Raw genomic sequence first — 72,089 nt, 5'->3', positions numbered from 1 at the left:
AAGCACTAACCTCCGGCAGGAAAACGGTGTATCCGGATTCAAAAGTGCGTGAAGAACAAAGACCAAGAGAAGACAGTCACAGAGGACCGTTTAGTTGAGAACAATGTGTATTTTACCTTTTGACCAAACGGAAAGAGCTCAATGTTCCAAACAATACATTTTGCTTAAGAGATGAACCTTTCAAGAAACCATAAATAGCTGTATTTCCGAAGGTTGGATGATGTTTGACTGTTGTAACGATTGTCATTCCAAAAATAGAGAAATTGGCTAATTAAAAGAATTTTTTCGCATCTTTCTTTCATGTGCATATTATAGACAGCATAGCTTTTGTAAGTTTTTTTTCCTCCATCACTTTAAAGGAGAGCACAGGTGGGTATCATTCTTATGTTTCATGGTAAATCTATCCCTCAATTGATGAACAAACTGTAAATGTCTGTAGTGAAAACAAGAATATTAAGCAAAATACCATGGTTGCTCCCAGGGATATGAAAGGATGACATGAGCCCTTGAAAGTATGACAGTTGTTCTACGTTATCATAGGGGACAGGATTGGAACAATAGATCTTCTACTCAGGAGGTACTTTGCTGCTCAACCTTACAAACAGCTTGAGCAACTCAGTAAAAGAATAGGTTGCCTGAAGGAGGTGGGCTTTACACGTCCATGTGTTAAAGGAAGCCTGGCCTGTGGTAGCGAGGGCAGCTGCCCTGACGTCTGAGAAGGAATCCTTTAAGACGACTGCGTTAGGATGGGAGCTAACTGCACTAAGGTTCCTTCCAGCACCAGGACGATTTGATTGAATCCTCGCATATACAGGCATGAAGGGAAGTAGGTTTGGCTTGGAGGTGCCTGTCACCTAATGAAGGCCTCTTAAAATGCACAGGGCCACTTCGGAGAAGCCAGCAGGGCCTGTTGGTTCTCCCATCTGCATTCCTGTTTGGCCTGTAACAACACCCATGAGACCATTTTCTGAGCATCTTGCAGAGCCTGTTCAGGCTGTCATTAAACAGGAGACAAGGATACACAAGAAAGGAGGTTCATTGTACTTTGTTCTTATTCACAAATGGGTTCTTGCATAGAAAGTCACCCATGAATTCTCCCTAGAACCACCTTGATAGATTCTAGAAGAAAAGGGGGTAAATTATTTTAGATTTAGATTCTGAAGTTTTGAGGCAGCTTGACTCACACAGTCTGCTTGGAATTCTCAAGAGTTAACTTTCGGGGGTCACTCATAGAGGAAGTTTTTTACCTTTATATTCCTTTTCTTCCTCCTCCTTATAGAAAGTATATGTTGGTATGTTTCCAGGCTTGTCTAAGAAGCCTTTAGTTTATGTCTGATAACCTTGGTTCCTTTGCACAGTACGGAGAAACTCGAATTGAGTGATACCATCAGCCCAGTAAGATTAACTGACTAGATGTATGAACCCACAAGGATAGGCAAACTGTTTTCTGTTTCCCCAGCTTCTCTATTGCTCCCCTGATATCTCCTTGGTCCACGCCTGACACTTACGTGCAGGCCTTTGGGAGTTACCGTACCTGACCCTCACTGCTCCACACCACTTTTCTGGAGTAACTCCTAAGCGGAGATCTCTTGTCTGAAACTCGTTGAAACACCAAACGCTACTCTCTGATTTCAGACAGAATCTGCCCAATAAAAGCCCCACTCAAAACTCTTTTGCTCTTTGCATGGCCAGTGAACCACCTGAACCTGGGAGGAAGCACAGAAAGATTCACCTGCAGGTTTTATGGGGGGGGGAGGGGGACATGCCCTGCGGGCACTCGATTTCAACCTCCAGCCTCCAGAAGTGTCAGACAAGAAATAGGTGTTTTAAGCCACCTAGTTTGCTGCGCTCTGCTGTGGCCGCCCTCACAAACTGACGCGAGGAGCTCTGATTATAAACACTCTTCCTTACAGCTCGGGGCCAAGGTCAGTATTGGCATCACTGATTGGTTTACTGGCATCAGAATAAGGGAAAACATCAACTAAATGTGTTTTTCTTTCTTTCTCTTTATGACTAGTTAAGCTCAGGACACGTAGTGGTTACTAATTGGCAGCTGCACCTTATCAAGGGAAAGTCCCACCTCTGAGGTAGACAACACTTTATTCTTTTAATTTCAACGAGACAGTACTTTCGTGAGTGTGAATGACAAAAACTTGCCAAAGGGCTTTACACTCTCATCATTGATTGTTGCCCATTTATAAATGCGGTGCTCTGTGAATGTTTACATTTTATCCACAATGCTTCTAGCCTTCTGTTTGAAGGTGGAATATTTAGTGTCTGAAGAATCTTATATCCTAAAGTGGCATGTCTTGCTCCTGTCGGTGAGTGGATAATTTAGATCTCTCTGGTGGGACATCCTACAGTAAAAATACTTTAGAGAGTTCCCAGATTTTCTACTCCAGAAAAATAGATATTCTGGACTTTTACTTCTTTCTTAGGAGGCAGAGGGACAAATGTATAACTGATGAAAGGAAAACTACTCACAGTCTCCTTAGGGCTTAATCCAATTAGCTCGGGTAGGAGGTAAAGTCCTGGTGAATCCTTAAAAAGAGGGTCACATTTCTCCCTAAACATATTCAGGAGAGTTAGAATGAGCTACAGGGTCCCTGAGCAAAAGAACTTTAGTCCCAGGAATCTACAAATACATGTCTTCTTCCTGAACACATATATGAAAATATCTTACAATAAGAGATGACGGAAAGTTTGGTGTAACATGCTTGAGAGCTGAGCATATGAATGTATCAGTATTTCCTCTTTGAATAATGAGAAAAAAATATCCCATAAATGGTAAACAGAGGACTAAAACTTTACCTTTTCACATGCCCAGTTCCACAGAACATTTCATTTGTGAACTTCTACTTAAATTTCTGACCTGTTAATGGTGATTCTATATCTTTATACACACTTCAAAATACCCTGGACTTAATTTGAGATTCATGGCATACAGGATGCCACAGCATTTCTAACTTAGACAAACAGATATCAAAACTGTTGGACCTCTGCAGAAATTACCTATTTCTAATTGTTAAGGATTTCCAAAATCAAGAGCTAAAGCTTTCTTTATTTTATGTTTTAGTGGACAGTGTTTTTTGACTGTGCAGGATGTCAGTATGGGTGCATCTCCTTGCTGAAACTGAAATTATTGGCTGATTTACAAAAGTTAAGAAAATCTTGACTTGTGAAACATTTGAGAAACAAATGACTTAGAAGTAAGAAAGAAAAAGAAGTAATCCCACATAATGTATTAGTTTTGTTCCCAATTTCATGATTTACATTTATAGCCGCAATGTAGTTCATTCATACATTTGAAGCTGTCATCTGGGTACCAAGAGATTTATCTATCGAATTTGCTTCTTTCACTTACAGTTTAAAAATATTTACTTCTGATCTAATTTGTCTGTAATGTAAAGTCAGTTTAATCTGGTTTCTTTAAGATTTGATCCTCAAGGGGGGTTAATGGGAGACTCAGCCGACGAATAGAAAATAGGGAGGCTGGTAATCAGCAGAGTGAGACATGATGGCGGCTCATGAACTAAGTCGTCAGCACAACTACCCCAGTGCCTGACTGAGAAATGGAGCTCAGTGAATATCTGCTGACTGAGTAGAAATACTCTGCCAGACACACACACGCACACACACATTACATTTCCTAATATTGCTTATAACGCGGTGTTTCAATCAGATAAGAGAAGCCCAGAGCAGCCATGCTATAGATTCAGAATGGCACCTTCAGATACCTGAATGTTACAAATGAAATGCCCATACTTGTCTCAATAGCCACTTAGATGACCACAGAAGAACCGTCGCAGTTTATAAGGTCATCTGCACAGAAATGTGTTTTGCAAAGAAGGCCCCAGGTAATGCAAAGATGTTGTTTCATGGAGCTCCTAGTGATGAGTAACACAGAGCGGTGGCTGGAACTTGGGTTTATAAAGCATCTCAACAAAGAACAATAATTTTGTAGAAGTGTCAAGATAAAAGAAAATGAATTTGAGCTTCTAGGGGCAGCAAATCATGGAAAAGCAAATATATGGGGAAACTAATGATAGATAAGGACTAGTTTTAGCAAAATTTGTTACATAGAATCTTCAGGTGCTCCCTCTGGGCTGAGAAGGGTCTAGACTAGCCTCCAGTGACTAATCTCTGTTCCTCATGGTGGAGAGGGGAGAAGGGACACCTTTCCAAAGTTATGTCCCACTTTTAGGCAAGTAGTGAGAGGGCAGAGAGCTTTTCTTTTATCTATTTCTCAATTGTCCTCAGCTCAAAATCATCCTTACGCCGATGGGATGGGGCATAGTGTGGGTGACATGATCCGCTGCTCCTCAAGGTCATCGCAAGCCTCAGTGATGCAATGTGGAAAAATGTACTTCTTCATTTTTTAAGGTCTTTGCATGGAGAAAAAAGGACATTTTATTCTCTACATATTCAATTCATTTATTTTGGATTTAAGTGAAGAGAAAAATGTGTTTTTCTCAAACTTGGCCGCCAAAAATCATTTTTCAATACTGTTCACACTAAAGGTTCTGTGGGTTTTATTTTTCCTGCACACCTTAAGGACTGGCAAAGACAATAATAAAAGGGGGCCTCTCGGGATTAGCATGCGCACTACAGAATAGTACATGTTGCCATGTACGCTGAGGACAAAATAAGCTGCCAAAATTGAACACATCAGTTTTAACAACCCTGAAACTCGTTTTTGCCAAGTGTTTTAAGTACAGGAAATAACTTGAGCACCTCTGTATTTCTTTTTTATTTAAGACATGACTAAAGGTTGAGTCTTTCCAATCTGAGACAAATAGCCAATTAAAGCTGCACCCATCCTCTGACAATTTCTCTGTGAGATTATTGGGCACAATAACCCAGTTATTCTTCCATTTACTTAAAGTAATAGGTTGATGACAAGACCCCTTTGGGTTTTCAGTTATTTGCAGTGATCCAGATTCTATGGTCTGAATTAGAGGGTATGAGTGAGGGACCAGAAGACATATCAAAATGTTTAAGAAGATAACCTCAATGTGCAGTCTAGTTTCCAGTCTTTCATTCTCTGGAATATAAACCTTGTGCTTACATGTCATCCAACAGTATTCATTGAGTGTTTTCATCTAATTCACATTCACAATTTCAGTTACCCAGATATACTCAGGGGGCATGGGAATTGAGGATAAAAAACACTTCAAATAATCTATAATCATTTAAAAATACTAATTTTATCACTATGGAAATTTGTTCTGGGGAAAAATCAACAATATTTTTGCACATGTATATCATGTATATATATGTTATATATTTATGTTTGAACAACCCTTTTGACAGTTTTTATCCTGCCATAGAATGGAAAGTCGTGTGTTCAGTCTCTGTGTGTGACAAATGCCTTTCGTTTACAGTCTCTGACAACACCCTTAATTCCAGCCTTATTGGTCACAGATTTATCATCACTGACAGAAAAACAAGTCAAAGTCCAAGCAGACTGAGCCAATAACATCATTGTTCGCATAGGAACAGCAAGTCCTTTGAACTGTGCTCACTTATTTCTATTTGTCATGTGTCCGGGTTATATTGCCAATATAATCCCATATCTTATCAAGGATGGACAAAAGGGAGGTGATTTGCAAGTAGCTGTATATATGAAACGTATTTAGTGTAAATGGCTCCTAGAATTGTCAAAATAAGGAAATTAGAGAAGGATGCGTCCTTTGTTCTGGCAAAATCTTGCCTATCTCTCAGAACCCAGCTTAGAAGTCATTTCCTCTGGGAAGCTTAACTGAACAAACTACCCTCTATTTACCTCCATCTATAGAAAATGCATTATTTTTCTATTGTGCTACTTTTATCTATTTTTAATAAGATTCCTGTACTTATCCCCATCTATTATAATTTATTTATTTAGATGTCTGCTTGCCCTATTAATCAATGAGCTCAATAGGGGGATGATTTCTTATTTCTCCGGTCTCTCACCCAATTTGCTGTACACAGAAAGCAATCACAGAAATTACGTAGGTGCATCATGCTATGTGAAAGACGTAAGTCGGAAAAGGCTAAGTACTCTATGATCCCAAATACATGACCTTCTGGAAAAGGCAAAAATTTGAGGCAATCCAAGATCAATGGCTGCCAGGGGTTTGGGTAAAGGTTAGGAGGGATAAATGGGATTTTTAGGGCAGTAAGACTGTTCTGTATGATACTGTAATGGCAGATGTATGACATGCATTTGTCAAACCACAGAATTGTTCAGCACAAAGAAAGAGCCTAGTGTAAGCTATGGCCTTTAGTTACAATAATGTATCACTATCGGATCGTCAGCGGTGATAAATGTACCACACTAATGCAAGATAATAACAAGGGGAACCAGGAGGGGGGCCAGGGACTAGTTGGGAGAGAGGGGTGGGTGTTTGGGAACTCTATTTTCTGCTCAATTTTTCTGTACACCTAAAACTCATCTAAAAATTAAAGTCTATTCACTTCAGAATGTATTGAAAAATAAAATGTTTAGGGGTCATGATTTCGTTTCAAGTTACTGAGCAAGGTTAATTTTTTATGGAACTTTACAACTGCTATTACTGTTATTGAAAAACTCTAATGTCAGCATATCAAGATCAATTTGGCCAAGCTGTAGTTTGAATTTCTCAAATTCCTTCCATTTCTGACACACTGCCAATAATCATTTCTTGGCAAGACAGAGATCTCCTGAGGGAATCTTCCCTACATCTAAACATATTTTCTCACTGTCAGCAGCCATACCATCTCTCTGCTCAGGTTTCAAATGTACGCACACACAAATGAAGGGCTTCATGTTTAGTAGCAGTATTTATTTGAGGATTCTGTAGGGAATTTTTATAGCATTAATTTCCTACACTAATAGGCTAAATTCAAATAGTACATTTTAAAGACAAATCTATAAGGCCTTGTCTATTTTCTCTATCAAGATAAAGTTTTAAAATACTGCCCCAATATATACTTCCAAGTTTTATGATACTGAAATAATTCAATTGTTTAAAATGATAATTAATCTAGAATTGCTTATCTTTCCAAAAAATGCTTTTTAATGATAACACTGACTGCCAGGCCAAGTGTGAGGGACTGGGAATATAGTAAAGAATATTCCCATCACTGAAGGATTTACCCTTTCTTGAGTGAAAGGGATAAAGGAATAGATAATTATAATACAGTACAATGATCTCTGTAGTAATGGGTAAGTTTAAGGTTATCGGTGAGTAGAAACTATTCACAAACCTATTGCTTTTATTATTAGTCTGAAGATACTGCAGCATTAAAATGGACAGTCTAAGGAAAATGATTAGAAAAGGAAAGAAGAGATGAAGGAAGAGTAGGGGTGTCACCACGGCCTGTGACTTGGGAAAATGAGGACAACGTGCCACAGTTCACAGAGAGAGGGCCCGACCCCGGGGCGGGTGGCAGTGAGGCGGGGAAAGGATACACACAGATGAAACTGCAGGTGTGAGAACTGGGTTTTAGATTTGAGGCTACCTGCACTTAATAAAATTGATGCCACGATAATGAATGTGCATATTTGGGAGTCTGTTAAAGTGAAGAAAAGAGAAGGCACGAACGTTTAGAAATGGACATCAACAGGTTAAGAGAAGACAAGGGCCCTGAAAAGACTGAAAAATGAGAGGGTGCAAAGCGTAGAGAGCAAGGCCATAAGACCCAAGGCAGAAAAACGTTTTGGGAAGTGAGAGATAAAGAGGGTCTGGGGGGGAAGGAAGTCAATGGTGCTAAAGGCCACAGTGTGGCCATCCGTGGACGTTGTCACCACCGTGAGGCGGCTCTGCTCCCTTTCCCTGCCCCCGGAGCCTTGCTCAGCACCCACCATCCCCTCACTCATTCAAAACGTATTTGCTGAGGGCCTGTTATGTTCCAGGAAACGGCGTTCTTTGGAAAGAGCAAGTGAACCCTCTCGGGGCTTGGGATACGTCAAGACCAAAACCTGTACCCTTGCGGTGCATCCATCCCGAGAGGAGGGAAAACAGACAGTAAAGACGCGAAGGGGAAGCCAAATGTTAATGACTGAAGAATGAATGGGGGGGGAAATGATGAACCTGAGACAACAAATAATGTACCAATATCAAAATAAATTAGCTCAACATGACAGCAAGGGATTTCTTTTTTTTTTTTTTAATTCAACAGAAAAGAAAACTGAAAATGTTTACAGGCCATGGGATTGGATGCTAATAGAAAAAGGAGAAAGAAAAGACAGAGGAAAAGAAAGCCAGTAATGGGAAATTATATCCCTGTGAAGGAGGATAAGACTAGATTTCAAAGTACAAATGCAGAGATTACAATTGTGGTAAAGAAGTGACATAGCTTAGCGAGATGTGACAGCAAAGGGAATGAATGCAGAGTCCCAGGTATGTTGAGAGTAAGTTCTCTTTATAGTTTCAGGGAAAGTAAACGGTCTCCTCCTGCCAATGAAGGAAGACGCATGGAGACAGAGGTTAGCAGAGAGTCTGAATGCTTGAATTAGCTACAGGAGGCGTGCGAGAGAACAGCAAAGGGGCACTCTTATCGCTGTAGCCCATGAATAGGCAGAGCAGCCTAGCAACCTGAAGTTGAAAATTGAGAAGTTGAAACAATTTGTCAGTGTAGCTCCAATAGATGAACAATGGCACTAGAGTAATTGGAAAAAAAAACAAATAGTGAGCTGTGGGATCTAGAAAACATGAGAAATCGGCAAAAGGCGAGAGAGGCCTGATAGGCAACAAGTAGAGTATCCGAAACCTTGGAGTCTAAAGTTTAAAACCCTGAAAAGGATTATAAGAACACATTTTTGAATAGCGAATGCCAAAACTGGGAGAAGTTCAAAAATACAAACATCTGAATGTATATTCTTTGAAAAAAAGTTTTATAATAGAATATTTTGGACAAATATTGAATTAACGATCTTCTATCACATCTTAAATAATTTCCAACATTTCAGCAGTTTAAAAAAATTAATTCACTAAGAGATTCAGGTATGTGCAAAGAAAATGGATTTATTTGGACTTGTTGAACATAGAAAAGATTTAGGAGATTTTTAATTTATTAGTTTAGGTCAAGTTTTATCAAAAAAAGGCAGAAGATAGTTGAATATGGTGGTTGTTCAGACTCTCATTTGGTCAATTGTCAGGGCCAAGATGTAAAAGCAGAGCTGCAGAGGCAAAGTCAAATGGATGCAGCCGTGTGCTAGGGAGGGATGGCTTCATATTAGCCAGTAATTCTCAAGACAAAAAAAGGGAGTTGAAGAAAAGAGTCTGTTTTAGTCCACTTTAGAAAAAAAGACTTTTTATTTTAAAGCAGTTTTAGGTTCATAGCAGAGAGAGAGAGAGAGAGAGAGAGAGAGAGAGAGAGAGAAAGGTACAGAGATTCCCCATGTGACCTATGCCCCCCACAGGTAGGCTCCCTCACTGCCAACCAGAGCGTACCCGCCAGAGTGGTACATTCATTATAACTGATGAAAACCGACACTGACACACTGCAAAACAAGGCCATAGTTCATGTCTGGACTCACTCCTGGACTTCTACACCCTATGGGTTTGGACAAATTTGTAATGACATCTATCTGCCCTTATAGTACCATATACAGAATAGTTTCATTGCCCTCTAAAAGGCTTTGTGCTGAATTATTCATCTTTCTCTCCCCACAAACCCCTGGCAACCACTGATCTTTTTATTGTCTCTGTAGTTTTGCCTTTTCCAGAAGGTCCTTTAGTTGGAGTTACGCCCAAGGTAGCCTTTTCAGATTTACTGCTTTAACTTAATGACATGTATTTGAGGTTCTTGTATATCTCCATGGCTTGATAGCTTATTTCCTTTTATTGCTGAATAACATTCCACTGTCTGGACATACCACTGTTTGTCCATGTGCCTTTTGAAGGGCATCTTGATTGCTTCTAGGTTTTATAATTATGAATAAAGCTGCTATAAACATCTGTATGCAGGTTTTTATGTGAACATGTTTTCAGTTCCTTTGAGTAAATACCATGGAGCACAATTGCTGGATCCTATAGGAAGAGTAGTTTTGGGAGAAACCACCAAACTGGCTTCCAAAGTAGCTACACCATTTTGAATTCCCTGCAGCAATGAATGGAAGTTTGTGGCTTCACGTCCTCGCCAGTATCTGTTGATGTCAGTGTTCTGGATTTTGGCCGTTCTAATAGGCAGGCAGTGGAATCACATTGTTGTCTAATTTGCATTTCTAAAATTATAAATAATGAGGAGCAGTTTTTCATAATTTATTTGCTATCTCTGTATCTTCTTAGGTGAGGCGTCTATCAAGGTTGTTCACTTTCATATTGTTTAGTTTTAGGAGTTCTTTGTAAATTTTGGATAACAATTCCTTATCAAATGTGCCTTTTGCAAATATTTTCTTCCAGTCTGTGGCTTGCATTCTCATTTCACAGGGAGATAATTTTAATTTTACTGAAGGCCAGTTTACCAATTCTTTCTTTCATGGATCGTGCCTTTGCTGTTGGACCTGCAAAGTCATTGTCTAACCCAAAATTATTCAGATTTGTTCATGTGTTATCTTCCAGGAATTTTATGGTTTTGCTTTTTACATTGGGTTTGTGACCCATTTTGAGTTAATTTTTGTGAGGGATACTCTGAGGGTCTGGATTTGGTTTTTGCATTTGGTTGTCCAGTTGTCCCAGCATTGTTGTTGAAGCATTTTCTTTGCCCCATTGTATTGCTTTTGCCCCTTCATCAAACATCAGTTGAGTATAAGTATGTGGGTCTATTTCAGGGCCCTCTATTCTGTTTCACTGATCTGTTTATCTGTTCTTTCACTAATACAACTGTGCCTTGATTACCGCAGAATTATAGTAAGTTTAGTAGTTGGGTAATGTCAGTCCTCCAACTTTGTTCTTCTTCTTTGTGTTGAATATTCTATGTCTTTTGCATCTCCATATAAACTTTAGGCTCAGTTTGCTGATATCCACAAAATAACTTGTGGATTTTACATTGAATCTATAGATCAAGTTGGGAAGAACTGATGTCTTCGCAATAGTGAGCATTCCTACCCATCAACAAGGAATATCTTTCCATTTTTCAGTTCTTTCATTTCTTCCATCAGAATTTTGTAGTTTGTGTACATCTTTTATTTCATTTCAAATACTGAAGTATTTCACTTTTAGGGGTACTAACATAAATGGTACTGTGCTTTTAATTTCAAATTCCAGTCATTCATTGCTAATATATAGGAAAGTGACTTACCTTTTGTATATTAACCTTGTATACTGCAACCTTGCTGGAATGTTACTAATTCCAGGTTTTCCCATTGATCCTTTGGGATTTTCTACTAGGCAATCATCATTTGTGAATAAGACAGTTTTATATCTTCCTTCCCTATCAGTATTCCTTTCATTCCTTTTTTCTTGTTTTATTGCATTAGCTAGAAATTCCAGTGTAATGTTGAAAACGAATGGTGAAAGGGGACATCCTTGCCTTGTTTCTGATCATAGTGCAGAAGCTTCTAGTTTCTCACCATTCAGTATGATGTTAGCTATAGGTTTCTTGTAGATAGTCTTTATCAAAATGAAGAACTTTTCTATTTCTACTTCACTGAGTTTTAATCATAAATAGGTATTGGATTTTATCATATGCTTTTTCTGCATCTCTCCATATAATCATGTGATTTTTCTTCTTTAGCCTATTGATATAAGGATTATGTTAATTGATTTTCAAAAGTTGAATCAACTATGCATACTTGAGATAAATCTCACTTGGCCATGATACATAATAATTTTATACATTGTTAGGTTCAACTTGCCAATATTTTGAGGATTTTTGCATCTATGTTCATGAGTGATACTGGTCTGTAGTGATCGATTTTAGATTTTCCTACTTTTCTAATACATTCATTCAATGCTGTAAATGCTCCTCTAAGCTTTACTCTTGCCATTTCGCACAAATTTTGATAAGTTATATCTTTGTTTTCATTTAGTTCCATGTCTTTTTAACTTTCTCTTGAGACATCTTTTTTGACTCATGTGTAATTAAAAAAAAATATGTTGTTTAGTCTCCAAGTATTTGGGGATTTTCCAGTTATCTTTCTGTTACTGATTTCTAGTTTAATACCATTATGTCTGAGAGCAGGCATGGTATGATTTCTACTATTTTAAATTTGTTAAGGAGTGTTTTATGGCCTAGAACATTACCTATCTTGGTGAATGTTCTGTGTGAGCTTGAGAAGAATGTGAATTTTCCTTTTGCTGAATCAAGTAGGCTATAGATACCTATTATGTCTTGTTTACTAATGGTAAATTCAACTGTGTCTTTACCAATTTTGTGCCTGTTGGATTTGTCCATTTCTGACTGAGGGTTGCTGAAGTCTCTAACTATAGCAGTGGATTCATCTATTTCTGTTTTCAGTTCTATCGGTTTTTGTCACATATTGACTGATGCCCTGTTGTTAGGTGCATACACATTGAGTATTGTTATGTCTTCTTGGAGAATTGACTCTTTTATTGTTATGTAATGCCCCTGTTTATCCCTAGTAACTTTCCTTGCTTTGTAGTATGCATTGTCTGAAATGAATATACTTATTCTTCCTTTCTTTTGATTACTATTAGCTAGTATATTTTTCTCCATATTTTTTATCTTTATGTATCTTTATATTTAAAGTGGGTTTCTTGTAAACAACATATATTTGGGTCTTGCTTTTTGATCCACTCTAACATCTCTGTCTCTTAATTGATGGAGTTAGACCAACTACATCAACTAAAAATTGACATTTAAAGTGATTATTGGCACGGCTGAATTAGTATCTACCATATTTGTTAATATTTTCTCTTTGTGGCCTTTATTCCTTATTCCTATTTTTGTCTTCCACTCTTTTTCTGCCTTCTGTGGTTTTAACTGAACACTTTAGATGATTCTTCTCTCCTTCCTTAGCATATCAGTCACACTTCTTTTTTTTTCTTTGTGGTTGACCTAGAATTTGCAATATTTACAAGTAATCCAAGTCCACTTTCCAATAATACTATACCTCTTCACAGCTACAGGAGTTCCTTACAATAAAAATGTAATTCTGATTCCTCTCACATCCGCTGTATCATTGCTGTCATTCACTTCATTTATACATAAGCACACACAGCATAAATATACACATAAGCATGCATAACCAAATACGTTGTTGCTATGATTATTTCTGAACAAACTGTCATTTGTTACATACAGTTAGGAATAAGAAAAATGAAAGCTTTTATTTTCCATTCACTTATCACTTCTTCAATGCTTTCCTTTCTTTATGTAGATCTGAGTTTCTGAACTATAGCCTTTTTCTTCTCTGTAAGACCTGTTAACAGTTCTTGCAAGGGAGGTTTACAGGCATCAAAATCTTGAAATGTTTGTTTGTCTGAGAAAGTCCTTATTTTCCCCATCTTAATAACCTGACACTTCTCAATATTTCTTTCTCTCTGTGGTGATCTCCCATCCCCACTACCCCATACACATGTTTAAACCATCTAAAATCATCAGTCTCACTAAATATCCTGCACATCTTTCCACTTCTTTCTATCACCATTGCTACCAGTTCTGCTAGACAACTACAGTTGCTTTCTGACCGGTTTCCCTCATCCATTCTTGCCATTCACATCTGTTCTTGCACAGCAGCCAAAGGGATCACTTGAAACCTCAAGTCACAACCTTTCACTCTTTTGCTTTTCTGGCGACTTTGCAGAATGGAACCCCCATGTTAGTTGAGTGATAACCCACTGTAGTGATGAGGTTTCCTTACTCCTAGTAACAGTCTCCCCTTTTAAAATTATGAATGTGGATATTCAGGCTTGAAAATAAACTTGATTTTCAAAAGGAACAAAATTATGGTCATTGACTGAGGAAAGAGGCAGAAGTGAAATAAAAGCATCTATCTGTGGAGTCTCTGAATTGCAATTTGGAGAGCAGAGATTCAGATAACAAGTCAAACTGTGTTCCCCTGGGGAACAAAAGTCAGGGCCTTTTAAAAACAAAAGGCAATGCTTGTATACGTTGCTTACAAAGAATTTCGATAAGTATTGGTGGCAAAAAACTAATTTTGGCTAAACATAGTTGGTTGCTAAGGCTATCACTAAGCAAAAATCTATTACTGCAGCAAGCTACAGGTGTCAATGCCAAGCCCTTGGAACACTTAAACCCCCTTGACATAACTGTCTCCATTTTATTTCACCTTTCAGAAGGCCAATGATTATTATCTACTGAAACACTTGTTTTTTCAATGGGAATAAAGAAAATTTAAGACTATGACCAAGTCTAACTATTGTCCAAAAAAAGGGGGCTATGCAACACTCCTGATAACACAAACTGTAGGCCAATTTAAGAATTAATTAGAAATCAGCTTATGTAAGTTTTTCTCTACAAAGATTTCCATTTTAACATTGCACTTTAAAATAAAAGGGGGTACAGTTAAGCTGGATTTCTTTCGATGTGAAAGAACCACTCAAATGTTGAAAAGGTCTTCGCCTTTCTTCAGATGATTTGTTTCTTTGTTGAAGCAACACTAAGCAGGCATGAGTGCCAAGGCTTGGCGAGGTGAGGATGGCGGACTGCAGATGGGATTTTTTTGCAGTTAGAAGATTTAGATCCAAGATACAACATTTACTAATGGTAGGAACTTGAGGGATTTAGTTAAGCGGGGTGAGCCTCGGTTCCACATTAACATATCAATATGCATAATAGTAACTACTACAAACAATAGTTGCAAGTATTTAATAATATAATAGATGTAAAAACAGAAAGCCCTGCCTGTTAGGTTGCTTCTTTCTTAATTGATTTAGATTTAAAATTAATTACTTGGGAAATGAAGGAAACTAGGATATTCCCCCTGATTTTTCAGTTCCTTCATCATTCTTCCTATGTTTAATGTTATCTAAAGACAAGCACACCAGATATATAGAGCAATTTAATTGAAACATGTCCTTCCGTTTTACTGTCTTTGATAACTCTGCAATTTGGAGTCCCTATTAGGAGTCCTTTAAACGTTAAATTTGGAAACAAAAAGAAAAATAATTGCAAAAACATATACATTTTTATACATTCTTCAGATGACCTCAGAAGTGCTTAAGTGAAATTTAAAAATTGAAATGGCTTTCAGAAGTAAGCTCCTTGTGACACAGATAACTTTTACGAGCAAGAATGAAAGCAACTAATACGTATTGTGTGCTTAGTCAGACACCCTGCTGGCTGCCAGCTGCCTGACACGCATTCCCTCGCTTATTAATTGCCACACTCTTGTATGCATCATTTTTATCTTCCTTTTATACATGCGGAAGCTGAGGCTCAAAGGGTGAAATAACTCGCTTAAACGTACAAAGTAGCAGAGCCAGAATCTGAACCCAAGCTGGGTAGCTAACTTCACAGCTCTCAGATTTATCTACTAGGTTCCTATGAATCATTAATGAAGTCACCTTTTAGACAATGGGAAGGGGACCGTCATAATCAGCAGCCACTGAGTCGGCCGCACGTGCTGAGGGTGAGGAGCATTGTGTCCACTGCACAGAGGAGAGCCTGAGGGCTGGGCTCCCCGTCATGACTGCACTCCCAGGCCAGCTGGGGATGGCCGTTCTGGTTCCAGGGTCCCCTCCCTGGTCAGCACAGCTACTGGCTTGCTGCAACCAGACGCCCAGGGAGAAGCAGCCTTGGTGTGACTATTTTAAGAACATGGCTGGACTTTAATGACTTCTCCTGGGAAGAATGGGGTTTCCTTGATAATGCTTTGAGGTGGCCATACCCCGCGATAGTGGAGAACTCTACTCTGCACCTATAACCTCATTAGGTGTGTGTGGAGGAGACAAAGAGGCACCTTCTGAACAGATCGTTTCAGTAGAAAAATGCCAGCAGGCAGGATGGCACGGCCAGATGCATCCATCCAGAAGGCTCATCCCTGTGATCCCTGGGTCCTGATGGTTGTGCACCTGCTGGGCACTGTGAGGCATCGGTGGGGGGGGGGGACAATTCTGGCTCGGGACAGACCAGCACGAGAAGGAGTGGAGCAGGGATGCAGACAGGACCTCCTCTGAGGGGCTGTGTGTCCCCTGAGGGGGGCTGGAAGGACAGCTGGGGCAATGCCAGCCCTCTAGGGCCAGGCCGCTCCCCGCTGGAGGGACGCCACAGGGCAGCACCAGTGTGGGGAGGCCTTTCACAGCAGAGGAAGTCATCGCAGTGCAGAGAATTCGGGGAACCTTTCAGCTACAAACACACACTTGTTCGGGATCTGAATTCACAATGTGTCAAGGCCTTATGAGTGTGGAAAATTCTTTAGCCAAAGCTCCATGGTCATTCATCAGTCTGGAGCCGGGCCTCACTTGTGTGGTAAACGTGGGAAATCTTTTAGCCTCAGCTCCTTCCTGAATAATCACCAGAGTCCACACTGGAGCAAAAGACCTTGTGAGTGTGGACAGTGTGGGAGACCTTTTAGACAAAGCCCTGGTCTCATGCAGCCCTGGGGAGTTCACACTTGAGGAAAACTGTGTAAGTGAAGGGAATGAGGGGAATCCTGTACTGCAGAGCTGACGTCGTTCATTGCCAGACTCCACTCCTTGTTCAGCGTGAGCCTTTCTTTATGAGGTTGTATCACCTGAACTGAGCCCCAGGTATCTGAAAATACCCCGGAAGAGAGCCCTCATAAATTCTAAAAAGGTGGGTAGCTTTAATTAGTTACACTGTACCTTTAAACTGCCCAGGCCAAGCCACTGCCAAGCTCTGTCACCTCTGCCACCTAGCAGGTCTGCCCTGTGTGCCTTAGTCACCTGAGTGTAGTAAGAGAAGGCAGATGTTTCTTCTCTCTCTCTCACTCCTTGGAGAAAACCATGAGTAGTCCAAGCCCTTTGTAGGCCTCTCTCCTTCCTCCTGACCGGCTAGAGCATGGTCCACACCCAGCTTTGGCCAAGAAGACCCAGTCTGGATATTGCTGGAAGCTTGCAAAGAGTTTTACCTTCTTCCAGTTTTGATTTAAATTGCATTGGTGACAAAGACCATGCTAGAAAGACTACAGCCCTTTGGGTCCTATTCTGGGGCCTGGATGCTAAGATGTTTTGGAGGTCCAGAGGTGACCTTCAGGAAGGGACAGTTGTGACAACTTCCAGGGCTCTGGGAAGGAGGATGAACTGGGTCCCTTTGTCCCAGGGGACGGCGCCAAATGCCAGCACTACTGGGAGAGCTATTCCCAGGGGCTGCAGAGGAACCAGGCGCCTGCATGGCCAGCATCAATTTGCTAGTGTCACTTGTGGTAAGACAACAGGGGCTTGGCTGCAACCATAACGGTACAGGAACCCTGTGGGGGATCAGTAGGTCTGGAGGAGACTGCACCAGCCTAGAGGGAGCCTGCCTCTTCTGACAGAGCCTCCACAGATGTCCCAGTGGCAACGGCTGTAGGAGTTGAGTGTGGGCCCTTCTACCGGAGCTCATGTCGCTGTTAGAGCAAGTACGGGTTTGCTTGCTACTGTAGCCTCTGACATGTTCACCGCAAGGCGTTGCTGCGCAGTCAAGAAAGTGAGAATAGAGAAGTGAGGAATGGAGTAGTCCAGGGATGAGACCTTTATTCCCCAGCTAGAGTTTTTGTTCACTCAGATAGAAATGATCTTTACTGCCTGCCAATCTTGCCTGCCACTAAGGGAGGCCTGCTCTTCCTAAGACATGACGGGAGAGTTGGTCAAGACAATCTAAGGTTGCCAAACTTTCTGGTTTCTGAAAAAAAGGGAATTCAAACTTTTGTTGGAACATGTTTTTTTTAAGTTTTATTGAAGTATAACTCACATGCTATAAACTACACATATTTAAAGTGTACAATTGGATTCATTTTGATATGCATATAAACCTACCATCACAATTATGCTAATGAACACATCCATCAGCCCTTAATTGACCTTGTGTCCTGTTACAATCCTCCCTGCCTTCACTGATTTACTAGGCAACCACTGATTTACTTTCTTTGACAATAAATCAGTTTGAATTTCCTAGAATTTTATAACGATTGGAATTGTAAAGCGTTGGCTTTATTTTTGTATTCCAATTTTTGCCATGCATAATTAGCTACTGATTCATAAATGTAACTATTTTTATTGCTGAGTAGTGTTCTGCTGAATGGGTACACCATAATTTGTTTATCCATTCATCTGTTAATAGATGACATTGTTTATATTGTTAGCAAAGCCATGCATATATTGGCACTATTTTGTTGATGGCAGTGTAATTCAAATAATTAATATTTAGTTAATTATATTCTCTTTTCAGACCACATGAATTTAACAGAACAGAAAGACATTTGAAATACAATTTGTTTATACAAATACTAATAAAAAATTGTAAGTTTGTATGTACCAAAACATTTATAAAACTATAATTGATAAGAATAATAACCACAATAACGATAAAACATTATTTATAACATGGGGTAAGAAGGAAATCATTTTCTGGCATTATTCTGCAACTGATACCATTATACCTTAGCCCTGTTACATTTTAATGGTTACACTGTACTTACGTAGGAGTATGTCCTTGCTTGTGACCCAAAACATTATGGGATAATGGGGCGGTACCTTGACAAATTACTCTCAAATGATTCTGGGAAAATAAGTTCCTTGTACTATTTTTTTAGATATTTCTCCAATTTTGAGATGTTTCAAAATAAAAGCTAAGTTAAAAATCTTACCAAGTGAACTCACTCATAAGTCATATATGTAAGATAAATTCTAGCCGGATTAAGCAGGCAAAGAGAGGCAACAAAGGGCCAGGTAATTTATTTAAATACCCCCGGGTGAGGTTCTGTGGCCTTCTTGTCAGAGGCCAGAGAAGTCACACCCGGTCAGGGAGGTGGGGGCTTATAAGGGGTTAGGAGGGGAGGAGTGGGCAAGCTATCCTAGGGGGTGTGGAGGGGTATGATTGGCTAAAGGTGACATAATAGACAACTAGAAACTTCTTTCCTTCCAAGAGGGAGGAGGCTGACATCCGGGTCTTAGTTGGCACATCAGGATGGAATTCAGGGAGCGCTGTCCCCTTTCCATATACGGCATGGACTTTGGGGTTTGGTCTGTTCTCCCCCTATGGCATCTCTCTGTTCTGTTTGCATGTCCTTGTTTTTCCTTCCTCCAGCCTAACAATATATATATATAACATTATAGCTTACTGGCACAATTAACAAATTGCACCTCTATACTTAATTTTATTCATAACAGATTGAAGTATATTATTGAACTCTACATTTTGTCAATATGTTTCTGCTTTCAAAGAATGAGTAAATTCAGTGTTTCATAGGGTCACATGCTGTTTTACTAGATGTAAATATAACCATATGTTCATTTCAAATAGAAGTATCCTATCTATACTCTTCAAAGGCAAGTCTGGAATTAGTTATAATTAAAAAACAAAAATGGATATTCCATTTACTAAAAATCTTTATGTTTGCCATTTACTATATACATTTTACTTGGAATGTAAATTTTTAAAAGAAACAGTGAAAGAGAGAACTGTTAATAATGAATTCTGTGACATGTTACTATCAGCCAAAACATGTACCATTTCTAATGTGGTGCATTTTTTGAAAGTGAATGAAGTTCACAAAATGTTAACTTTAAAACGCAAGTCATTAAACCACACTTTCTCCTTCTACAACTTTCTCAAATCTAGAATTATTTTTCCTCCTTGTCTTTTCAGTCTGGAAAATATATCAAGTGAGTTTGGCATGAGAAATTCTCATGGAGTTCAGTCTGGCTCCTGCGGTAACTGTCTTGCTTCACTAAGAGCTCAAAAATAATTGGTTCAATATTCAAGCATAAAATTCTCCTGGAGCTGGATGTCAAAGTTGTCCCACTGCGACTTCTGGGATGTGTCTGTGCTAACTCCTTCCCTACCCCACCACCCACCACATCTGGACTTGTCCTTTGAAAACATGGCCATTTGTGCATTCCTGGTCCCCTGGTACCTGTCACATTCCCCTCCAAGTTTGCTCATAGCAGCTCTTCAATCACCAAAGAAAATACTTAGACATTGAAAAATGTCAATGTTTTGATTAATAATTAACTCCATTTAAAAGTAACCAGGTGATTCCTTTCAATCATCTAAACCTCTTGTGATCTTCAGACCATGTTTCCTTTGTTCTTTCTTGTTCCAAAAACGGTTCTCCAGGATAAAGAAGATCACAAACAAAACAGCATCATAGAAGCTACGGACACTGGAGTATTCACTACCATCAGCCACTGGAGCTCCTCTCCACCTTTACACAGATTTACATATTTATATTTTATATACATCCATATGTATTTGTTGTTTGTTTTGCTTTGCTGCACATATTTTAAAGAGCATTTTTTATTACCAAACCCATGATTTATAAATCTCAGTTCATTAGAAGTTCTGACCTTCATCAAACTCTGCAAACCTCATGCCTTTCTTTTCACACTCTTACCAGACTCCACGTAGCACCTCTTCCTTATTCCCTCTGTGCCCAGATGTCACGTCCCCAGAGGCGGCCCTTACCGGCTGGCTCTGAGGCTCCCTCCTCCTCCCCCACCCACGTCACTCCACCCTAACCCTGCTTTATTGTTTTTGTCTCACTTATCACTACCTGCAATAATTATGCTTCCTGTCTCCCTCGCCTGGAAGGGTGAGCTCCGTGAAGGCAGGAATAGTATTGTCATCCCAGTGCTTATTACTGATCCAAGCACATAGTAGATGTTAAACAACTATCTGTTGAATAGGGTGCCAATATTCAAAATATTAACTGGCACAGACACTGAAAGGTCAGAACGGATGCCAGATGTGAACAACTGGCATCTCCCCGAGAGTATACAGACTGAATATTAGCCTTGGTGAATGAATAAGTGGATCAAAGCTTATGACTCCTGTCCAGGAACTTACTACTGTTTCCTCTGTTGGCTTTTTTAGGACACTTCAAATTCATACCAAAACAGGGGTGCCTCTCAGGTGTCCAGCAGAGCTTTATTACTGCAAGCCTCACAACTCTTTCCAATAGTTCTTTACTTTGATCTTAAGTCATGGGATCTTTCTTATATTTTTCTCTGTATTTCCCATAATCTGGCTTTTGAAAGATGAATTCTACTTCCAGCATTTCTTTTGGCCAATGAATGAACTGAGATGCCATGTTTATTATTAAGTCTCAGTGTGCAAATCAGCCTTCTTTCTGGGTCGCAGCTCAACACAGTCATATTCCTTTTCACGTCAACTATCTCTAGAGACTTAAAACTCATAAAAAGTAAGCACGCCAAGTATTTTTCACATATTTTTCATGTCCCCATCACTACAGAGCCTTCACGTTGCACTGAGTGTTTCCACCTGCTCTGCTCACATCTGCAGGTAACATGCTGGTTAAAGACACCACCCAGTTCTTCATTTTTTAAAATCCCTGCCACCAGCCACAAGACTTTGACTATAAATGGGAACAGTAACCTTAAGTTAACATGAATTGAATATGCTTTATCCAGGCTGGATTCCAATATGTACTATATAAAACTAAGAATTTCTCATTCCTTTTTTTCTATCTTTCACAGCCCAAATAATTCCTCCTTTAGATTCTTGGAATTTCAATTGTGCTTTGCAAACCCCACCCCTGCCCTCAGATCTGTTCTTTTACCATGAGCAGTACCCTCACCCTGCCATTGTTCCAGTTCTGACTGCCTTCTCACTTGTTCACAGTAACAACTGAGATCGTGTTTACCTATTTATGGTTAAGTTTCAGTTTCATTTCATTCATTCATTCATTCACTCTCCATCACTCATGTGTTTTAATTCTTTTTCCAGTTGCTTTCATTTAAGAAATACCAGGAAGCCGTTCCAAGTATCTGGGTTTTCCTTTATCTAATTATTTTCCCCTTCCTCTTAACTTTTTGCTAAAATCCAGTCTCTTGATATGCATTCCAACTTTGCCAGGAACTCCTGGGGACCAACTAACATGTCATGATCTTCCTAGTGTTGTGTTAGATGCCTCCACTCCCGTCTTGTCACTTAACCTTCCTATTCACATTGTTATAAAAATTATTACCCTCATCTCAAATTTTATACCATTGACCAGAGAGAGATTCAATCACTTTCCTGGTTACACGGCTGGTAAGTGGTTAGCTGGGACCCACGTCTACTGCTCTTTCCATTTAGGAAAACTGTCCCCTTCCCATTTTTCTTCCTAAAAGCCAGTCCAGGAAAATCTTGGTACTCAGCACCAGCTAACATACAGGGACTCAATGCCCAGCATCTAATTTAAATGGTATCTGGCAGAACATTTGCTTCAGAGGGAGAAAGGAAAGAAACTGCCAATGCAAAATAGGGAATCTGTTTATTTTGCCTAAATTCACTCATAACATTGAGATCTAGAAGAAACTGAATTTGTGAACTTCCATTTCAGTTTATGTAAAGAAGATGAGAATACTAATAAAGAGACAAGAAACATAGGGGAAAGAGATATCCTTTCTTCTTCTTTCCTTTATTGAAGTCTGGACTGCCTCCCAAACCCGCATCACGTGAATTTACAAAGCATCTGGTCCTAAAGAAGTTTACAAATAGTGCAATTGCCTCCACAGGATGCTGCAAAAACTGAGTTTCTCTTCAAGAGAGTCATGGGAGGACATAGATCTTATCCAACTACCCAGCCAGGCCCCGGCCATTTCTGTCATGATTGTGAAGTGCCCGTCCTGGATGGTGCGTGTGCGCCAGGACGGAAGGACGTGACTCCCAAGGGAGAGGCTGAGACACCTGTTCGGGGAACCCCGGGCTGATGTTTCTCTCCCTTCCTTCGTTCCTCTCTCAGTCTTTGTCCCTGTATTTCTGTCCTCTTTCTCAGGCTTTCTCTGAGCCAGACCGTCACTCCTAATTCCACAAGATCCCCGGGTTACTCGCTTTGTTACTGTTAAAACCCAAAAGGCCTATCAGTAGGAACGTTTCTGTCATTAGCCGATTATTTACAAGCATGATGAAAGGTCTCACCTTGTAAGTTTAAAAGGTCAACAGCAATTAGGAAAACTAAATGCCAAAGCAGAGTGAAAGCAAGCCAGCATATTCACACAAAAGTGAAAGTCTTGAAAAGACAACTTCAGTGCCAGCATACAGTCGAAAATCCTCATAGTTTTCTAGATATGTCCAAATACACTTAAAAAAAAAACATAACAAATGACAACTTTTTTTAAAAGGGGACATCTGGGAAAATATACTTTGCCTGACTTTCCTGACTGTTTCTGGCCTTTGTGAGTAAAAGTGAAAGGATAAAAGGCTGCTTTAATCAAATATTACTCCAGAAGTTATAGCATGTTCCCTGATCAATGGGAGAACATTCGTGAAATGTACTCGATAATTTGTAAGTCACTTAACTTACAATGTTTAGGCCATATTGAAAAAGTCAGTACATAAATATAATATAGTTCCAAGCCGATGACAATAACTTAAGTATAATTTTTTTGGACCTACATGTTAACCTAGTTGTTAATCAGCTCAAGATTCATGTAGTTAGCAAACAGGAAGAGCCTGCATTTGCACATGCATCTGTCTAAGACAGCTGAGTGCCGGAGAGGGAATAAAGGTTTTGGAGCTACGTGATAGGCTGGAGCCCAGGTTTGCAGCTAAATTTGAGGGTGTGACCTTGGGACACATCTTGTCTTCCACGAGCCTCAGCTTCACCATCCGTAAAACAAAGGGAATGATATTTACAGTGCAGGATTAGAAACAGGATCAAATGAGGTAACACACAGAAAGAACAAGAACACAGTAGATATTCAAAAACAGCTCCTCTATTGTAGCTTGTGGAGGTTAAGCCAAGACAAGAATACTTGATCCCAGTATTCACTGGTTTATGTCAATAGGACTTCGGTTTCAAAAAAGAAAAGGCCTAGTTCTGTCCTGAGTTACATGACACCCTTTAAAAATTAGATAAGCTTATATCTATCAGGTGACTAATTGGCTTCTGTCTGAGCTGGGCCTGTGACTAAGTGCATATGGGGGTGTCTGCTCATACCTGGGCACAGGATGAAGGAAAATCAAGTTAAGACTGGCTTGTCTTAATAGGTCAGAACTGAGCCAGCAAAGACTAGGTTGTGTGTAAGAAAATATATATTTGATCAAGGAATCCTGGTCTGAATTCAAGTCTATTTTGAATTTAAAGAAATCACTATACTATTATGGCTAGAAGTCCTGTTCAACTACATTATCTCAAAATAAAAAGCTTAATAAAAAAAAAATGTAGTTCCATGTAGGAGTCAGCCATCTCTTGACTCAAAGCCACCATCTTCAGTTTTTGAGATAAGTGACTTTGGCCAAATTGCCTAATGAACTCAAACCTGTTTTCCTCATTGGTAAATAACCACAATAATAACTATGTTAATAGTAAATGCAATGATATAAGATAGTACTTAGTGATAATGACATTTCCATGCCATTTGCTATGTGCCAGTCACTGATGTAAGACCTGCCTTGAATTTTTTTATCGCAGTGTAGTTTTCACAACCATTTTACAAAACAGAAACTATAATCTATCCTGGTTTAACTGATGAGGAGCTGATATTTAGAGAAGGTAAGTAACTTGCAGCTAGTATGTGATGGGGCTGGATTCAGTCCCAGACCCACTGATCACAGCAGTTATGCTGTGAGCCTTGATGGAATGCCTGTCCCTGAATAAACATTCAATGGTCAATGCCTGCAACTTCATTGAGGGAAGAATCATCTCTTTCAATTTGACTTTTAATTTTTCATAATTTTATTTGTTTTTGTTTTATGAGAACTCTGTCCAAAACAACTAAATGAAATATAACCTAGAAGTAGGATTGTTTTCACGAAATTATATGTATGATGGTTTGTTTCTGATTTAGCTTAGTTTTAGCTAAGAATCATGTTTCTGATTACATGAATTACACTGATGATAGAATTATAAAGCTAATAATGTAAATGACAATAATAATGCTATAAACATAGAAGCTGAGAAATATATGTCAAAAACTACAGGGGAGTGGAGGATGTGTTTATTGGGTAAAGAACACATTTTTGGTTTTAGAATATACACTATACATAATGTCCTATATCTTTTTTTCAGACAAAATATACATTTAATATAAAGTATGATAAAATGTCAAAACATCCTTCTTCAAAAATGCTGTATCAATTTTTTTTCCAATCTTACTTTTGTGTCAAAAGATAGTCACAGTATGTGGGAAATCTTCCCATCCAGTTCAAACTTTTAATCTTCTCACGAACACGTATCTCATATTTATCTGTACTTTTCTTCATACAACATGTATGAGCATACACTTTGGGCAGCTCTGTGCTCCATGCTAGAGATTCCCAGAGAGAAAGGTGCAGCTCTCCTTGAAGACAGTCACTGTCCTGCAGAGTGTTCATGGCTGAGGTGGCAGACAAGGGAGAAGGTGGGACGGAGAAGCTCGCTCAGGAGAGCAGAGGCCTGAAGCCTGGAGGGTGGCATTGGTTTTAACTGGCACTGCTCCCTAGATGGCAAAGAGGAGCCATGAGACAGATCTGGGTCACGGAATGCTTCCCCTGCAATGCCTTTGAGTTTGGGATATTTTAAAGGATTTTGAAAATTAGAATGTCTAAACACAGTCAGGCCTATGTTTTAGAACTTTTACTGGGAGGAGTGTGGAAACCGGATTGGATTTAGGGATCTTGGAGCAAAGAAAAATTCAGGAAGCTACCTGCTGCATCTTTCAGGGGAGAAGGCATGAGGATCTGAACAAAGGCAGGGGCAGGGGAAGCTGGGAAGGAAGAGACGGAGAAATCCTAACTGTGCCCTGGGTCCCAGTCCTGCCTATGTACTAAAAAATCCTTTTCCTCACATTTCTCTCTTTCTCCCATGTATCAATTAATAAACCAAAAATAATTAGTTAGAACAACATTTATTGTGTTATTACTCTGTGGCAGGTGCTGTAACAGTGCTTCATATGCGTCACCTCGTTTCATTTTCATCCAGTTCTTCCAGGAACTACTACTTGATTAATGTGGAATCTGAGGCCCACAGAGTTGTGCCCAGGGTCACACTTCTGGCCGGCAGCAGACGTCAGCTCCAACCCGAATAGTCTAAACCCAAAGCTGCCCCTCTGCTGTCTCGCCCACCCGCCCCCAGACCGCTGCCTGTTCTGGTCTCTCGTTGCCTCCTGGCCTCTGAAGCTGAATCAGTCCTCCCATCCCTTCTTAGAACAAAAACTTAGTTGCTCTCTAATTTTTGCAACTACTGTCCTGTTTCTTTCTGTGTCATGATGTCTTGAGCTCCTGACCATCGATCTTCCCACCAGACATTTGCTCCTTAGACTTCAGCCACCTGGTTTCAGTGCCCTTTCCATGTGCTCACACTAATTATTGTCCTGAAAAATTCAAAGTATCTCCAGTCTTCCTTCCCTTGAGTCACCGGAGCACTTCGCGTTATTAACTCGTCTTTTCTTCTTGAAACCACTTCCCCCCCGATGGCTGCGACACATTTCTCTCCCATGTTCCCCTCATTCCACGGGTTTCCTCTCTTTCTTTGTTACTTCTTTCCTGGTAGAGAAACTGTCCCTTTTCTTCCAGTGCTCTGTGCGTACCTGCAGGGATTTTTGTTTCTCCTTTGGTCTCTGTCTTCTGCTGTTCTCTTTCAATATGATCTTTCAACTTAAATGCTTCATCTTATGATTTCATTATCAGAACATGAATATCTCTCACCCTGTCTTAATTCCTCAACATGTTTTCAAGACCCAATCTCAAATCAATTTTGTACACTTCTGCTTCAGTGGTTTACTGCAGGTGTTCTACAAAGCCCCCCAAACACGCCTTTTAATGCTGATCCAGTCACCCTCCCTGTGACCCCCTCAGTCAGCAGCAAAGACGTGCGCAGAGGATTCATTCTGCTGTGAGTGTCAGCCTTCTACCAGCTCCCCAGCTCCCCAACGGTTTAGATTTCTTTGCTCAAGAAAATAAGTGCCACACAGGTAGTAAGCTTAGGGAATTAAAACCGGAGCCTGCGGGCGGTGGGGGTGACGGGGGCGGACTCAGGGGAGTAGCTCCCACTGAATGCCTCTCAGCTGTGCCCAGGTTCCCGGGGGGACCCCTACCTCTGCCCCCGCGCTTAACCCCGGCCTCCGAGGCTGGTGTGATTGACGGGCAGGAGGCCCACGGAGGCGGCCTGGCTCTGCAAGTCCTGCGCAAGGAAACGACGACAGTTCTTGAGAACCGCTCGGAATGACACACAATTGACACTGATTTGAAACGTTAAGTGCCAGTAAAGGACCAGCCTGGAAGTGGTATGATTCGGGGTTTCCCTGCAGAGCGGGGTTCACGTCTCATCTCCAATATCTGTATGAGTTTGTCAAAAACACAGCTCGGTAAAACAAACAAACAAACAAAAACAATGGTGTTGATCACCCCTGCTCCCCAGCCGGGCCCCAAAAGTCACCAAATGGGAATTCAGGCAAACACTTGGATTGAGACAAAAGAGCCACATCCCACAGTTTTGCTTGCTTGTTTTTATTTTTATTTTTAGAGCGGGGCGCACGGGAGGGTCGGGCGTGGGGGAGCGAGGGGGAACCGAGCGCCTAGGCCTGGCCCCGCCTCCTGCCGTCGGGGCTGGGGGTCTGCAGGCCCTGCAGGGCGGTCCCCCCCCCACGAGCAGCCTCCCCGCGTGTGCAGGTCGGCAGGTGGCCCCGCGCGGCGCCCTCCGTGCGGCCAGGTGGCGGCGGCGGCCCTCCGCGCGGCCACGGCTCCCTCCCCGCCCACTGGCGGCGGCGCCCGGCGGGCCGCACGCGCGGGGCCATAAAAGCCGCGGCCGCACGGGGCGCGCGCCGCCCACCGCCAGCAGCGGCCGCCATGCACGTGAACGGCAAAGTGGCGCTGGTGACCGGCGCGGCGCAGGGCATCGGCCGAGCCTTTGCGGAGGTGCTGCTGCGCAACGGCGCCAAGGTAAGCGCGCCAGCCCGGGACCGTGCGCCCGCCCCCGGCTCTTCCCCTGCCGCAGGGCCCGGACACTCGGGCAGGCTGCGCCCCCGGCTCGCCCCCAGCTTGCAGGACTCGGGGACACGCGCAGGCTGCGCCCCCGGCTCTTCCCCAGCCGCAGGGCTCGGGGACAACGGCAGACTGCGCCCCCAGGCTCGCCCCAACCTGCAGGGCTCGGGGACACGCGCAGGCTGCGCCCTGGGCACACACCTTGCCCCTTGCAAAAGCTGCGGAGGCCGGCGGTGGCGGGCAGACCTCCAAAGCTGCGGGGAGAGAATCCGAACTTGGACCGCGCCGTGCCAGCCCAGGATAGCAGCGTGCTGCTGTGTATTTCCTGCGCGTCTGTCTGCCCGGTCCACTGCCTCGCATCTCGACTCCTGTCCCCTCGTCTGCAGGTAGCACTGGTGGACTGGAATCTGGAGGCAGGTGTACAGTGCAAGGCTGCCCTGGATGCGCAGTATGAGCCTCAGAAGACTCTCTTTATCCAGTGCGATGTGGCTGACCAGGAACAACTGAGAGGTAAGGGACATCAATCCATCAACGCGCTTTGGAAAGGCAACCAACCTGAAGGCAGCCTGGGCAGGAGAGCCGGCCACCTCTGGGAGGGCGGCTGGCTACCTTGAGGCTCCAAAAGACGGCTTGGTCTGTTGTTTCCTACTCTCATCCCAACAGCGGCAAGAACTAAAGGGGAAGCCAAGAGTGCTTGAGAAATCCTTTTATTTTAGTCATTTGGCAGCACAAAATGTAGTCAAAATTCCTTTGTGTAGCCAAAGACAGCAAAGGATTGAAGCTACTGATGGAACCTGGCAAGTTGGGGTGGGCTGTGGGACTGTGGAAAACAGCTTCCAGAAAGACCCCAAGTCCAGTGACAGTCCAGTGCGCAGTGCTTCTCTTTCAAGTGTGATAGGACGCAGGATGAAAGGCCGTCACCACAGACATGCTAGATGCCTTCCACCACATGTTCGGTCCGGTTTTCCCCCCTGTGAAAGGGGACTTTAAAAATAGCAATAGCTGTACTGCGGTGTTAGAACTGCAGGAGAGAAGTTTCTCTCAGATTTTCCTCAGTGCTTTCCTGTTTCCGTCTACCCACTTAAAATAGACCCATCTACCTGGAAACTAGCAAGGACAATATTGGTGTAGACAACTAACAGATTTGGGCGTATGTAAAGAGGCCCGGTAGATTTGCACGAAAAAGACTTTTTGTTCTGGGAAAAAAAAATGGAAAATAATATTTGTATTTCACAGTTTTCTTGAAAGACTGAATGAATAGTTAGGCACATCTTTAATCAAGGGACTGAAAAGTTTTCATAAAAGTTTCTCTAGTACTTCTGTTCTTAAAGGAACACGGAAGTGTGACTTTCTTTGAAAGTGTTGGGGTATTCTGTTAGAGTGAAAAATAGAGTGGTAGGTTAGACAGGAGGGTTCCCCTATAGTTAAAGGAAATTGTTTTAAAGGAAATTATGTCATCAAAACCTGAAACTGCAAATTAAGACCTACAACTTGGCTTGTAAGCATGGGTAGAAGAGATCTCGAAACAGTGCTGGCAGAACATATTTTGCCAGAGGATAAAGGTTTGTTGATTGTGCATGATATTTTGAATCAAGAATAAAGCCATGTCATAACATACATGCTGATGGAATAGGGAACAGAGTCTAGATCATCTGAAAACTAGTTCTGCCTGAATTTGCATACTTTAACATGTGACATTTAACCTTAATTGTTTTGCTTCCCAGTATTTAAAATCAGTGCCTTGGCTGTGAACACATTCCTTAAGGATAAGTGATTGGGAGGAGGGAACTCAGACACACACAGAGTGACCAGGAGGAGGCACGTTGGTCATGAGAAATCCTCGTGTTGTCTTGGACATCAGCATTTATTTGCATGTGGGGGAAATGTGGCTTTGGCTCTTGCAATTTCAGGATTTAATGCTGCCTACAGCTTTGGAAATGGTTTGGACATGTGCCCAAGGGAGACTTCATTGGTAGCATAAAAATACAGAGGTGAGAGATTCTGGGAGATAATCTGATATGACTCATCTTACAAATAAAATAATGTAACACGGAGGGTTTACATAAATTATAAAGAGTGCCACAGCATATAAATGTCAGCAAGACCTAGATCGTAAGCCACTTGAGCCCCAAACTCAGGGGTATGGCAGAAAGAAGGTCGCACGCTACTCATTGCTGAGGGCGGAATATGAGGACACGTGGAGACCGGAATGAGGAGGGAGAGGTGAAGCAGCAATTCTGCCTTATGTGAAGAAACATAACCGCTTCTTCACATATGTACATATTTAATCACCTAATTTCCTATAAGGTGGATGTGGAATTCTGAGAAATAGAACATACTTAGAATGGAATGCAAAAACAACAAAAAAAGTAGTATTCCTTACATGGTTTATACTAGAGAACATTCTCTTGAGTCAATTTGAGATCTTAAGCAGCTAAAAAATTCCACGAAAAAGTAAACAATTTTTCTTTTGTTGTTTTCCATTCCATTATGGTAAAGGGTACTGTAAAGGGTACATGTCAGAAAGTCTTTGCAATGTTTTTGACAATTAACTTGCATAGTAATTCATCTCTCTGGGAGCTGATTAATCCCTGCCCTCTTCATGATGACTGATGGTTGTTGATAATTCTGTAACTTTATTCCAATCAGAACTGATTTTGTGTGGATCTCCTGTTTTCTAGAAACTCATATGCTGACACCAAGAGTTGAGAACACAGAACACATTTCTGTCATTTGGAAAAACCACCGCCATTGTTACTATAATCTCAAGTAACAGAAGTAGAACCAGTGGTGAAAGGGAGACAGTTACAATCAAAAGAACTATGTCAAAGGCTGCTTTGAGAAATAAAATGCTTCTCATTCCAGAGTGCCAAAGCCTCATATGAACTGGCTCAGGGGGCTCTGCAAGGACAGGACATGTAGTTGGACAATGTAAATGAATGACTCTCAGGTCTCAGAATCTACACAAACTTTACCCAGGTTGAACATAATTTTTATACAGACTAGCAATACAAAGTAGCAACAATAGTGAGAAAGAGAAGAAAGTGAAATAGTAAATAGTGAAGTTACAGTAATCAAATAAAATCAGCCAAATGAGAAGACTTTTACTTAGTTGGATGTCAAAACTCCCTGCAATGATCATAATGAGTCTGAATACACAAGAAGACTTGTATTTAATCTAACTCTTTATGAAGATCATATGGCTTATTTACAAGGGATGTTTGTGATCATCTCAGCCACCAAGCTTCAATAACTTAGGGACAGAGATATGCTGGCTGCCCCAACTGACTTCCAAGAGTTCTTAATTCAGGGTCCTCAGTTCTCTAAAATTGATCCCATTAAGCTATTGCTTACAGAACTTTAATGTGCAAACGCATCCTCTTAAGATTCTGACTCAGTGGGTCTGTGGTGGCTGCTGCCTGCATTTCCTACGAGTTCCCAGGTAATGCTCACGGTGCTGGCTCACAAACCGCACTTAGAGAAGCCAAGTATCAAGTTACTGTCTAACAGTGTAATTTCCACTAGGAGGGTGGGTAAATAAAAATTTATTTCTGAACATAGGATATGATTTAAATGTATATATGGAAAATAAAAATGTATCTATAATGTCATGGTTTTTTTAAAATTAGATACTTTCAGAAAAGTTGTAGACTACTTTGGAAGATTGGACATTTTGGTCAATAATGCTGGAGTGAATAATGAGAAAAACTGGGAAAAAACTCTGCAGATTAATCTGGTAAGTGATGTAAGCCATGTTTATTGCCTAATATTATTTAATGCAATGAAGTTTTTAAAGGAAAAAAGGTTCTTATATTCATGAAAACAATACGATGACCTGCAGTATAAGAAAAAGGAAGTTACAGAAAGCTAGAAAAAATCAATTCCTTTTACAAATGGGAGGACAGTTGAGACTTTTAGTCATGAAAATAAATCTGTTTTAAAATATTGAAGGAAAATGCAAAAAAATAAAAACATAGTTTATTGCATAACCTAGGAGTTGACAAATTATGACCACTGGCCACACTACACTACCGCCTGTTTTTGTATGACCTGCAAGTGAAAAATAGGTTTTACCTTTTTTAGTGGTTGAAAAATGTAAAAAGAAGAATATGAAATACATGAATATAAGAAATTCAAATTTCAGTTTCTATAAAGTTTTATTGGAATGCAGCCACAGTCACCTATTTACATATTGTCTGTGGGTACTTTCATGCAAAGGTGGCAGAGTTGAATAATTGTAACAAAAATTACGAGCAATTGGCTATGATGGGTGGTGCCTAAAATATTTACTCTCTGACTCTTTACAAAGGAAAAATTGCCAATCCCTGGCTTAATATATTTATTAAAAAAAATCAGTTTAATTCCAGGAATACATAGAAAACAAGGTTAACATGACTGTGGGACTTGGCAATTATGAAGATTTTTATCCTCGAAGTCGGTGTGTGGCATGTTTGTAATTTCCATGATGCTGGATGATTAGTCACTTTTTACTTAGATTTCAAAAATGTAGAATTAGGAAATAAAACATATTTTTTATCCATTGTATCACAATGGTTATCCCATTTTATAAACACATGGGTTCAGTAAAACTCAAACCTTAGCTGAAGCAAAACATGAGAGCCAGGCTGTGCACAGGCTCCCCCTGTCTTGGTTAAGGCCCTTCTGACCCATCTTGCAGACCAGGCACGTGAAGGTACAGAGGGGCCACTCGTGTGTGAACAAGCACACAGGGACTGGCCCCTACCTCATGATTTCCTCCTATGAGATTATAAACTCCTTAAAAACAGGAACTGTGGTAGGTGTTTCTCTGTTGCTCTCCCAGTAATCGACACAGTATCTTGAAGATAGTGCTTAGGCAAATGTTTGACTTGAATGAACAGTCCCATGAGTAATTGAGCTGCAGTAGCTCGATGGGATTAATTCTCTGCCTCACAAAAGAGGTAAATCTGTAAGCACCGCTTTGAGAAGGGTACAGGGCTGCTCTTCAGACTTGACAGATGGGTTTTAGCAACTCTTTAACCAACAACCAGAAGTACTATTTTAAAGTACAAACACCCTCCTTCCAGTTCTTCTAAAAATTTTCTCAAGTATTCTCATTATATTTTAAAATTACTTTAGAACCTATTTGTCAAGTTTCCTTCAAAATGCTTCTGGGATGTGCATGTGTGTGTGTGTGTGTGCACTTAGAGACCTGAAAACTGCATTTCCTGAGTTGAGGCAATTTTATGATTTTTCTCCTACTTTAAGCTTGTAATGTAGTGAAATAAAATGAAATGCTTTTCCATTAATCATACTTAAGTCTTGAGGCTAAATCTTTATCATGGTGCAGCAACATTTAATACACCATTGAATTTGCTTAATGAATATGTAACTTAATTTTATATTTGTATCTGTAAGTTTGTTTTGTTAAAAAATGTCTATTTGGTTTGGATGTCAATTATTCTTTGCTTTTACCTTTTTGATCTGTCAGTTTTTGAACACAATGTAGTCAGATCTAAAATCACAAATGTCAGATTGCCTGTCTCCTTCAGTATTTTTGTCAGTTTGTACTCTGTATTCTAAACTTCTAATATTTGAAGCATAAATTGCTGGTGATTATAATTATATTGATCTTTGATTTTTTTTTAAGTTGTTCCCCCATTTGCAATCTGTGATGTTTTTGATCCATTCTGTATTTCCAGGTATAAAATTGGTACCCTATCTTTCTTCTGGTTCACCTTTGTCTATGTATGCATTTTTATATCACTTTATTTGGAAAATATAAGTAACCTTTTTTTGTTAAATTTGTCTCTTGCTGGCAGTCTCCTGTAAGATCTTTTAAATCACAGCTGGGAACATCCACTTTTATATTTGTGAATTTAAGCCATTTATATTTATTTTTGTGAGTCTATTAGGATTTATTTCTTCCACTTCAGTTTATATTTTATGTTTACTGAGTTTTCTTTTTGCTTTTATTCTTTTTCCATTATTTACTTTAATTCCATTGGATAGCTTTAGTTTTCTTCTACTGGTATAAAACTACAGTTTATTAGTCTTAGGTGATTACTTCTGACTTGCTTATGAACCATACTTCTTTACATCTTTTGGTTGCCAGAGTAAATGTGTGTGTGTGTGTGTGTGTGCGTGTGTGTGTGTGTGTGTGTGTGTACAACCAATTAGGAACTGCAGGAATTTTTAAGAGTATGTCCCTCTTGGAAAACCACATAAAGTGACAAGTTTTTTATTTTTAATCAACATGCTAGTGAAAAGGCACAAACCACCCAGCAACTTCCTTCCTTTAGCACTGTACTGATACCTTTAATAGTTTCATCAGTCATATCTACAGATATTTTACAGATAAAGGGCATTAAGATATAAAGTTCCTATATTCAGTGCATTCATAATAGACTCCATAATGTCTCTTCTTGGAGAAATCAGCTATTCCGAAACAGGATGCAGTGATTACAGTTAGCACAGAGAAACATGAGAAGGGACCACCACAAAGATGAATAGTCAGATTCTCTCTCGCTATCCAGCTGAGAGGGTGTGTTTGCTTTAAGGTAGCCTAGGTGAATAAACACCTGCTCCAGGCTGGAAAGCGCCTGCCTCGTCTGCAAACAGACAGTTCTGGAAGACCAGGAAACGTTGCCGACCCCTCTGGTCCCAGCTCACCCTCCTGGAGCCTTCCGCACTGAGGTCCAGCTGCCCTTTATTTTTCTTCAGACTCTGCTGACATAGGCCGCTCCTTAGTTTAATTCCAGAGATTGATGGCATTAATTTAATTTTACAAGGAGAAAACAAAGTATAACCTTTGTTACCCAAATATGACTTAAAAGAATGCTATTTCCTCTCCTACCTTACAACACCCACTGCAAGAGTAGATTAGAGTCTGACCGATCATTGGCCTTCCGACTTCATTATCTCTTAGTGTAATGCAAATATTTGTGTGTGGTGTATATAATACATTTTTTTAAAACTCTGATCTGGATGTAATTTACCTTCTTATACAATTCCACGTGTTTTATTTCGCATGTTTTTTTCATGTTCATGTCCATGACAGAGAATAGCTGCTTACTTAGAGGACCTCACAGGTTATCTCTCCTTCTTCTGAAACCTTACACAATATATTTATATCATTCTGGTAGGGGTTGCCAATTTTTAAACTTTATGAGCAGTATTTTTATACAGGTATTATTTATGCTAGCATACCATAAGCCCTTTCACGGCAGAAAACTACTGTTTGGGGTACAGATTAAGTGTTCACTATTTATTGGATAAATAAATTGTCCTTCTATGATATTCAGCATGCATGGATATTCATGTCCGTGTCTGAATACAATGTTTGGATGATTTCCTAATCCATCGGTGTTGCTCACCAGTACCACTTTTACTCCTTACCAGACTCACCTCTTATTCTTCACTCTGTAGAGCTCACCACTCTCTCCACACAAGAGGCACATTAAATCTCTTCCCAGTTTTGTTTTTCTTTTAGGCTGTTCTGTGCTTCCTCCTCTGTCTCAAGCCACCTCAGCAGCCTCATGTATAGCTGAGCTGCTCAGAGCTCACTAGGAATGTTCAGGAAAAAAAATGAGTCTTCACACAATTATCAAAGGTTACTCTGGCAATTGGGCTGAGGTAGACTTATTGGTAAGACTATTCTGTAATGTATTTGTTACTTTCTGAAGCTTTGATGAGCTTAAGTAATTCATTCCCACTCAGGTGGGACTTACAATTTAATTTGGATACATAACTAACATGTATTGAATCCTTTAGTATATTCAGATAAAAATTAAACAAAATAGGGGGCTATTGCTGAGGTTTTTTTCCTCCAAAGTACAAGAATGGACTAAAGATTTGCACTGGAAAGGGTATGCATTTAGAACTAGTCAAAAGTAGATTTTAGTCCTGAGTCTAGAATTCATGAACTTTTGTTTCATTCTCTGATCATGAATTTCCCAGTTTGTGAAAGGATGAAGTCAGTGTCCTTACCCGTAAAGGTGGTTAAGCTTAAATAAACCATAATTGGTATAAGGGATCCATCACAGAGCTACTGCATAGTATTCACTCAAGAAATTGCACTTCTCCTTGAGTATAAAAACCTACATTTTCTTCATTCTCACGGCCTCATTTGTATATGAGGTGGGTTCCTCTTCGCTTCTCTGTCTCTATTTAATAAAGAGCTGAAACAATAGATAGAAACATCATTGTCAAATGTACTCCCATTTCTTGGGCCCCAAGGATGTTGATTATAAGTTAAATTAGCAACTACTTTCTGTTATTGCTACTCTATAATATCTAATGATCCAGTTGAACTATTGTAGTTAGGCAAAGTTTGCTAAATTATAAGTAGCTTCTGCAAGGAGGAAAACAATACTATTTACAGCCTAACAAGCAAAAATGGAAAAAAGATTGAACACAGAAAAAAAAATGATGAAAAAGAATTTGAGAAAAACATGCTCATCTCTATTAGCGTTCCTTGAATATTGGGCTGGAGAAAGAAAAGAAACCTGACAGGTGAGGTTCATGATTTAGATGACATATATGTATTTTTTAAATTACAGTGTAACACAAAAACCCTAAATAAACGAAAAGGAAGCCCAGAGCAGAGGGAGATGAGATAAGGGAAATGACACATTAGGAAATTTTAGCAGCAAATACACATACACACATGCATGATATAAGTCATAGGAACATACATACATGTGTGTGTTACAGGAGGACCTGGTGTAATAAGAAGAGTTAAGCAGATAAACTATTTATCCTTTTATCTTCATTACTGGAGAATTATTCCCACTATAGGGAAATTTATGAGAGTTAAGTTACAGCATGCTTTAATTAGTGAAAAAAGTAATTTAAGATTCGGTATACAACATAATTACAATTTTTGTATTTCATTTAAACATTGTCCCTTCATAACCAAAAATATTGAGTAAGCATGTGTTAATTAGATAACTTTGTCAATAATTGAACTTTTATTTACTTTCACTATGTGAAATTAGATACAGGTTTTTTGTTTTTGAGAGTCAAATACAAAATTTTAACTACCTTTACAAAGTGGACTGAAATAATACTATAGATTCCAGCTATTTTGTGTTTGTAGTTACATGTCTGTAATTTTCATTTCCTTTTTCTCTAGATGCTTGATATTATAATGACCAAATCTATAAGGTATATATAAACATTGCTGAAGGACAAAAATGTATATTTAGAATATTAACAGGACACACTTTTTCTATGGTTTTCTAAAAATTCTCTGACTATATTCCCTGGGATAAGGAAGAGCTTGTTATAACAAAGGAAGAGAAGTGAAAATATCACATATGCACAGCTAAGCATTTGACCTTGTCTTGTAGATTTATCTCAAGAATGCTTCTATCTGAAAAGTTACTCAGTTCTTAACCAGTAATGGATGGGAAAATGATCCTTTGTCCCTCTTCACAAAGACCTGGACATAAATCTTGCTTTTTAAAGAACTTAAAAATAAAGCTCTAACATTTCCAAATTTTCTGTCTGGCCGCGACTTGTAGATGTTGAAAACACAAAAGCCAGGGTGTCAGCAAAGCTGTAAATACCTGAGAATAAAAGCATAGCGTCAATATGCATAAACAGAAGTTCTGTTCAGACTTGCTAGAGACTTGGACAGAAATTAACAGACTCTGAGTGCACTAATTCCAGCCATCTACATTTTTTTTCTTCTTATATAAACCATTAATGTTCTGTTTTTTCCCTTTTAAAGAGAGTCAGCTGGAGATTTTGCTCATTCTCTTTTAAGAGTCCTTTTACCAAGTTGACACCTGGCATAAGTGAATAGAATCCTCAATTTACTTTTTTATCCTAGAACTACCATTAGGGAAAGAGGCAACTCTGAATGCCAGTTAAGAAAACACCAAAAGGACTTTTTAAAATTGAAAAAAGGTTAAACACACACACACACACACACACACACACACACACACACACACACACACACACACACCCTTAGTTCTAGGCTGATTATATTTTATAGCCTCTTCTTTACAGTATTGTGAAGAGTGAAAAGAGTAGGAATTAAGACATCAAAAGAAAGATTTCACCTTTTCAAAGTCTGTGTTGGAAGAGAAAGGAATTCTTAAATCGAAAAGGGAAAATAAGGTTTCAGATATAAGTAGCGTATCCCAAGTTGGTTTTGGTAGTGCTGAATTCTTAAATGTTAGAGCAAAATAGAAAAGATGCCTACCCACCTTCAAGACGACGTCACGAAGCAGAGGAAACCACGGAAAGAGGAGCCGCAAGACAATGAGCAAGACAGAGGGACGGACGACACTGAAGAGCGTGCGTGTCCTGGCGACAGAGAGTCCCCCGCGCGAGCTGGGTTAAACAGTGACGTGATCTCGCACAACGCAGAGTTCAGGATTGCTTTATGATGCAGCCCAGTGGTACCCTCAGGACCATTTCTTCTCCTGTCTCCCAGCTGCCATCCTTCCTGGTGGTTTATCTTAAGGATGCTGGCAGTGTAACTGTTCATCCAGCCATCGCACCCATACAAAGCAGTGGGGAAAAATGGAAGGGTGGGTAATGTAATCATTTCTCTCTAGTTTTATTAAGAGCAAAGAAAATGATCCCTCCCGCCACCCCTCCCCAGCCTGGACCCCACCTGCTGCCGACCGCTCCTCAGGTCTCACTGACAACATGGGGCACGTGTCCGCCCCCAAACCAGGCACTGGCAAGGAGCGTGGGGTTTCCAGGGCTGCCAGGTGAATCACTGTCTGCACTAAAGATGGGGAGATCATCTTCCTCTGGTTTCCATGGGGAAGGTAGACACAAATGCAAATTTGAATTTTTTTTTTATTAGGAAAAAAAAGCAAAACAAGGAAATGAAGACTGTGCAGGAAATCAAGGGTATCCCTTATTATACATTCCAAAATCCAAGAGAATTAAACAGAACAGGTGAATGTCGAATATCTGGACATGAGAACCACATGCTCAGAGGGGTGAATACCTTTTGCATCCACTATTTAGAAAAGAAAAAGAACATACAGAATTCTTGAAGATGCTGGGAATGAAGTGAAAGTAACCAAACAATACTGGAATACAACCTTTATCCTAACATCTCAGGTTGGGCAACTAAGAGAAGTGAAGTTTTGCAGAGATGTGATAAGCTCCCCAAGCTCAGGCAAACAAGAGAATCCAGTCAATGACTAGCTTTGAAAACGAACATCCACTTCAACGCCTTTCTCTGATGTGTTTGCAGAAATCTCCCGAGGTGTATGGAACAGCAACAAATACTTCAGTGTCTGACTACATGAGAAAGCATAATGACTGTGTTGCTTTCCCCGTTTCTGTCCCTGGCTTAGGCTTCTGTTATCAGCGGAACCTATCTTGGTTTGGATTATATGAGCAAACAGAACGGAGGGGAAGGCGGCATCATCATCAATATGTCGTCCTTAGCAGGTAAGGACAATTACTATGTTAACAGCAATTTCTATTGGTAATTTGGATCACAAAAGTAAATCTTCAGAGTATATTTAGTGTCAACTCAGGTTTGAAATGGAAAGTGTGTGTTTTGTTTTATTTTATTTGTCCTCTGGCTCTGGGATTTTCTGTTGCCTAATATCGGAAGGTTGAACCATATGTTTATTTCTCTTATTCTGAAGTGTGATTTTTCAAGCTACCTTACTGCAGTACTATTTGTTAAAAATGTGTCTATAATGTGTTCCCAGAGTTACTGGTTTTCAAAGGCTGTTGTGTGACTCCTGAGCAGAAAGCACCTTTGACAACATAAAAAGTACTAAAATGAAGCTAAGGTGTCACTACTGTGCGACTTCAGTGAGTGTACAATTTTAAATATGGCAAAAATAGTAGTTGGGATATACTGTGGCTGGGTGATGGGGGCCAAACTCTGCCTTCTCAGGGCTGGAGCACCGCATCCAGAGTTGTACATGTCGGTGACAGCCTCCTGCAAGCAAAGGAAGCCCCCCTCCCCACAATGGTTGAGGCCCAGGTGTTTAAAAACTAGGTTGAACAAAGAGAAGCAATGGTGGGAAAGTAACTGAAATGTGTGCCCAGGTAAAGGAAGTTACTCTAACGAGCTGTGTACACATTTCTCTCCGCTTGACTCCTGTCTCGGGTGATAAGAATGTTTCTTTCCTCCTGGGATAAGGAGGGCGTCTTTTACATGGGAGTTTAATCTTCTGCTTTCTGGAAGAAAAGGGGAGCTCAGAGTCCCCTTCTCACACTTGCTCTGTGCCAGCCTTCAATGCTAAACTGCCGTGAAAAATAGATCCCAATGTGCAGTGGCTTAAATAGAGTATACACTTGTTCCTCACTCCTATATGAGCCCGGGGCGATATTCTGCCGTGAAGGACCTCTCCTGTATGCAGTCCCAGGAAAACCAGCTCTCAGGAGCACTTCCACACGGGCTTCCAAGGTTACACTGGCCCTGGTGGACAACTTCCTCGCCAACAGAAGGAGAAAGAGAACATTGAGAGGCACAAGTGCCTTTCTAAGCCCCACAACGGCACGCCTCATCTCTGCTCGGGCTCCAGTACAGAATTTCATCTCCTGGCAACCCTAACTACCAGGGAGCCCGGGCATGTAGTCTAGCCATGTACCAAAGGGAAGAATGGATTTCAGTGGGCAGCTAATACCTTGGCCACAATAAGCAATCCAACTACATTTTATTCAGAGCAGTAGGATTTGGTATCAGCTGATAGCATGTTACTGCTTAGTAGCTAAAAATGTTCCTTTTGGCAGGAACTTTTGGCTCAACCTAGACTGATGATCGGCTTGTAACATTCTAGAAAAATATCATCAATGGTTCGCGAATCGTTCCAGTGAAATTGTGGAGTTTTAGAAGTCTGATCAATACTGACAGCAAGTCTAAATCATTCGTGTCCAAAGACAGTGAGACGTTCTTCAGCTCTCTGGCTGGTGTCTGTTAGTGTGGTAATTTCAGAGGAAATTACAATAGACCCATGATCTGGGTTGCTTAAGACACAATGACATCCCTAAAGTCACTACAGACCTAATCCTATAAAATGTGCAGGGTAATCTGGTGATTTTTTCCTAGTGTGGCATCAGCTTATAAATCATTTCAATTCTAAGGATACAATAAAAGGTAATAATGCAGATAATACTTAAGGGATATTTGGACCCAGAGAGGACCAGATTATAGATTCTGGGAGACTAGGACCCTACAGACTGAATTCACGCTATTATAAAATAAAATCACAAGAAAAAAACACTTAGAAATCCTGGGATGGCAATCAAGAGACAATTCCATGGATTCCCTCGCCACTAGCAGAGCTCGCAAAGCCTGGAGGAACACGAGCACAGTGCAGGGAGCCCCGCGCCCTGTCCCACCGGGGCACCTGTGTCATCCTCAGGAGGGCTGGAAGGCCTCGGGGCTGGATCAATTCAGGACGCTCTGGGAGAGATTCTGCACCCTAAGAGGAGGCTAACTCGCCCCAAGGAGCATGAGTAGAGAACTGCAGTGTAGTATTGCCTTTTCTCTAATAACAACATTTAAATATATACTAACAAGTAGCACTCACTGAGGACTCGCTGCTCACGTGGTATTTTAAACACTGTGTACATATTATCTCATTTAAACGTCTCTGTTAAGTAGCTTCTTTTATCTCCATTTTGCAGATGAGGAAGCCCAGGTAGGAGAATTTAAGTGACTTGCACAAGTTTACATGGCGAGGAAGCAGTAAAACTGGGATTTACATGCAAACAGCCTGATACAAGGCCCCGTTTGCCTTTACCACCAGATTATCTCTGCTATTTTGAGTTTGTCTGTCAATCATTTCTCCATCCATGTCTATTTTCGCCTAACTATGAAGTAAAAGGGACTGAATTCCTATGACCTGAGTCAGCCGGCAGGATTCGTAGCACCTCCAAGCCCCCTGGGAACCGCTCGAGCCTCCGGACTATGTCACTAAACCTTTGGGGACATCTTGAGCTTTTGGCCCCCTTGGCACACTTATTAAAGCCCTGAAAACATCTGGGGAGCTCCCCAAGGTCTCAAGTCAAAACACGCCATTGAGAAGAGCCGCCTTAAGGGTTACAGCTGGGCATCTACTTTGCCTTCTGGGCCAAGGGCTTGATTTAACCCAGTCCCCAAGCCTGGGTGTTAATTCTCTTTTTATTTATCTTAGAGCCAATGCATGGAACCCTGTGTGGATCTTTGTCTAGTTAGGCAGATAAAGCAGTGAAAGGTGATAAAGATAAGATGGTTGTGAATTATTTTCCTGGGCCCCTTACAATTGAATGAATATCGCAGCACGCCAGACCGTTCTTCCCCGCCGGCGGGGTGTCTCTGTTTACCTCAGTTAGTGAATCTTTGCCGTTTCTATGAGATTTGGAACCTTCATCCTTACAAACGGAGGTGCCCTTCCTCCCTAGTGCCCGACCACATCTGGTGCACTTACAGTTTCCTGCTCCCCTGCCTGGACAGCCCCTGCGAGCTCGCCCCCCACCCAGAGCATTGTCCCTAAGGTGCCCCCATCTCAGAACCTATTGTCATATATTTTATCCACTCTCACCAAGAGCTGGGATTCTTCCCATAAAGAGATGACTTAGATAAAAATCCAGGATTTTATAGCAGGAGAAGAAGATGAGGGAGGACGTCCCAGGCCTCACACCTCCCTCAGAAATGCTGCCAGCAGTGTCACACCCTGGACGCCACAGCGGACTGGCCGAGGCCGGAGGCCCAGGAGGGCTTGGAGGGTTTACCAGGCTCACAGCACTTCTCCCCCCCGTGTGTTAAGCACAACTGACAAAGCTGTAGGGAAAGGGTTTCGAGCACCTGCTCCCTCCGGGTTTTCCAAACTCGTTCCTCTCGGACTCCTGAGAGCCCGCTTGCCCCTGCTGCCAGCCCTGCTGAAGGACTGGCTGCGGCACCGTCCGGCCCGGCCTCGCTGGGACTCGGGAGGCCTTCGCTGCCGGCGGGGCCCGGAGCCGGCACGCTGGTCTGGGCAGGGAAGTTAATGAGTAATGGCCGCTGACGCAGACCGAGTATCCAAGACAGTCAGTGAGTGTCCCACGCAGAGGAGCCGTCGCAGGGCCGAGTGACGCCTCGGCCTGCGGAGTGGCGGCTGTGCTCCGGGCGGGGGCTGCACAAGTTGTTCCGATCGCCGCCCACCACTCTTCTGCAGGAGCTTTTGTCAACCATCATCCCGTGAGACCTGCACTCATGTGGCCACATCCGTCCTTACCTACTAAAAACAGTAAAAGTTGGAGGGAACGCCAGGGAAGAGTGAAGTCTGCTTTAATGTAGATAATTACACACTTGCTCCCGTGACAGTCAGGTTCGCTTCTTGTATACATAGTGGCTTCAAACAGTGGGAAGGACAAAGCAGTTTGGCACAGGAGTGGGAATCTGCCCAGCAATCCCGCTCCCACGTGCCCGTGCGCTAAGCCACAGAGGCCTGGGTATGCACTGGGGGCGTCCTGTGCATCTCTAAGCCACGTCACTCCGTGGCTTTTGTGAGCAGGGCCATGAAAGTCTTACTCTGAGTTAAAAACAGGAGAGTCTCAAGAATATACTTGTAAATCAAAGAATTTGTCTTAGCATATCTTCAACACAATACGCACTTGAGCTATAAATTTTACCTAAATGAATATAATTAGCTTGCAGTTTGTGTTAAGGTGACAGTGCTAAAGTGGCCACAGTAAGTAACGAATGCAAGTTAGTCAAACCCTTGTTGAGCATTTGCATAGAGGAAATGGAGACATATAGGTAACTAGACCAAGTTGCTACCCCAAGAACTGTATGACAGTATCTCTTACTGTTGTGACAGAACTAAATAATTAGCATGATACAGTCTAAGCAGAAACATACAATGGGGTTGCAAGGCATTGGGATCCCCATGGCCTGAAGAGCAGTAGTTAGACTGGAATGTCACAACAGACCAGAAATTTCAGGTGAGTTAAAACACTGGTCACCTTCCGTCAACTCCAGGCCGAATGGAGAAATCACGTAGTACCACCGTCTGCAACGGTTATTTTTTGGAAGGGGGCCGAACATATTTTGCAACTGCCAAGTTCTAGGCATTGTGATAAATGATTGCCTATGTGATGTCACACTTAACTCTTAAAAGTCCCTACAGTGGAGGTCAGTTCAATTATCTCCAACTTATAGCTGAACAATTGGTCTCAAATAGGTGGCATAACTTGGAAAATGTAGGGAGAATTTGTAGTATAGTAAATCGATTTTATTTTGCTATATTTTAGTGTGCATCCTGGAATGGCTGAGCCTGCATTATCTGGATCTTAATTGGTCAGATGCCAGCGGTTAAGTATCTGTGAACCCCCTGTCTTGTTTAGTACTGGCAAAATAAGTCATGGTGTCCATTTTGCTGTTTTATGGCTTAAACTTACTAAGAAGACACAGACTACAAGGAAATAGTAGATCAAGCTTACATATGTATAAATCAGTCTTTTGAGAAAGACAAAAGATTTAGGGAATCCTGAAAGATTACTAGGATGTGAACAGTCTTCTGGGATTTAACGTGCATAGACATTCCCCAGGGGCTTTGTTCAGATGCACGTCCTGACTTGGCAGGTGTGGGGTGGGGTCCTAAAAATCTGATGCTCATTCTTGGACCCCGCTTCGAGCAGCCAGCCTCTAGCAGTCTTGGGATGCTCTCTGAGTGTGATGTGGAGACACTCTGCAAAGCTCATGCTTCCTCTGATCATAGCATGAGCAAAGACTGGACTTGTAAGGAGGATTTTGGTGGAACATAAGAAGCAACTTTCTGAGAATTAACAAGAGTTAATTCTCAAGGAAGTTACCTTTCCAGAAAGACTTTTATTATAGGTGATGTAGAGGTTTTATGAAAGCTTATCTCACTTTTCATGTCACGTCACACTTCAAAACCTGATCCGTTAATGGCAAACATGAGGCCGAGGGGGGGGAAGCATCAGATAAGATGTCCTGTTATGAGGAGAGTCACAGTCGTGACTGTGGGTGGCTTTCTGCGTGAACAGGGATAAGTAGATGCTTGTTAGTTCTCCCTTTTCCTTCATTTTAGAGAAAGCATGGTTAAAAACAGGAAGATGGGGACACAAAAAACGAAAAAAGTTTTTTCGATTGTGAAGAAAATAAGAGGGCTTCACTGCCTGCTTTTTGGCGCAGCTGCTGATTATCAAGTTTATTATGTAGGTTCTCAATTGATTTTCCTCAGTTGAATTTCTTGAACATTTCTGTCTAGTGTGTTGTATATGATTTCTATCCATTTAAAGGAAAATATGTTTGGTGATTCAGTACAATTGCCCTGTCTGAAGAGACGTCAGTTTTTTGCCCAGAATATTTTTGAGCTTTTTACCTTCTATGTGATGTAGAAATGAAAGGTGTTTGTTGTAAATATGGGTAGAAAGAATATTAAGGACAGAAGAACTAATGTGGAAATGGAAATGTATTGTTTTACACGACTTCCTTGTTTAATCTGTAATTGCATGTGTAATTTTAAGATATTAATTTTTTTTATAATTATCTTATTGGTCAATGGCCATTTGGTGTTACTCTCCTGAGTGGTTGTAGAAAATACTTCTCTGTTTTGTGGGTCAAGTTTCTCCCTCTACTGGTATTTTTTTCTAAATCTACAGTTATGACAGATACAAACCTGCTACTAAATAGACATGTTCTATTTGGAAGAGAACCATTTTGTAATTCTGTAAGTCACCTTGCATAGTGCTGGCCCCAGAATAAGTATTGCAAAATCCATTCTTAACTCTTTTAATATCAGGAATCCTTTTTTAAGCACAGATAAGAGATTTCTTACAACGCTGAACAAAGGACATTTCTTTATAGGCTGTTCTCATTGTCACAAGCTTTTATTTTGTTGCTGATCTTAAATCCTTTAAAACAAAATAATGCCCCTGTGCCTATGGGAATTACTTTGAAAGATTCCAACTACCCAAAGTAATTCCAGCAACTGGCCCTGTGGCCATCACACTGGCAGAACCCCCTGAAGCTGGAAGGGGTAACTGGCTGTTCAGCTGAAGAAGTCCTACCCGACCCCTGCCCCAGGAGTCCCTCCACACAGTTCAGTAGACTATATAGTCAATACCCCTTCCTTATACTTTGTTCTTGAAAGGTTCTTAATGAAACAATAGCAAATAGTCATGCTTAGAATGGTCCAGGCACTGTTTCAGGTATTTTATGTAAATGAGCTCATTCAGGACGTCCTGTAGCTGCCGCTGGTCACTCCAGCTCAAGAAGAAAGACACTGCGGTCACAGTGGCCACCCCTCCTAAGGCAGCGTGGCTCGTTCTGCCGGATGCAGCAGCATTTGAGCTCAGCCGATCTGGCACCCAAACCCCAAACCACTGTGTCCTTCTTGACAAATTCAGTTGAAAGGTCAGTTTTAAGTGGTTAAATATTGTTAAGAAATAACCCTCTGCTAAAAATGGCAGTCCTCCACTGACTCTACTTGAAACATGCTTTTATTATGTTTGGCACTTAATTGGTACCAAGCACAAATTTTAGAAAGAATTCACTTCTATAAAACCTTTTGAATTAACACACGCTCTATTTTAAGGAAAGAAAAAGAATGGGAAATGTGGCAATAAGTAACCCAAAGCTCCCTCTATGGGGCTCGAGACAGAGTAAGTGATCTTGGCTGGATATCTGGAATTTAAATTTGATAATCTCGCATGTGTATGAGAGACAGAGAGGAAGAGAGAGGGAGGGAGAGGGAGAGAAAGGCGTTGAGAGAATAAATTTCATCCACAGGCGTGGACAAGGCCTCCTCGGGCAGGGGGAGGCACAGAGAAGCCGAGAGAGCCAGGGGCTGCCCTGCGGTTCTCCGGCATATTTATGGTCCGGACAAGGAGGAGGGGTCAGCAAGGCACAGGGACAAGAAGCTGCCAGTGGGCGTGAGGCAGAGGGACACCAGTGCAAAAGGGAAGTGTTTTGAGGGAGGCATAATTGACTGTGTCAGTTGCTTCTGGATGGAAACAAGCAAGATGGAAAGAAGAAATTTAGCCCTAGCAAGATGCGCGTCATTGAAAACCACTGTGAGATGTTCCGGCGCCGTCAGATGAAGGCCCCCTCAGAGTGAGGCCTGGAGCAAATGGGAGGGAGGAGAACAGAGACTATGGACCTATTAAGTCTTTTGAGTACTTTTTTGTTGTGAAGAGAAATGGAGTGGTAGCTGGAGAAAGATGGGAGACCAGGAGAGGCACTACTTTTGGGCAAGTGATGTGGTGCACGTTCCTACCTCTAGAGAGGGATTCGCATCTGATCCTCACTTGATAACAGTGGCCCCTGAGGCTTCTTAAAATACTTCCATCCGTACTTTCTGTGACGCATACTTCCCTTGTTTTCTTCCTACTTCACTGCTTCAGCCTTCTCGGTCTCGTTTGCTTGGCCATCCTCTTTCAGAGAAGGTTGCCATGTACAGTTGTGCAGGCTGTAAACTGCAGGAACTTCTAAGGGCACAATTTACACCAAGCATCGTGTGAGTGGTTTCCCCGGAGTCATACCATACACGCCCTGCCCAGTTCTGTGTGCTGACCCTGATTACTGGCCTCAGAACACATTTTTATTTGAAATATATAGAAACAATGTTATGTTGGTGTTGGGGTTTAAGGCGGGAGTAGGAGTATAGCTGACCAGTACGGAAGCCGCACCACAGCTGCAATATTATTACGCTAGTAAAGGAAAAGTGAGTCTTGAGACCCAATAGAAAATGTTGAATTTCTGAAATATTTCCAACCCGATTTATGTCATTAACAAAAAGAGAAGCAAAGGCCTTTCTGCCTCCATTTAGCCTCCCTTCTCAAAACAGCAAACCAAGGTAGAGGTGGTACAAGTTCCACAATAACTTGCCTAAATGAAATAACTGGAAAACAGAATTCTCTTTATTTGTAATATCTCCAAACTGGGGACAGCCCACATGTCTATCAATGGGCGAACGCCTATGCGACTGATAGGTGTATCCTTACAGCGGAATCCAATTCATAAAAAAGAAAAAGAAATGGGCTATTGATACCTACTGTGACATGGATGAATCTCCCAGAGGCTATGCTGAGTGGAAGAAGTCAGAGTTTACCCTGTGTGGTTACATTTCCATAAATCAAAAAGGCAAACTTGTCTCTAGTGGCACGAAGCAGGTCAGAGGTGGCCCAGGGGGAGGGGAGAAGCAGAAGGCAGGGGTGGTAAAGGGGCAGGAGGAAAGCTTTAGGGTGATGGATATGTTCATTATCTTGATTGTGGTCGTGGTTTCGTGGGTGTATACATATGTCAAAACTTATCAAAACTGTACACTTTAAATATATGCAGTTTATTGCATGTCAATCACACCACCGTAGAGCCGTACAAAAAACAGAAGCAGAGACCCAAGGATGCTTGATTTCTGAATGTCTGAAATTGATTGAGCCCAGCTTTGATCTAATATCAGGAATCAAATGCAAAGCAAGGGCAAAAGTTTTGCAGGTTTGTCGCCAAATGCCACTAGAATGCTACAGTAGGGCTCCCGCGTCCAAGTGCCCCTTGAACTATGCAAACAAATTCTTTCCAATTCAGCCATTTGGAAGCCTTACAAAATGTAGAATATACTTTTAAAAATCCAGATTTAAAAACTGATAACGCTGCCTTCTGGTAGTACTGACAATTCCAACCTCTAAAGGAAAGTTTATGCTTTGTACTGGCTTTTGAAATAGAAGAAACCTAACAGTATTTGATTTATTTCTCTTCTGTGACACTTTAAACCAGCTTGGGTTCAGACGTTCAAGACCTCCACATTAGGAACAAAAATGCACTGCAAACACAGCGTTCTTGCATTTTTTTTGTGGCCGTGTCCACCAGTTTCTCTCTGATGAAGGTTCACTTTGCATTTGTGCCGTCTGTGACCTTTGTCTCATAAACATTTCAGGAGAAGGTAAACCGGGAACTAAGAGTAAAACAAGCAGCATCAGCATCTGGCTCCACTTTTTTTATTTCCTTTACTGAGAACTCCTAATACACCTGTGTACCCATGGAGGCGTCATAAATTCTTTTTGACTGACACTGACGAACCTCATTAACTTACACATTTTTACTTAACCTAAAAAAACAAGAGGAGAACCAGGTTACAGTACTTTGAGCTCATTGGGTGGACACACCAAGTGTGCTCTACCCTCCTTGGGGATTTAAACTGCTCTTGAGCAAACAAACTTTATAAATGAGACCTGGAAGGCACCCAGGGAGTGGTTACGGTCTGCATTTATTGGTGGACTTTGGCACAGCGCACTTAACTGATGGGTGGTGGTGGACGAGTTGGCTGGGTGGAGATGGGCATGCCTCTGCAGAATACTTCAGTATTATTAGCATGACATTGGATATTAATGGCATTATACTAATCAACGATTGCTTGTTCTTGACTCAGAGAAATCACAAATTTAAAAAATGTCCACACTAGTTAATTCAAGAAGTTAGTTAAAAGCCAAAATATAAAACCAGCTCGATTTAAGAAGTTTCACTGTTGATTAGATAGAGACAATCGATCGACAATTGTGAAAAAAAGGTTGATGGTAATAGTCACTACAGGAAAAGGGAATGGTTTTTGTTTTGTTTTGTTTTGTTTTCTTTGTGGAGGTTGGGCCAGAAAGTAGGGAGGAAAAGATCATATATCTGCTCCAATACTACTTTTTCTCCAGGCTGTGAATTTAATCATATTTTTGAACACTTACTACCATGTAAATGTGGAAAATTAAACCAATCCTAAAATTGCTAGAAGTCCATTGTTGAGTATGTAGTTATGAAAGTTAATAAAATAGGACCCTACATTTTTTATCTCTGGTTTTCATTTCCTAAGTCACAGGGCAAGAGATCTAGGCCTCTACTAAGATCAAAACCAAAAGAAGTTACTTTTAATTTTCTTAAACCTGAGGAGGCATCATTCAGTACAACTGTTACCAAGGAAAAAAGCACCCATCTGTAGAGAAGGCAAATAATACGCACACTTATCTACAGAGAAGACAAGTAATAATCTCTAAATCTCACTTAAGCAACTTAAACTCCTTCACCCATTTGGAAATCTTACAAAATGCAAAATATACCCTCTTTACAATTCAGACTTACAAACTGAAAATTAGATGGTAATTTACTGGATTTAATGATGATTCTCTTTGTGTTTTAAATAAGAGTGACCTCTGGACAGAAAAATTTACATATCATTTGTGGACAGCATCCCTCGGCTGTTACTTAGCTCCCCTAAATTCTGGATAGTATAGTAGAGATCATGGGAGGAATAAACTGTGCTGAGACTAGTGATTTTTACAAAGTTATCTGGTGATCATCTTAGTGTATTTTCTAGAATGACCTTAAAATGCAACAGGCAGAAATTATTCATCTGCATAGCAATTATAGGGTTTGTCTGCTTATTTCTTAATAAAATTGTTTAAACTTTTTATTTGTTTGTTTCAGGGCTCATGCCTGTTGCACAACAGCCAGTTTATTGTGCTTCAAAGCACGGTATAATTGGATTCACGCGCTCAGCAGCGGTGAGGATGTAACAGCCACAATGTCTCTTTTTCTCTCTCTACATATAGGAAACATGTGCTCTATAAAGTAAAGGGAAATAAATTCAGAATTCAATACATCTGGGTTAAAGATAGAGAAATAAATTATACTTCAATCTATATTATAAAACATCATCTTCAATCACGTCAAGGACCAAATAGAATAGATCATTGTAAAATGAAGTAGATTCTAAACACAGATGTGTTATTGAGAAATAATCCTAAGGATAAATAATGGGGAGATAGTCTGTCTTTTTAAAATCAGCTCCAAATTTTAAAATGGTTAACTTCAGGCCTCCTTGAATAAAGTATGCGGTATGCCCCAGACATTGCATCACAGGAGGTAGGACAAAAAAGGGTAAGAGCCTGGGGCATGGCAGCAGGGGTGGGGCTGGTGTTGACTTGATGGAGTAGGGAAGGACAGTGTGTCATCCTCGGGTGGAAGGTGTGCAGAGCTTAGAAAAATATTTTAGACCTGGTCGACCACATGCATTGACAGCATGAACTAAGAATGCTTGCCTTTTCATAGTAATCGAAAAAAACAAAAAGGCAGCTTGTATGGAGCCCAAGGTGCAAGGGAAAGTAAGGGGCGTTAACTGGAGACAGAAACAGAAGCCAGGCCAAAATCGGCTTCTGCGCTGTGGTAATGAGCTTGGACTTCATTTTAAGTGCAGCCATCGATGGGTCTTTATGCACAGGAGTGACAAGATCCCACCCGTTTTATGAAGACCATTCTGGCTGCTCATCAGAGAACTATTAGGATAAGTGTGCAAGAGGAAAGAACAGTTGGGCAAGGTGATTTCTGCCGTGGCCAGACCAGGTGAGACCAAGAGAGCAGGCAGATGAAGAAGAAATGATTAATAACAGAAGAAATACTAGGGATAGAGAACACGGATGTATGAATGTTACTGTTCAATCAGAAAGGAAGATAAGCAGCTTTCACACTCTTTATTTAAATTCATTAGAAATTTGTATCTGCAAAGACTTCTCTCCAATTCAGCTTTTAATGACAGCCTAAAGTTATTACAAAGCAGAGTAAATCTTAAAGACCAGCAATGATGTATTTACAGTTAGAAGACTGGAAACTTATACAGCCAGTTATTATTATTATGGTAGATGTGTTCTATAAAATCACTTGCAAACACTGAATTAGAAAATACTGGATTACTGCTCCTAAAGGAAATGCAGGGTTAAGTTCCTGTGAGCCTCTGGTCACGTTTTGATCAATCGGTGCATAACCTAGAGTAGCATAATGTATATTTCTATCTAATGAGAAAATGACAAAACAAAAATGAGAAAAACGTAGACCAACTATATGGCGAAAGGACATTTGTTTACAGTGTAAGTGCTGAAACAAAAAGAAGCATTTCACAACATCTACACCAGACAACTCAAATTTCTCATTGCTCTGTGCTTGTCCACAGTGCCTCTGAAAACTCCACGCTGTTGATTTTTAGGGTTTTGAATATATTTGAGCAACTAAGCAAATGGATTTCACAAGTAATTGACTACAGTTTGTTTTACAAAGAAAACCAATACATCAAAAATGAAGGCAAAGAATGTGTTAGTCTGAAAATATTTAAACTGTCTTCCAGATGGTGATTATTAAGAGTATCTCACGAATCAATTAAAGTCCTAAAACTTTCCACTAACAATGCTTTTTAAATACATATTCTATTAGACAGCCCTAATCTTGAAAGAAAACCTGGGATATTAATTCTAAGCCTCCGCTTCTTACCTCCGGGTCCCTGCAGAGTTCAGGAGGTAAGAGCAACTTAGATAATCAAGCATTTTCAGGAGTTGCCCAGTAAGAGTGATTTTTTTAAAAAGTTGATTGGCTGAGGCTTTCAGGAATTAATTCAGTGCTTTAGATATATATTCTTGTACTTGTTACCAGGCAAGCTTAACGTTTCATTGTTATAGAGCTAGGAGAATATCTACCTAATGTTTTTCACATTGGAGTCTTTCAAACAGCTTTAATTATCAACTTGTCCTATGTTAATGCATTTATAAAACTACTGAAACCTGCAACCTTTTATTTCTAATCGGCAGATGGCTGCTAATCTTATGAACAGTGGTGTGAGGCTGAATGCCATTTGCCCTGGCTTTGTTAACACGCCCATCCTTAAATCCATTGAAAAAGAAGAAAACATGGGACAATATATAGAATATACAGGTCCTATCAAGGATATGATGAAATTCTACGGAATTTTGGAGTAAGTAAAATTATACCTACCTTTCTGTATCTGATGGAACAAACTTCTATCTAGTACTATCTAGACAAAAGCAGCAGAAAGGGAAAAAAATGTGTACTTTTGGGAAACTAATGCAAGCTTCCAAGTTTTGGTTTGGCAAGCTCTCTGAAAGGAAAATGTTCTCTGCGTGTCTGAGTAGAATGTTTATATACATTATGAGTTCTTCTTTAAAATATAAACAATGCATCATTACCTTCAGCCATATCATATGCATTTTTTTAAAGGTAATGTTTAGTTACCTTTGGAAGAAGCAGTGATACCTTATCTACTAAATTCCCCAGGCGATATTCACATATTCCCTTTGGGAAATGTCACACAGCCTCCTAACTTGAACTGTTTTCACAAGGAACAGTTGATGGACACACACGTTTGGTAAACAATGTCTGAGTTAGAGCAGTTGGAGTCTCACAGGGCAGATTCAGAGATCCCGCACTGAAGGAATCAGACCATCTGGGGTAAGTCCCGGGGCCACCACTCAGCCCGAACTGAGCTGTCGACCTTTACATACTTCAATTTTCTCACCTGTAAAATAAGGATGATGCTAAAACTTCAGGTATTTTTACATAATAATAATAACGTATTGTTAACGAATACGTTAATAATACATGTTAGGTACTTATAACAGCCAACAGATAAATAATAGATGTTCAATAAATATTAGCTATAATTCCTCACATTTCTACTTTAATGAACGTTTCATTCAGAGAGATCTAAGACCTGAAAAAATAAGGATGAGAAAATAATCATTTCCTCAATGTAAAAAAATAAATACAGATTTACAAACTCTTCCCGTCATAGTGATAGAAAGCTGAGCCTGGCGGTACACCACTCAATTTATTATGTAATTTAGTGGATGCCTAATTGCATAAAAAATGGAGGTAGAAATAGCTTCATGGTGTACATTTCCCCATTATGTATGAAAAGTAGCAGATTCTTCAGAAGAACTCGGGGTGAAGTGATCATTACGCCTCCTCTCTAGTTTTTAAAACACCTGTGTTTCCCTTTGTTTCCAGCCCATCGGTGATTGCCAATGGATTAATAGCACTTATTGAGGATGATGCTTTAAATGGCGCTATTATGAAGATCACAACGTCTAAGGGAATTCACTTTCAAGACTATGACGCGACCCCAATCCAGGCACAAACCCAGTGAACGTCTGACGGTACCGGCCTTAACCGAGAACAAGCACAGACGACTTATCCTGAGACAGTATCTTCACTTGAACATGGCTTCTTAAATGAAGTGCTATCATTTGAAGCTTTCCTTCATGCATTTGGTATTTTCTTTTGAGTGATTAGTTAAAAAAAATATGTGGATTAAAAAAAATTAGGAACTATCAAAAATATGAAGGCCTGACACCAAAGCGAAATTTTGATCTTTAGAGTCTAGGTAACGATCAAAACAAAGACTCCTCAAGGAATATGCTGCTTTTCAGAAAATGTATTTAAATTTGTGGTTCCTAAATATTCGTGTTTTTCAGAACATCATGTTAAAGGAGATACTTGAATTATTTAAACCAAGCCAGATGTAAAGAACTCATTTTGTTTCTATGTTCTTACTCTGCACGAGGGAAGCTACTTACAATGGCAAATGTTTAGTAACAAGAATTTTGCTTATATGCCATCTTTCAGCTGAACATTTCAGCTCTTTAAAGATGTGGCGTATTTGGGGGCCAGTAGTTAAGGAATAAATTGCAGTGTGAATATATCCCAAATGAAAAGTCTGATTATGGAAAAATGACAGAAAGTAACTCGCTGAGATGCCGGTCTCCATGCTGCCCCCCCCGCTAGGAAAAACATTTTTCTCTTTGCTTACTGTAAGAAATTTAATTTTCCCCAAAGATCTCAGGAATGGAACTTTTAATGGTATAGCAGAAAGGATAGTTAGCATTCCTAAATGTTATATGTCACATATACTCATTAAGAAAAAACAGAATCCAAATGTCACTTTTTTTCAGATTACTTCTTTGTTTACTTGTACCAATTTCAAAAATGCCTCCCTTTTGATAAACCCTTTTTCTACTCTCCAGAAGTTACTTAGTGTTCTCTGTATAGCTATGGAGGGGGAGAAACCAGTTTTCACAGCCTCAATTGTAAATATTTTTGTGTGCACAAAGTCATAATAACCAGAGGTAAAAGTGACTGTGATCTTTTCCCTGTCAGGTATTTTACGGTTCGACCATTATATGCACCTGCTTCGGCTAACATTATTTGCAAGCAATAATTAATGCTACTAATAGTGAAAGCACAAGATTTCCAAAGCAACTGTCTCCTCAGAAATATTGTATAAGTGACTCACTCTGCCTGCTAAGTCCAGGGTTCCCAGTTTAATTTCAATCCTACGGTGTGAGATTGAAAAGGATTTTCTAGAGACAGTGGAGTGTTGCCACATCCTGCTCTGTTTTAATTCTGCCAGAAATCAATTGCCTTTGCCTTGAAGGACTTATTTGCATATGAATAACTGTTGTCTAGAGTGTCACCGAATGTATTTGAAAAACAATGAGAAATAAACATCAGTGAACCTCTGATGGAAATAAGTTGTAATAAAGCACACACGTGTCCATACAAGTGGCAGTAACCAATCCATGGATAAGACACAGGTGGAGTATCGCATATCTTACATGATTTTCCTATTGTAATGTTCACAGCAACAGCTAAAACTTTTTATTTATGGACAATTTTTTGTGCTGGGAGACTTCAGTCTTGTGCTTTGAATTGTTGTTTTTTTCATATCAATAAACTATGCAGACATTTAAAATCAAATACTGAGTGCAACTGAAAAAAAATTCTATTAGGTATTTTAAAACCTTATTTTACATTAAAATTTATATTGTAAATTTTTAATGGCTTTAAATAAATCTATAGTATTATGATATCTCTATAAAGTGGTTGAGAAAAATTAATATTAAATGGGGCAGGGGAGCCTTAGTTTCCTTAACTGTATTTTTCAGGGACATTCCTAATTTAAATAAAGTGTGTTTTTTTCAAATATACTTTTCTTAATACATGAAATAGGGATCCCAGAAGCAAAACTAAAAATATGTGGATGTTAAAAAAAGATTAAGACTTAACAACATTGACATGTCCAGCAAACTTAATTTTCTCATATAAAAATGCTGTTAGATACTTGTAGTACCATTTAAAATACAAGTGATTATGTGATTTCTGTCTATTTTTGCTCTGTGTTTGTAAATTTAGGATCCTGAAAAGGTCTGTAAATGTAAATTTTTAATAAAATTCACATTATTTCACATACGAACTATCATTTGAAGGATAGCTTCTTTCTTACATTAGAATTTCAAAAGGCAGGGCTACCAGTGCCTGGGAAAGGCGACTGGATCCAGCGTCACGGAAGCGGACACCAGTCTGCCGGCTCTTTCCTCCAGGAGAGGCAGCCTCCCTCCTCCTAGTTCTCTCCACCGACAGCTTCCAGGATCTACACCCTGATCCTCACCAGCTTCCCGTCTGGCAGATGAACTTGTTTTTATCAACAGAACCCAGGGGCGTTGCTTAAATTATGTACCATTGACTGAGACAGTTCCCTGTGGGTAGAGCAATGACCATTCTGCTTGGGCAGAACCAGGGGATGTGCCTCCCCCGGAGGTTGTAGAAGGAGTGATGGGGACAGGAGAGGTGGGCAGGAGACTGACCTGAACCCTCTGGACTAAGACAAGGAGAGGACTGGTTTCCCAGAGGAAAATTAGGGTGCCACTACCAGAAAGTGGGTGAATACATGCCGAGCCAACACAGACAGTAGATAGACAAAGCAGGAGTCAACAAGGACTGGCTAGGCCTTAATCCCTTGGATAAATTTGCAAAGACAGTACTGGTTCCCAGAACATGCTTCGATCCATGTTTTTCGAACAGCATAGCCACACTGGATAAGATATGATAATAGAAGAGAAGAAAATGAATAAATACAGCAGTCGTCTCATGCATATGTGATCGCACTCATTCTCAGTATAAAAGTACTTCTTATTGCAAATCACAGTAACATTCAAAAAGGCTCAAAAGCTACTTGCTTCAATCCCGCCTGCAGTCGGGCCGCTAGGCTTCCTTCGTGTCTGAATTCATGGCTATCATACCATTTTAATCTTATGGTTCCATTCAAATTTATTAGCACCACCTCTAATTCCTCTTACTAAAATTTCATCTTCAGCATATAGTTATGCTAAATTTTAATAGAAACTTCTAAGTTTGCTTTGAATCTTTAAGTTATCCTTTTTCTCCCAGTTTTCAAGCAACACTTCCACACATATGCACTCATTCAACAAATAATTACTGAACAATTATTGGTAAATTTTATGCATCTGTTTCAATATACAGTGTTCTAGTCAACATTAGTGCAGGCATACATGGATGAAGGTCCAGGTTAGAGAACAGCGTTCAAGTGTGAAGGGATTGAGTGTGGGGAACCAGTTGCCAAGGTTCTGGAAGGGCTCCAGAGCCAAACGCAGGATGAGAGCAGACCAACAGCAGCAGGAAAGCCCGGCCACCTCCCAACTCTGGGTCGCGGGGCTATTACCAGACCCGCAGCAGCAGCGGGGAGGCTGTGGAGCAAAGCTGGGACCACAGGGCTCTCTCGCGGGAGTCGGGACTGTGGAGAAAGCAACCACTGCCAGAAATGCCACCTGACGACAGAAAGGAAATGGGGGAGGAAATGACCCTGAAGCATCCCCTCTGCCTGCCCTCCAGTGACCTAGTGGTGTCTCCCAGGAGGGGAGGGGGTGGGAAAATGCAGTTTGCCAAGTCAGCTCCTCTGGACCTGGAACTGAGCAGTGTAGCAGAAGGGAATGGATCTGAGGACAGGCAGGATGCATGTGTGATGTTTTCCCTGCTACAGTGTTAGATCTGAGCTCGCTACTTAACACCACGGAAGCTGATTATTAAAAGTCATGAGTAAAGATATCTAACTCATAAGAATAAAACGGTGTGATATTCTGGGGCCTAGTTCCACAATCACCAATGATCCTGCAGTCGTATTGCATGGAACCGCCTGTGCACTCACTCAGGTATACAGAAATACGGATTCATTACTAATTCCTATCACTAATCCTTAAAATCGCATGTCTTATTTGTCTTATCCTGTGACTTTAGATATGCACTCAAGAAACACTGTCTTACTATCACTGCATAGACGCCATAAAGCATACGTGATACAAAAACATGGTGACTGTCCTAGTCAATCCCATCAGATCTTTCAGCTCAACATGCTGAGTCTAAATTGTAAGAGGATAATCTGGTAAATTCCTGGATTTAGGTTGTCTTAAAGCAGTTCCATGCTAATCAGACACCATTATCTAAAATTTAAGTGCATAAATTTAAGTATATTATTATTTTTTTGCCCATAAATTCATATGTGTGTGCATTTATGTGTGTAATATATATATATTTAATGAAAGCATGAGAGAACTGGATTCGATCAGTGGCTTTCAAATAGTTTGCTGCTGTACCCATGAAGCGGTTTTTAGAACTATGTGTACTTTGTAATCATTGAGTAAAAGTAGTAGAGGATTCAGATAAACCTTGAAATTCACGGTTTAACACAACAGAATTGTTTTCTTTGCTCACACAAACACCTAAGGCTGATCTTCGGTGAGCGCCTTTCCGTGAGGTAGTTCAGGATCCTCCTGCCTGTAGCTCCCACAGTCCAGGGCTTTGGGGTCGTTGACTCTGAGCCAGTGATGTGGAAAGAATGGAAAGGGCATAGGTGATACCTGACCAGTTCAGCCTGGAAGTAACATACATCATTTTTACTCATCGCCCATTGGTGAGGAGTAGTCCCATGACCCTACCTAGATGCAAGGGATTCTGGGAAGTGTACACCCTGCAGACACATGCCTCCCCAAAACAACTCTACACAACAGGAAGGGAGCATGAAGTTTTGATGAACAAAGACATTTTTTGTGTCTTTGCCACACCTCCTTTCTCTATAAACCCCTGTTCTCACACTGAAACACTCATTCCCACTCAAGCGAAACACCCTGAAACCCCATGCAGCTCAAACCCAGATCTCCAGCAGCAGCACCCTGTTTCCATCAGAGTGCTGTCACTTCTCATGATCTAGTGACCATGAACTCAAAGGACAATTTAACCTGTGCATGTGCACACGCATGCATGCACACACACACACACACACACACACACACACACACACACCCTCTCTCTATCATGATGGACAGAGATAGAAAAATGTACAATAAAAATCTCTCATTTGGAAAAGGAAGAACAGGATCACCGATCAGTAGCAGTGCTCTGATCCCACAAGTAGGCATAGTGAGGTCTCTGCCTGAAGTGAGAACATCTGTGTCCAGTCCGAGCAGACCGAGGCTCTGAGCGATGGTGGAGATGCAAGATGGGAGGAATCTGAATCCTTGAATCACCCTCCTAGAATGTTGTCCACTGTACAACTGTGTTGAATTCTTGTGTCTGAAATAATAAATTTCTGTTTTATTAAGCTCCTGTGATTTGGGGATTCATCTCCTACACCGCTGATCACCTTGACCAGCACAGTGAATGTCGGAAGTGGAACGCTGCCAAAATGCCGCCGCCACACCTAGAACAGGTCCTAGAAGTGGTGAGGCTAGAAAATGGAGGACCACGTGAAGCAAAGATAAAACATTTGATAAGGACACTGTCTTCCATGCCCACCGAGACTGACTTCCAGGCGGAGAGTTCGGAAGGCAGGCGAGCGGTGGGCTTTGGCATTTTCTGGTGATCCTTAGTAAGGTACGGAGCCAAGGGGCAAGGTCAGCTTAGCATTGGCTAGTTTGCAATTAAAATGGAAAAAAAAGGAGAAGGAGAAGGAGAAACCAGAAATTCAGAGCCTTTGGGGCTGGAAAACTCAACTACTGGCTTTAATCTCCAAATATGAAAAGGTAAGACTCAGAAATGTTTTCTGCATTCAAGATCATTAAAGCATAGTTCTGACCACAATTCCAAGTGCAGAGGTCCAGCCCGTCCTGCTTGTCTTCATGTAACTCCATTACGTTGAAAGACGAGAAGGATGGCGGGATAAGGTGCAAAGAAATGTATCAGGCTTGAGAATTATGACTACTAATTATGACAAACATATTAAGGGTTTTTTTCCTGCAAATGCAATTGGTGGCCAGCAAATAGATCAGAAGTCCACTAATTGCTTAAAGAATCACTCAGCTAAAAAGATCACAAATCAGACTGAAAACGCCTTTACTTATTTAAGACTTAAAAAAACGCCTGGGTGTTTGGAAACTTGCATTGACAGAACAGAGTGTGTGAAAACGACACAGAAGATTTGGTAGCAAAACACAGGAGGAGGATAAATGGAGAACAAACTTCCTTGCCCTCCTGACTTCAATGATGAAATCTCCCAAATATTTAAGGAAGATGTGATTCCTGCTCTTCTCTGGCTCTCCCAGAGCACAGAACAAAGGCCAAGCCCCAGCAGGTAACCTTGGTTTCAAACCTGCCCAAGGATATTAGTAAACAAAAAAAAGCTTAAACCAATCACACGTGTGCCATAATGGACCTAAATAAGGTAGCAAGAAGTTCCCCCACGTCAAAAAATAACAGATCTACAAGTTGGGTGAACTTGGCCTAACATTCAAATTGAATTCTTGAAATGGTCTTGAAATGATCATATTAACAAAAGGGCAGGAAAAATCCTGATCATCTTACTATGTGCAGAAAAACATTTGATAAAATTTAACATGTATTCTTAACAGTGACAACCAGAAAGTATAACAAATAGCAATAAAAGAGTGATATTTTTTAGTCTCATAAAAATAGCATCCATTCAAAAAGTATAGCACATTAATGGTGAAATATTTTTTAAAATCTTTCTTTTTGCAGTTGGGAATAGATCCAGTTGTCCAAGACACCTGCTCGTGCCTGCAGCTGTAGTGGACGGCGGATCCAGGGCAACGAGGCAATGAGAGGCAGTGACAGCAGCGTAAAACCGGGAGGGAAAAGTTCAAAGCTGTCATTACTTGCAGTGAATGTGACTTTCAATGTACAGAAGTCCAAGGAACTTAAATCGTTAGAATTAATGATGACTGTAGAAAGTGTCCTAGACTACAAAAATAAAAAATTTTTTTAAATGGCTGCAATTTTTGCAGCCCCTCTCAGCAGGATGTGGAGTCTAATTCTCCACCCCTTGAATAGGGGCCTTGTGATCTTTGTCAGAACAGGAGTCTCGATATTGTGTGATTTCCGAAGAGGCTTTTGGGTGCCTCTGCTTTTGTGTATGGAATCCTGCCACTTCGTGAACAGGCCGGAGCCGGCCACGTGGAGAAGAGCCCAACCACCGCAGTGAGCGGCTCCCAGCCCCCCGCAGCCAGCAGCAGGCGCGTGAGGGGGCCCCGTCCCAGATGAGCCCACAGAACTGTGAGACACATAAGCTGTTGTTTTAATCCACTGATGTGTGGGTTCTTTCTCATGTGGTACATGCTAAATTAAATTAAAATTAAAGCTCTGATTGATGGCCTAGGAAAGCCACCCAGGCAATCAGAGTTTGAGGGTCCGAGATGCTGAGAGAAGAGAAACTGACTGCGATGAGCATCGTGTTTTCACTGCTTTTCCTCTGAGACGCTGGCCCATATGTAAATGCACAGGGATGCTGAGAGGAGAGCAGACGTGGCTGTTACTGTTACGTAGCAGAGAAGCAGACGAGGACACTGACGTTGTCACATGGTTTGGTGGGGGAGTGGGGATGGGGTTTAGGCCTACCAAGCAGCCAGAATTTGAGAGGAAATATTATAGATAGAGAAGAAAAGTAGAGAAAAGAAAGCCCAAAGATCTGAGTCAATTTCACCACAGATATTCAACACTCCATACAGGCAGCTTGGCATAGAGGCCGACAAGCTGAGCATCAAATGGCTCTAAGTCACTGAGAAGCCAAGTATAGCTCTCATCAGTCACACATGTGGGGGAGAAAAAGGAAGAGTCAGTTCCTAGTATCTTCGAGCGGAACTAAAAAATAGAATGTCTCATCGGAAGCACCAAAAGGCTATGCTCTACATGTAAGCACAGACCAGACAGAGTCCAGGCCTAGCGGAGACTGAACCCCAGACCCAAATCAGCTTAGTACCCTATTGGCTTTAGCTGATATACTCTTCCGCCTGTGTGCCCTAAGTCAGTAACTATGTTCTCTGGGATAAAAAATTATGAGCAGAACTTCTATAATTTTTCATACACAATTTCCAGCATTTAACTTAAAAGTAACAGAGAAATGGTAATAAAATAATAATAACAATAAAAAAGACAGCCCTCTAAAGGGCTAGATATTGGAACTACAAGAAATACATTTTAAATTAACTGTATTAATAGATCTAAAAATTAGATGACAAGATTGGAGAGCTTGCCAAAGAACTAGAACAATAAAAGAAGATTCTCAGAACTGAAAATACATCACTGAAATTAAGAAAACAATAGATGAAATAAGAGATTCGCCACAGCTGAAGAGAGCATTTGTGGATCTGACCCTGTGAATCAGATCTAGACTGGAACAGAAAAAGAAATGGGGATGGAAAACACAAATAATGGCAGAAGGAAAGTGCAGACCCTGCGTGCTTAACACAGGTTTGACAAGAGTCCAGGAAAAGAGAAATCTAGGCAGAAACAATATTTGAAACTGATTTCCAGAATTTTCCAAAAACTGCTGATTCAAGAAACAATACAAATGACAAGGCAAAGAAAGCACACCTGGACAAATGATAGTAAAAACCACTCAAAACCAATGACCAGAAGAAATCTTGAAGTCTACCAGAGGGCACAAAAAGACATATTATCTTCAAAGCAGCAGAAATTAAATTGGCAACTGACTTCTTGACACACATGACATGTCAGAAAACAATGAAATGATATATCAAACCTCTAAAGCAAACAGAAAGCCTACAGCTCACTCTAGGCAGTAAAAAAGCCTTCAAAATTCAAGATGCAATAATGATACCCCCCACAAAAGAGAAAAAAATGAAAGAATTCACAATATATCCACATTCAAAGAAGTGCAAGCAAGCAGTTTTTCAGGCATCAAAAAGGATCCCCGGATGGAGCAAGAGAAGAGCTGGGACGTATGAACGTCCAGGAGGTGTGAGGAAAGAAAAAATAAATATTTGTCTTATTAAGCAATGGAAATAATGACTGTCAGGACTTAAATTTTACAAAAGCACTAAAGTCAAGCAAGATTCCATACTTTAGATTATTTTTCTAAAGTATATTGTCTAAGATTCAGTAAAAAACCACTAATTAATATTAGATGTGAATAAATCAAGCATGCTTAGTATATGTAAGATAAGTAATGTATAACTAATACACTAATTGAGAAGAAATTCTAATAATAATTAGCTCATAATCCAAAGTAAAGAAAGACAAAAAAGCAGTACATGTAAGGGGAGGCCCAACAGAAAAGAGGTGCGTGAGTGATCAGGTTGTATGTGACATCACCCCGTACGTCTCTTTACAATCCCAGGGGTTTCCCCTTGCAGTTAGGTACAACCCTCCTTCTCTGACCCCACCTACTTTCGCTGCCCTCCTTTCTGACTTGGTGCGGGGCTCCCTGGCTTCTCTAACCCCTGCGCGTGTCCAACCTCCTCTCCCCTGGGGGCCCTTGCACTCGCTCTTCTGTCCCCCTGCTCTCTTCCCATGTATTTCCAAGACAGCCAGGCTCTGATACGGATACGGCCTCAGTATGGCTTCCTGTGACCTCCTCTAAGCTGACCATTTAGCAACCTACCCTAGGCTGTCACATCACCCTTGCTTTTGTTTTCACCTCCATAGCCTTGATCTCCTGTGAATTGACCTCAATGGTTATGGCAGTGTTGTTTTACTTCATTTAAATTTTTTATTCTACCATTAATGCAACCTCTGTTGCAACAAGGGTTGTATCTGTTTCTGCTCTCCACCAAACCCCGGCATATAAAACAGTGCATGGCACACGGTGTGCACCAAGTAAATGCAATAATCTGTGCTGAATGACGAACGCATCCTAGACCATCTTGGAAAATGTCAGTTCCCCAAACACCGGAAGTTAATGTTTCCACTCTTCTTTGTATGAATCAGATGACTTCTAGGATATTGTATTTGAGTTTAAGTACAACGTTTTAGTAAGTCTTCGGATATCTGGAGTTTGGATTTTATTTTAAGTGCAATGGGAGAAATAGACAAAACTTCAAATACTTGGAGTTGTTATAAGGAAGTAGAATAGAACAGAACCATGAATAAGTGGAGGTGCAAGGGGTGAGGGGGAAGGTGCGGCCAGAACTGGGATACCCCAAATGAAATACACGTGCCCTGGGAGCCGAAAATTCCTTGGTCACTGAGGTGGCTGAGGCTGATGCCAGCCAGCCCCCATCAGGGGTCTCGGGCAGACGATGTCTGTTTAGGGCAGTTGGACAAAAGAGCTTGGAATCTCTTTTAACTTAGTTTCCATTCTGCAGAACTAGACGATGGTCTTGGCGGTTAAGTTTGTATATACAAAGTGAATACCACTCATAGTAAGACTTTCCTTAATCATAAAGGGCCATTATGGTATTTGTGCACTATTTTGCTTTCTTTCTAGCCTTTTTTTTGATGTCCAAAATTTCTGCTATTTATTTAGTATCTGAAGTATCTTGGTAGGAGGCTTTCCAGGACCGTGTGTCCCTGCGTTTGCGGCTGCTACCCCGTTGCACGGCCCCCTAGCTGCCTGTGTGCAGGCCCTGGCAAGGACCTTCCGACATGAGTGGCAGTGATCACCGAATTTTGGACAAACCCAATGCTTATTTTATTTAGATGTTGTGGTAAAAAAAAACCCTTACAAATGTTAGTCGATGAATGGCCTACTTCCTTCTTCCCGTCCCCGGGGTGGGGGTCAGGAGGTCTACTTGGCAAGGAGGATGTTTTGAGTATTAGTTTTCCTAAGAAAATGTAATCATCCTTATCTGATGGCCGCTGAAGTGCTATGATAAAATTTATCTTCCTTTGTTGTTTCTCCTTCCTCTGTCTTATCAGTGAGGGGATGTTGTAACTTTATGGGAACAACACAAGCAGGCACTTGGGTTTTATAGGGGGATGAACATTGCATTTTATGAAATTGAATCATAAAATTGGACCTTTCTCGCCCAGGATCTTTTGTTTTCCCATCCCTTTGACTCTGCTCTGCTTCCACTGTCCACAGTCAGGTTCTCATAACATCCTATATGTGCTAACGTATTTTCATTTTTCTCATAACTACTCTCAAGCCTCCAAAGTCTGTCCTAGACAATTAACCCTAAATTCTGTGTTGGTGTAGCTAATACAGGCCTATAAGAAGCTTACGCCCTAGCTCAGAGCTTTCTACCTCCTATTTCCAGAGGCATCAAGTCCAAACTTCTGGCCAAACATTCCAGGCCTTTCACAATCAGACCAGATTCATCAGTCCTGCATTAGCTGGACTAATCCTTATCCAATTACAGGCTTCCCCAAATCACACCCCTGGTTTTTGCTCCCCTTTTATCCTCCTCTGCACATCATTTCCACATTGAAGGCTGAAGACAATGCACATGGGGGATGGTTAGGATAGAATTGCTGCCAGTGGAAGAAAATTAAAATCAGGGGCCTGGGGGTGATGAAAGTTTTAGGGTGAAGATACTAGGAAGAGACTTGGATACATTTCAGAGAAATATGTTTTTCGTATTTAGCCTAGTATAAAAGCATAAGGAATCAATTTGTGAATTTAATTGCCCACATACAGATGTTTGTAATCGTTGTTGATTGATATTCATTTGAGCAATGAATAAGCTCTTCATATTACAATCCCAGCACCTAAGACAGAAAAACAGCTTTCTGCCTCTCGTGTTCCCAGGACCTCACTGGCCATCTTACCTGTTTCTCACTTGCCTGTTGATTTGAACTGCATGGGTGGGAGGTTAACAGTCATAATCCAAAACTGTCCTATTCATCCCAGGACTTTGTCTGGGCCCACTCTTTTCTCCTGTGTCCTAAAAATCACATGTCAGCCCCCCAGGGCTGTCAGTTGCCATAACTCAATATCATTTCACACGTGGTGCAGCAAAGCAGTGATTGATCTCTGCTTCCCATTATCTTTGTTCATCTTATGACAAGTTGTGCTGAGTGACGAATGAGGGATGCTGACTCCAAACAGTCCTGTGTTTGTCATTGCTGTAAAATATTCAAAACATTAAAAAAAAAAAAGAAGAATAACACTATTTGATGAGCTCTTCACACACACACACATACACACACACACACATGTGCAGAAGAAAGGCAGAAAGATTAGGAATGGCAAGCTCCAATAAAGCTGTCTCTTGTAAAAAGGCTGTTCATTTACAGAGGTTTCTAAGGCAAATAAATGCTAGTGTCTTTTTTTTCATTTACCTCCTCTTGGCAACTGAAGGGTTTTGTAACAGAGAGAAGAGGCTAATTCACCCCCATAGTCATTCTGAACTGCAAGCTTCCCTGAGTTGCCCCTACTGGGCTTCTCCCCCTTAACATGGAAACAAAATGTAAATAAAAGAGAAAACTACTTGTAACTCCAGGGGGGGAATCTTTCTCCCAGCCCAGAGCAAATTACTTTTGAAACTGAAATCAGTCAAACGGAGAAATAAAGTGTGAGAAACCCCTTTATTGCCTACAATCAGTCATCCACTTTCGCTCACCAGTGTCTCTCACCACCCAACCTCTCTGGTCCAGTGATACCCTCACTCCCCCGACCCTTGTAATCACCTATTGATATGGAGGTGCACAGGCCAGGTGAGAGATTCTGGAAGTCATGCAATTTTACCCATGCTGGCCATTTTTAAAAGTACCCCTTTTTAAAAATATAATCAACTTAAAGATAGTCAACTCTGCTGTATTTCATCTTATCTTAATGGTATCTTAACCTGCATGTGAAAAGCTAAAGTAATGAAATATATTTCTATCCTTCCCCGTCCCACTATCTAAAGAGAAACCTGCTTTACTTCAGTTCAATGCTCTGTGACTGTCTAAAACAGTTTCTCTTCTGAAATAGTAGAGAAGTGTTTAAGGAAAGTTAAATAACTTTCTAGAGCTCTTAAATAGGGTATTTACTGAGTGAATTTTTCAAATCTAATTACATTTTAAATTTAAATTACATTTAATATTACAAATTCCAAGAATATTAACACATCTACCTTCAATTTCACTTACATTTCTTGAATAACCCCCTAGCTTCAAGCACAACACTTAGACACCAAGGAGCCAAAGACGAGTAAGTCACACACTCGCCTTCAAGGAGCTCATTTGTGTTTGGGAAACAAATACACAGAGGAAAAAACATAATCCCATGTTATGAAGACAGTGATAGATTTATGTATAAGGTTGATGGGAAAATTATAATGGAAACTGGTTGAGGGGTTCAGAAGGTAGAAAGCTTCATAAACAGGGAGGCACTTGAACCCAGCCTTGACATATTTTTGAGTTTGGGAGGAAGATGTTCCAGGGAGAAATTGAATAATTAGGTCAACAAACTATAATCAGTTCCTAATGAGTTTAGCGGAAAACTTAGGGTTGAAAGCTGCTAGGAAGCAACCAGTGTGTCATCCAGGAAGTCTGCGCTTTATGTTTGTAACAGGGAAACCTCCATGGACGTTCATAAGGAATTTGAACAGGTTTGTGCTTGGGAAGACAATCTAGGGGTGTGCTCAGACGGGATACATAAGGGCTGGCCCGGGAGCCTGGGTAATGACGTGGGGAAGCATTGCAAAACCTCATAAGAGACATGAGAGAGGCCTTAATAAATGCAGTAACAATGGAGAGAAAGGTAAACACATGCAGAAGCACACTTAGGGCTCACAGGGACCAGCATCACATGGGAAATGAGCAGTGGAAGGGCAAAGAGCCTAGGACAGCCCACAGGTTTTCAAGACGCATGTACCCAGTTTTAAGGAGATATCATTAGCATCATTGGTGACATTTACTGAGGGCTCCCTCTGTGCCAGATACTGTGCCAAGTCTCTTGTTTCAAATCGTGTAACAGTCTTGTAAGGCAGATACCACTATTGCTCCAATACTAGAAAATAAATGAAGCTTAAATTACCTTGGGGAAATCATTGAACTGCAACTGTAAGATCCGTGGCTGACCTTGAACTAGGATCATTCTTTGCAACACATTTTTATGTTTATTATTTATTTTTTCCATACCCACATGAGACAGGGGTCAAGTATTATATCCCCTTTATTTGAATAAGTGGGGAAAAACTTCGTGATCTGGAAAAAAAGAATGATGGCAACTCAGGAATGATGCTCTGGGTCTCATTACTCCCCTGCTGGACAGCTTTTCTGGCTCTCACAGACTTACTGTTATTAGAGAAGTTACTGCCTCCGGTTTCTATTTCACAAATTGCGTTTCTGCAGAAGAGATTCTGGGACAAAATGTACACGAATTCAGGTTTTCAGCTTCAAGCGAAAGAAACTGAAAGCACACAGGCACCTCCCAGAGTTCAAGGGCAAGAACGCAGCTAAGGGCGTGAGCCCTCGGGACCAAGATCTCTACGAGCATCAGCACGGCCCCCTTCTTCCCATCTATGAACTCTTCTCTCTCTTCTCTCTCTTTGTGGACTGGCTTTGGTCAATGTAAGATTTCATTTTCCTTGAAGGCAAACATTTTATTTATTTATTTTTTGCATAGAAAAGACAAATTATAGCTACTAGGGTTTTCTTACATTAATATTTAACTTATTAAAGTAAAGAATTCTAAAATTTAGTTTACCTTAAGCCCTAAAAAATCCCTTTACAGCAATATCTGGATTAGTGTTGACCAAATAACCTAGCCAAGTTGACATATAAAATCAACTATCATAGCATCAATAGATAACTAGCATTTATATATATATATATATGTATGTATATATCACCAAATATGAACACAGCATTGGCATCCTAATGCTAAATCATTAATTTGATGTACTTAACCATCAGTAAGGTTTGAGATATTCTTTGGTGAATATTTCCATCTGATTTGAATAAATGAAATTCTACACCTGAAATTTTGGCTAACTTTCTCCCCATTTAATTGGATTGTGTATTTCTTTTTTATGTTCTTTTTTATATTTAAATAACAATTATTGGAGCTCGCATATGCTTCATAACTTGATTTGACTCAAATATCATACTTGTAAGGGCACCCTAGCTTCGCCTATCCACAGACCAGAAAACAGAGCCACTGATTGCTCCCTCCCTTCCATCTTTATACCTACATTCCTGGCATACTAAAAGATGCGGACTTCTATTTTTTTAGTTTCCATTCCTAAAACTCTTCTTTGGTTTCCAGTCGATCCAGTTCAGGTGTGGTATCTGTCTCTGGACAGGACAGTGACCGGAGAGAGGCGCATAGTGCCCGCGAGAATGAGGGGTGCTAGGCGGACAACCCCATAGATGTCCAATACTTGGGTATTAAGACTCATGGGATTAGATTTATACTGCTTTAACTTAAGTTGAACAGAAAATATCTGAATGTGCAGCATTAAAAACGGAAAATTTCATGGTGGGACTCGACCCATCTCCCACGTTGCCTGTCCTTCACCTCAAGGGCCACCCCACCCACCTACATCTCCTCCACAGCAATGGCCTTTGGGGGCAACAGGTAGAGCACCACCTCTATTGTCCTTTCCCTCAATTAGAAATTTTGCCACAGGTTAAGTGAAAAAAGAAGCCAGGGCCAGAAAGGCAAGAGCCAACCATTTCACATCCCAAGCTTGACACAGTGATTTGATCTGCATATGAGTAGCATCGTTGTATATGTAAGCTGTATTAAGTAACTTGGGACAAGGTCTAAAATCAAACAAGAAATGATCCTATAGATAAGAATTCTAGCACCAGAGGAAGATCAGGAGATACTTTGGGATATAGAGGCTCTGGTAGCAATGAAGTTGGGGCTTGGCACACGGCTGCTATTGGTCCATATGTCAACACCAAGCAAAAAAAAAAAGCTCTTTGCTGCTTTCTGCCACCTGGGATATCTTTAAGTATTTGAACACGATGATTTGAAAGTGAAGAAATTAGAGGCATTTTCTTCTCCCCTTTCCCTTCATTTATTTAAAAGAAAACCACTGTAATGGAGGAGCTGTGTAAGGGCCTGACACTGACATTTCTAACTACATAAGAGAGGTGAGGATACAGGAAATTGATTCCTAGATAACTCTTCAAGCACCGAATCATTCTTTTTCCTCACAATTCTGTTTTTTTTATTGGATATTCTTGCAAACCCTGTCTTTGGTTTCAGGATGGGCACTGCAGCCTTACAGCAAAGCAGGTGGGGTTCGTGACTTCGGGTGGGTGTCTTTTTGGTTCTGCTCCTCTGAAAATAAGCGAGTGCGGCCTCTCGGAACTGGCCCACGTGGCTAGGGGCCGGAAGTGCCGTTGAATTAGACAGGACTTAGAGCCTCTCATACGGTGAAGGGGGTACATCCAGTTCTGAGTGATGAGGGAAGGCTTGGTTGCTGAAGAGTAGGGAGGAACTTCCTTTTCCAAATGAGATATGAATCACATACAGTCTTTCTGTTTGGCAAACAATGAACTCCATACTTCTGTTTTCCTGTACATTTTTCAACGGTTGAAAGAATTAGACTCACATGGAAGAATTTGGCAAATAATATTGGCTGACATTCTTAGAATCTATTCCCCCTTTACTAGCTGTGTTCGGATTTTCCTTTGGAAATACCTCCCTGCCCCACTGTGCTACGGGTGTGAACCTCAGATGGGCTGACTGCACGCAGCCCCAACACACATTATTCTACCCCCACTTAAAATGAAGATTGGTCCGGCAGGGGTTTTCATCCACACCCAGATCAACCAGCATTTGGTTCCTTCCTGGCCGCAGTGATTGGCCCGATCAGAGTAAATCTCAAGACTTTTGTTAAATGCTGATAGAAAGTGACAGCCTCCCACCCCGTGGATATGAACCAAGCGACGTGTGGCCCTGGTCACTGCTGGCAGCCATACTGTGGATATGATGGAACCCAGCCTACGGAAGAAGCCAGAATACAGAGGAGGACACCGCCCAGAGCCACAGAAAAAGGACAGAATGCCTCCCTCAGAACACGCCTGGACTTCTCAGAGACATGAGCTGGTAAATCCAGTTTATCATTCATGCTGATCTGAGCTGGAGGTCTGTCGTTTGCAGCCAAAACCATCTCAGGTCGTGCATAAAGCTTCTGTGAAAGTGGACTTCTCCTGGGAATGAATGCTAGACCCTAGCAAAGGTGACATTAATCATTACTATTTATTTTCATTCACTGTAGCATTTCATGGATTCAAAAATATCAGATTGAGAAAGAGGGGAGTTAATCAGGACCAAGCACTCTTTTGAAGATGTATGGATGTAATAGTTGATTCGTGTGTTTTTTATAAATGTTTGACATCAACTTGGAAAGTCCTGTTAGAAAAATATGCCCCAAAAGTGACCCATTTAGGGGTTGCTTGGTCTAAAATGTTCTCTCTGTGAACAAGCGGCTGTATTATATAACATACCCAACACAAGTCATTCTCCCAAGATAAGGCTTTGAAAGATCTTAATATTCAAAATCATTATCTTAGATGGGCAAGATAGGAGCAGTTCTTTATTATTCTGTAACTCAGTAGGCATTAGTTTATCAGATCAGCTCCAACAACGCTAAGATCCCTCAGGAAATGGAATACAAATTCTATTCGATGGAGGAAAAGCACAGAAACAATGGCTTCTGAACCGTGACATGTACAAGAGGAGGCAGGTGTGAGTGAAGACTCATCGTAAGGACAGGTGGAGGGGGAGGAAAGAGTAGTAAAGTGACAAAAATTATTCAAAACCTGACCTCACTTCCTTTGATTTCCTCCTGAGCCAGTCTATGTAGAGAATATTGATAAATTGCATCCTTATGTTTGGGCTACTTACTTATATGAGTAGGAAACCTGACATCAACAAACAACAAAGAACAAGTCCTAGCACTTAAAGGGCCTCAAGCCAGAAACCTGCTATAAACAGCTGAATAGATGCCACCACATTTTAAACCTTATGATTTGCCTTCCTACTCCCCACCAGCCCGCATGCCCCTCCCTCCACCCGATCCTGCCTGGCAGCGATGCTCTGGGGAATCTGTCTTTACAAGACACTTGCATGATTTCTCTGCTGCGCTTTCCATCCAGACTGGGAAAGAACCAGCTTTGTGAAAAAGGTTTACTTGTCTCCCTTGAAAAAAACAATGATGAACTATGAGAATAGCATCCACACAGGACTGAATTTGGTTCAGCTCTTACTTATTTTGCTTTCCTTACATTCTGCCATCTACTACATCTTTCACTGCCTTTTTTCTAAAACATCAAAAAAAGATTATTTGATTTGAGGGAGGTGTCCAAATATTTATGGAGAAAGTCTTTATAAAATCACTTTGGGAAAAACATTTTTTTCTTTCTATAGATAAAATACTTTAAAAATATGTTTTCTTTGTCACTGAGAGAGAAAGGTATTAAGGTATAAAACTACCACTTGACCACTTGGTATTCAATTAATATTTCACAA

At 40.8% G+C, this 72,089-nt stretch overlaps 1 protein-coding gene across 3 annotated transcripts; it reads left to right on the top strand.

The window, feature by feature from the left end:
* The first annotated feature begins 27,702 nt into the window (after nt 1-27,702).
* Nucleotides 27,703-55,880, top strand: HPGD (15-hydroxyprostaglandin dehydrogenase). Of its 3 annotated transcripts, XM_036889184.2 has the most exons (7): nt 27,703-27,858; nt 28,287-28,410; nt 31,530-31,636; nt 39,213-39,309; nt 50,273-50,349; nt 52,420-52,583; nt 53,636-55,880. In XM_036889184.2, the coding sequence occupies exons 1-7, from the start codon at nt 27,766-27,768 to the stop codon at nt 53,772-53,774; spliced, it is 801 nt and encodes a 266-aa protein (XP_036745079.1). In that variant the 5' UTR covers nt 27,703-27,765; the 3' UTR covers nt 53,775-55,880. The 3 variants fall into 3 exon arrangements, with proteins under 3 accessions (XP_036745079.1, XP_036745081.1, XP_036745080.1); XM_036889186.2 differs by lacking the exons at nt 50,273-50,349; nt 53,636-55,880; XM_036889185.2 differs by lacking the exons at nt 50,273-50,349; nt 52,420-52,583; nt 53,636-55,880 and adding an exon at nt 41,509-46,248.
* The last annotated feature ends 16,209 nt before the right edge of the window (nt 55,881-72,089 follow it).

The sequence above is a fragment of the Manis pentadactyla genome, chromosome 1 (assembly GCF_030020395.1).
Source record: "Manis pentadactyla isolate mManPen7 chromosome 1, mManPen7.hap1, whole genome shotgun sequence".
NCBI classification, from domain to species: Eukaryota; Metazoa; Chordata; class Mammalia; order Pholidota; family Manidae; genus Manis; species Manis pentadactyla.
This window is presented reverse-complemented; position numbering and strand designations above follow the sequence as displayed.

Bases quoted from the DNA above. Each gene is read 5' to 3' on its own strand.
- HPGD (XM_036889184.2), top strand. From the start codon at position 27,766: ATGCACGTGAACGGCAAAGTGGCGCTGGTGACCGGCGCGGCGCAGGGC. The intron at 28,411-31,529 runs GTAAGGGACATC...TTTTAAAATTAG, and splicing joins TGACCAGGAACAACTGAGAG to ATACTTTCAGAAAAGTTGTA. The intron at 31,637-39,212 runs GTAAGTGATGTA...TCCCTGGCTTAG, and splicing joins AAACTCTGCAGATTAATCTG to GCTTCTGTTATCAGCGGAAC.